Below are 62,431 nucleotides of genomic sequence, written 5' to 3'. Positions count from 1 at the left end.
TTTCTTCAAAATCCACTTCAAATCCATGTCCACCTGCACATGAAATGTGCTCCATCATCTGCAATTATTATCCCAGGTTCTAGTCTGATCAATGGAATATACTAAGAGTATGCAACATGCATCACTTGACATATAAACAGTTCTGACATTATAGTTCTGACATTTGAATCTTTTATGTAATTTTCAAAAAAAAGAGAATGATGTATGAGATTGCTGGAGGTTCAGATTTTAAGTTCTTGTATTTATTCATCATTGACACATTAATATGTCATTGTCAGTATCAGTTTTCTCACACCCAGACTTCAAAAAGTCATTTTTCTTAATCTAACCGTTTTGCATTTAGATCCTATGATGGTGGTGCCCTTCAGAATTGGCTTTAAAATATTTTAAATAAAATGGTCCAATTTAAGCAATTTGGGCATATGGGAACAGCTGTGTTTTGGATTTTTGCTTTTAAACTAATGAAGTTACAGACTTTGAAAAATGACTGCTATCTATATACACAGACTTTTTTTTTTATAAAGGGATTTTAAAGAGAGTATTTCCATTTAAACCTGTCGACTTTTCTGTGTAACTGTAATTATATGAAGTGAATTACCAATTCAGGAAGAGTGTTGTGCTGTATTAAAAAAGTACGTATGTAAGGAAATTCTTGTTAAACTAAATTTTAAAGGAGTCATTGACATGCTCATTTTCCACACGTTAATCTAAAAACATCTAGCAGAAACCTGTGTAATTAAGAAGCAAGTATCTTTGCTGTTTAATGTAAACACTCCGGCACATCATTTCCAGAAATACCTACCTACAGTAACTCCTCATGTGTTTGGGACTAGTCATAAGATTCTATCTAGGTTTTTAGAAGTTGATTAACATAAATTTCCTTTAACTACTTACGCACCACTTGATACACAGCTGCTTGAGATAAATGCATTATAGCCACAATTTTCTATTGGTTTAATTCTTCTAAATTTGTCAGCTGCTCCTCAAGTGTATCAGTGAGATCAAGTGGCACATGGGAAAACTCTCAAGTGTGACTCCCAAAGTCTTGTTCTAAACCAATATGAAGCTGCAACTTGTGGTGGTGGAGGTGCTTTGTAGTCATGAAGATATATTGTAAGTTGATCTGACTACTGGAATGCTTATTGCTAGTTTAATAGAGAGCAGAAAAGGAAAAAGGAAGCCTAATGTTAGCTCACGTTATGTTATACCCCTTAGCAAATAGATGAGTGGTTATGGGGCGGTGCTGAGCCGCTGATCCTGAGGGACGCCAGAGCCCACAGGAATGCTTTTGCTGCAAAGCCCTGCATGGGAGAGAAAAAACATTACAGCACATGCTCCCAAGAAGTGTCTTTGTCAACAAGATTGATGCAGATGCCAGCTGTGAGTGTCTGGACAAGCTGGGCTGCCCGTATCACCATCAGAGGGGGGTAAGTTTTAATTAAGACAGATATCTACTGAGAATGGTTAATGATTTTGTCACCGTATTCACCTTGGAAAGAATCACAGGTTTCAAATTCGCTCTGTGCAGCTGGTGAGCTTTGCCAATCAATGGGGTAATTGGTAGCTTTTCTTCTAATGTAAGCTCTTTTACTGTTAAGACATCCTTAGGACTTTATGTTCTTTTTATTGCATCCAAACAGCTAAAGGTAAATCGTGTAACATTTTTCAAGCAATTCTTAATTGTCCTAAAATTATCTCTTTTTCTTTTCTGGTGGCTCAATATGCTAGGAAAATAGATAGGTACTTTTTCTTCTGAGAATCTGGGAATTCAAAGCCAGAAGCAAACTGCCTTTTCTTGTAGATATGAAATTGCTTACGCATTAACAAGTGTGATTAAACCTTATGCTACAGTTACGCATCCCTGACACAGTGGGGGGATAGCTTGCTATGGTGTGGAAAAGATATTGTAGCTGCATTTAATTTTTGACCTTATGTAAGATTAGCTGTGCCTTGCAGACCATAACAGCTAAATATTCAAAGCTTGGGTTCCCTGTATGCAAGTGCGTATGTCCATTTACTTGATACCGGATCAAGATTTTCCACATGGAAAGACTGCTACAAGTTTTGCATGATTACAGGAATTGCTGAAGACAGCAGGGGGGGACTTTTAAATGCCATTTTAGAAACTCCTGCTAAGTACAGAAGAATATTGCAAAAAATAGGGAATGTATGCAGCTTTGCATTGTACTGTTTGACCTGCCCTTATTAGAAAGCTGAGGTGGAAAATAGCTAAAGCGTATGATTTTAACATGGCAAAATCTAGCTGACTTTAGGTTGTAAGAGCTCTGTCTGAAATAACAAGCATGATGACTGGCTGGAACAGGCTTTTTTCTCCAGTCCCTGCCCAAACTGTTTGCATCACTGGCGTTTCTACGTTAGTAACCAGGCTATGGTGAACCCTTGCTTTATTCTCCAGTGACCTGACAACTTCTTCTGACCTGAAGATTTGGAAAAGAGCCCCTGCTCAGCTGGTACATGTAACAGGCAGGGAACCTTTTACTTCTACAGCCCGACAGGGACAGGGAGCAGAAGACAAAGCTCTGGCTTTGAATGACCTCGAAGGTGGATGGATCGATTTGAAAAGCGACGTCTTATGCTTAGGGCTCCACTGATTTTTGCCTTACAGCAGCCATGCGAGAGAATGTTCAGCCATCAAAGGTAATTCAACTGCCAAAGGTGGTTGTTATAAAAGTTATCCTGTATCACTACTTAATTTTTATTTCCACCTCCTCTGCAGTACAACTGTAAGAGAATTTAAGACAGCTTGCTACGCGGTTGTTACTGCACTTACAAACAGTGTAATGAAATACTAGCTCTTGAGTTGTTAAACCATCAAATACTACTGGCTCTGCTTTAAATGTCTAGTTGCTATAAGTAGGGCCTGAACTTCTTGTCTCATTTAAAGCTGCACTGTTCACAAAACCCACAGATTAACCCACGTCCCGTGTAGAATACTGGAGAGACTGGGAGGGCGGATGGGAGGGAATCACAGAACACCTAAAAAGACCACAAGGAACAAAAAGCAGGGGAGGAAACCTAAGGAAGTAGAGGCTATCAGGCCCCATGAAAGGGACATCATGGTGTGACAACCTTTGGCCCTAAGGGACATGGTCTAGAGGGAAGTCCAAATGTCAAAGTATGGAAAAGAGGAAACAGAGAAGAGACTAAGGCTATGAAGAGGCATATTCACACTGTGACTATTCTGTGCCTCAGATTATACTTGACAACTCAGTTGCTTCTACAAGTGCTCAACAAAACCTTAAACAGAAAGTATATAGTATTTCATCTGACACTGTCTGAGACTTGGCTTTCCTTGCTGCCCTAATGGAATTGCAAAACTTTTCCAACAATGCACTGTTGAAGGAAGAGCCCAGAAGAGGTCATACACACTACCCTGTATATGCCTGTCTCCTGCACAAAGGTACAAACCAAAACTGCCTTGTGAGATTGTCTAACATTCAGAAAGAATCAGATTAGCAATGTTACAAATAATGGATCTGAAATAGTGATAATCTACACCAGCAGTTTTTTCTGCCTGAGGACAGTGCTGGGGCACTACTCCTATTGCACCTGATTTCTCAAATACCAAGGCAATCAACCACCCAAGATGTCTTCTGTTTCTTCACAGAGGATGTTCAATAGCCCAGCAAAACAAACGTACCTTTCATTGTTCCTTTCTAGATTATTCTCATTAGCTGTCCAAGTTAGTAAGGTACTGACAGGTGTGCTGGCATGCAGAATTTTGCATGCTGTGGAAAACTGCTTATTCAGGAAGCACAGTAATTTCTTCCTCACAGGTCACTCAACACTCTCTGAGTGGCAACAATACTCAAGTATTTCTTTTTTCACAACTGAGGCTGAGCAACTGCTCTAAAGACAAAACAGTTGGTATTCCATTCTCCTATCCCATGAGCCATATAGTGTTCTGGCTTTTCGATTATACACAGCAACTACAGATCTTTTAAACTCCACCTTTCTTGGAAAACTCAAAGCACGCTCAGAATGAAAAATGAATGTGGACTTATGGACCATTGGTAGTCCCATATAAGTCAATGACCTCGTTGATTGCAAACTGGAACAGAATTTCTTCAAGCTAACATGTAAAGAATGTATCAAATTCTTGATTTATTCAGAATCTTATTAACCTTTTATGCAGCACGGTATTTCTGTGAGCTAGTGAGGAACGGTGTAGGGAAGGAATGAAATAAGAATTTCAAAAACTTTTTTTTTTTTTTTTAAAGAGTAATATATTAGAGCCATGATCATTTTCCTTTTAAAAACTACTGAAATATTCATGGAAAGGGTTGACACAGTTTTGAGTGTATCAAAAGAAACTAAACCCCCATCAGGCTTCAGGCACAGCTTTTCATTCTTAGCATCCATTCGCATGTTCCTTCCATCCTTGTCCCCAAAGCAATAAAGACGATGTGGGTTTTTTTGGTTTTTTTTTGGTTTTTTTTAACACTGGCAACATACCTCTGGCATATAGCTAATGGTTCTGGACAATATGGGAAGAGTTTGCACTTTTCCTCCTCTTTTTATTTAAATGACAAATATTTGACAAACGTCTTCTATCCTGGAGGATTTCAAATCCCCTCAGATTTAAAACACAGCTCACTTTTAAAGAGCTGCTAACTCTTAGAGGAAAAGGTTGAATATTTGCAATTAAAGAGGTTTCTATTGTTCTTTCGTTGTTCCTTTATTATACTGAAGGCACTTATCTTGAAAGAGGATCTTTATTCCCTTGCCCTCATTTATTTTTTAATTAGGTACGTCTTCCCTTTAATATCCTGTTCACTAGCTCAGCCTCTAATGGCAGTGTCAGCTGGCAATCAACTCCTGGTGAAGATCATAATAATTCAGTCATCTTCTAAGTAATGCAATGACTTCCAATAACATCCCATAAATAATGAATATCAAACACCCCACAAAACACAAACTATAACTTAGGACCAGAGCTACCTCTTAACAGAATACTTTTTCAATTTTCCAAGAAAGTTTGGGCTCTTCCCTAGAACTTCAAAGAGCACAGGGAAAACAAATACAGAAAAAATCCAAGCTTTTTAATTATCAGTCAATTTTTCCTATGTATCTAAGCTGGTGAGGTTCCCAAGCACCCAAGTTAGGAGCTGACTTTCCTTAGTCTGGGGAAAGAGGAAGCTCTTGTAGTGGTAGATCAGCACATCAGAACTACCATCTGAAGAAGCTGATAGGAATAATCGAGCAAAATAAAGGTGTAGTGCTGCTCCCCAAAAAGGGAAGCTCCAAAAATGATTCATTCTGCCTCCCAGGGTTAGTAAATGCCTCTGGAGAACACAATTATAAATCTTAACTTGGTACTTCCTGGCGGGTTTGATTGTTGCAGAAAGCACATTTGTCCCCGTACAGATACAGGATGTGTTCTGCTGTTACCTTCTCTGCCTCCTGTCCAGAAAAGTGCCAAATACTGCCAGGTCTCTTAAGATAAGCCAAGTGTGCACAATAGGCAAGGAGCTACTCCCCAGGCTGAAGGAAAATGCCAACAAATGATCTTAAGGCAGCCCAAAGTGAGGGTGAACATGTAAGAAATGACTGTCCTACAGGTACAGCAGCCACGGAGAAATGGTTCAACAAATAAATTATATTGTTGTTTCAGATGCAAGAGAAATCCTCAAAGCAAGATCCTTCTAGCCCCCCAGAGATTCTCCTGAAAGGGGTGATGGCTAAGTATGTTTGTGGAAAGACAGTCTGCTGCTGGCAGCAAGGAATATTTTATGTGACGAGCAAGCAAATCAGATATAGAGTATGATGGGTTGTTTGTCCATGTCTTTTTTCCTATTCCAACTGTTTTGGTCTGCTTGTGGCTGAGGGTGGTGTTTTTTTCCTCCAAATCCTTTTTGCTTTCTTCTACTTGTCCAAAGTACTACTGGAAGCTCGAGGGAGAGGGAGTCAGACCCTGAGAACAAGCAGGAGCGGACAGATAAAAATGGCTTTCCTGCATCTGGGGAGTAGCTTTGTGGTGGAGAAAACTGTTTACTCACAGATGTGCTACTCCTGCGGCTTATTTTGATTTCTTTCATTTCTGCTTTGCATCGACATTCAAGGCACACTGAGAAGATGAACTTTCCTGTTTACTGGAGAGATACAATAATGCATCTTTTCCTATATATCTAAAACAGAGACATCTGGAAATGAGAGCCATGGTGCAAGGAGGCCTTGTGACACTATTCCCATGACAAGGCTCTGCTTATCAGAGTGAGAGAAGCATTTCACATGCTGTGGTAATTTGCAGTAAAAATTGCCACAGATGGTGTTAGTTAGTGTTTGTCGAGTTTATGAGATTAGTATTTGGCTACAGATCTATTTCCACGTTTCTGTGATACAGAAAAAGTGCAGAGATAGAGAAGCCCGAATAAACACAATTTTTTCTTAAGGGAGGTTTTGCTGAGAATCAATTTCACTATAAACTCTGTAGTATTATGGTCATCAGATACAGTAAGCTATGCAAATCCAGCTCTAATTTCTACTCTAAAAGTAATCCTAATCTGTATCTGTAAATCATTCCTGATCGGCTTTTGTTTTCCCACGGGCTGCTAATCTACGTATCTTATCACTTTTAAAACATATAAGCAAGAGATACAACCCCTTGGCTAGCAGCTCCTTTGCTCTCTCCCAGCACCCATCTCCTTGTTGAGATGATCCTACCTTCACCTCACAGTACAGGCCTGTGTCCACCTTACCATGCCTTCTCTAAATGCAGACAAATGTCTAAGCAAATAAATGTTAACCTCATATATCATAAGAGTAAGACAGAAAATTAGTGCAAAGCAATACTTCCTTTTTTCTTTCCAAATTATGTGGGTACATTGTGCCAAAAGGCAGACCGAAACTTTCAGTTTAACCAAGCATGGTGATGTGTGATGGTCTAAATGTTGGGTTAAGTGATGGGGAGCCCAGTGTTCAGCTTGTCAAAGCAACCTGATGAGCACACATAGCTGTGCAATAAGCATGGGTAGCTAGGGGTGTTGGAAGATGTGGGGTGAATGGAAGGGGTGAAGGACTGGGGTATAATAGTGTAGACTGGGAATGTGTCCTCGAATGGGGCATTTTCAAGCACAGATGCCATTAGGAAGCGTTGTCCTGGCTTGTGTAGCAGGTGTAGCTGGAGCTCAGGGTACCCTACTACAAATCCATGAGTGTCAGATGCCAGATCAGAGACATGGTGCCACAGGTGCCTCAGGACACAACAGCTCTGCAGAGCCCTGTGCTCTGCACTTGTCACTTTGACTGCTTCCTTCCCAGATAAATTGGGAAAGGAATTGGTCTAAATCTTCCTGTTGTGTTTGTTTTCATGTGGGGTGATGTAGTTCCTCCCCATTGTCCTGAGAAGATGGCCTCCACATTGTGTGCATCTGTTGATGGTTCAAGAAAGCCTCCCAGGCTTTCCCTGTTTCTCTTGGTCCTGCTCCTACTTGTACCCACCTCCACCCAAGCTACCCCCATCAACGCATCACAATTCTTTATTTTCTACCCAGCACTTTGCTACCAAGTCTTTATTCATCCCCTTTGATTTTTCTTCTGCAATCCAATCCTTCAGCCAACTTCACACAGACCCTATTTTAATTTTCAAGCCTTCTTCATGTATAAAATGTCTTCCCATTCCTTGAAGAGAGCCCACAGAGGAAGAGTGGGGGGCAAGAAAGAGAAAGGTCAGAAATTCAGAACTCCATGCACCAATGCAACTGTCCTTTGCGCCTCAGCAGCTATAAGCCACCTGAAGAAAGTTGAAGCCTACGTCTCCAGATGGGTTTAACTCCTCGCTTTTATGATCCACAGCGGACAGAAGTCAGAAGTTTGAGACAAGCAGGACATGTCTGTAAAGCTATGCTGCCCACTGACCTCATTCGTAGCCATGAATTTTTATAAGCTGTGTAATGGGGGTAGGATGCCCACCACACCTTATTTTTAGTAGGATATAAGTGAATTGTACAGGCGTACATGCCATGTAACTCTGATTTAGCCAGGTACCTGCTATACAAATATCCTTGAGAATATGGCAGCTCATTTGAGGGCTCCCAGGTGTGAAGAGGGGGAGTCCATGCCCTGCGCAACCCTGCCACCCTTGCTAATGCTACACTCCCAGCTATCCAGAAGCCAGCTGAGATACCGCTGCCCCTGCTACATTCACATCTCCCCTTGCAGGACAGACCCAGCGACACTTGATTTCCATAAAGCTTGCCTCAGACGTAACAGAAGCAACAGGTTGAAAAAGGATGGGAAATAACAGCTCAGGCAAAGCTGTGTTTTCTTTTTGGTCTCCACAGCAGCGAGTCTAGCTTAGAAAGGTGTGAATCTTCATGACTGCAGCCCAGAAAAAACATTTCCTGTTTTCTCCCAGCAAACACAAACTTCTTCTGCACTCTTAACCCACATACAGCTTCTATAACTGCCACAGCACTTGTGCCAAAATCTGCCATGCTGAAAATGGCCTCTGCATACGGCAGTTCTCTCAGGCAACTGCAAATGTTTATGAGCAGTTTTCTAATAAGGACGTGGACATACCCTTTTAATGAAACTAATCTTTTCTAGCTGAGGAACCATTATAGTTTCATCTAGTTTGAGCGACCAGCCATATGTTGCTGAATCGTGCAGACCAAATATTTATTTTGACCACTTCAAAAATACATTGTGGGCTAACTCTGGTTTGCCCAGCTCTTTGTTAAACAATTGCAAATGAGAAACATTCAAAAAATCACAGCTTGTTTATGCATAATTTGTACGCTCACAGTAGAAAGGGCTATGTATCTCAGCTAAATCATTTGCAATGAATAATTCCACCATTCAGTACAGATGCAGAGTGTTGGAAGTTACAGAACATTATGGAAATGTATCTTCTGTCCTCAGGAGATGGTAGAATTTTAATTCCTGGCACTGAAGGCAGGCTTGAATGAGAATATGATTAAACTTTTATAACTGCTTGATGTTTTCTTGGCTCAATCAATATTCTTTTCAATAAGCCCTTGGCCTGTTTCAGAAGCGCTGCCAATATTTGTTGTTGAGTAAATGTGGTTTTATTTTTCACTCCTGCTGATCTGATCAACAGAATGACATTGATCACAATGAGCGCTGTGTTCAAATATTTTAAAACAATTTAATCTGCTCATGCAGGACAGAGGTTAGGGAGCCGTCCTGATTACAGCACATTTTTCAATGGCCTGTTACAGATAAATATGCTTTGTTATCATCTCCAATGTATCCGACAGCAATTGTTCATTTGTGCAAGCTGGCAGGAATGGATGGGGTCATGCAGAATGGTTGCTTCCTTTCTTTCAAAGGAAGACCTAAAGGGACATGACAGGTAGTCATATGTTCCTCGGGAGGACTAGCATACTGGGGATAGACCCTGAGCCTTCTATCCTGCTGCGCGTGAAAGTGCTCAGCGGAATTGGCTACAATTATTTAGATGTTAATACTGTCGAGCAGAGGGATGCTTGACTAGAATTTAGGATGTGCCCACAGCCTACTCACCAATCTGCCAATGGCATGTGCATAACCTTGGGCAAATCACTTAGCTCTGTGCCTTGGGTTTTCTATCTATCAAACAAGGTTGATAAATCTTACTATGTTTTGTGAAACAGTTCGACACCTGTGCAAGAGAGGCGTGATGTGTCTGTTGAGCTGCGGCATTCATTCGGCACACTGGTGACCCTCAGTTCTTTGCTAACCCAGCCAGGAGCTACTTCTACAAACCACCAGAGAGAGTGAAGGGTTTGGAGCAAAAGCCAATCGAGATAGTTTCGGCTGATGCTGAGAAATTGGGGAAAGTGGTGACTAGCGAAAGGGGCAAGAATTGCTCATTCCTTTTCAAGGAAATTCTCATTCTTTGCTTCAATGGTAGTACAATCCTACTAGGTCTGATTCCTGAGCTTTGTGCCCCAAGTCCTCCGTGATACAGTGACTTTTGTTCTCACTTCTCCATTTCCACATGTGATAGAAATGAGGATTGACCATTTCAAAGTAATGGCTGTCTGAGTAATTGCTTGTCCCTCTATTCACAGACATGGTTCTTGAATTTGGGGCCTGCCTTTATAAATGAGCTTATAGTCAGACATATTTCAGTGATCAGGCAGCTTCAGAAGTAATCAGGTCCTGAACCCCACCAGCAGCCAAGCACCCACACACATCCCAGTGGGACAGGGGAGAGAATAGGAAGAGCAAATGAAAGAAAAATCCTGAGTCAAGATAAAGACAGTTGAGTAGGTGAAGGAAAGAGGGGGGGAAAAAAACACTACAAAAACCAAATGATGCAAAGGCAATGACCCACTACTTGCCACAAACAGAGGTCTCCAAGCAATGGCCAATATGGAAGAAAAAAAATCTCACTTTCTTCTTCAACCCCAGCTTTTATTGCTAAGCATGACGTCATATGGTATGGAATATCCCTCTGGTCAATGTGGGTCAGCTGTCCTGCTGCGTCCCCTCTCAACTTCTTGCACAGCCCCAGCCTACTCATACTCACTGGTAGGGGAGAGGCAGCAGAGTGGGGAAAAAGAGAAAGCCTTGTGCTTGCAAGCATTGGTCAGCAATAGCCACATAATTATTGTCTTACCAACTCTGTTTTAGCCACAAACCCAAAACACAGCACCGCAGAGCTGCTATAAAGAAGCTAGCTCCACCCCGACCAGAGCCAGTATACCAGGAAAGAAATGAAAATAGCAAAGTCCCATTCTGGCAGAGGACTGATTAGACTGGAACTGATTAAATTACTCCCCCACAAAATTAAATATGCTCTTGAACAACTGAGGGCAGTAAAAACCTTCAGAGAATGAGCGACCTAGCAAGGGCAGGCTTAGAGCCTGCTCCGACTCCCTTCCAGCAGGCCTTCACACAACATTCAGAAGTAGGGAGCTAAAGAATGTTACTCAGCCCAGTACTGTGTTTGGGGGCTCGGCAAAGTATTTGGCTTGATGGGTGAGATTTTTGATGGCCCACTGTGGTTGGGGTTTTTTTTGTGTGTTTTCTTTTGCATTTTATATAAGAAGAGTTGTGGAGTGGTCGGGTGTGTTTAATTATGATAAGGTTTGGAAAGAGTTTTCTGTTTAATAGACACTCATGCAGGGACTGCCTTATGTGACGGAAGGAATTTGTGACTTTGGATAGAGTTGTGAGCAAGGAGGAGTAAAATACCGCTTTCTGTCCTACTTCAAGAAGAACAGGGAAGGCAGAGCTCCCGGCAGAGGCAATGGTAAACAGCGCCTGCTGCAGAACCTGCCCTGTGCTCACTAATTTACTGTGGTGTTTCCCCAGGATGCTCATGCGCCCTTTTCCACAGGCAGCCTGCTCTTCTGCATGCCTACAGCTGCTCCCCCCTCCACACTTCTCAGCGGTTTTTCACAGCCTCTGAACCTCTAATCATATTCACCGAGTTGACACAAGCTGAGCTGTGCAAGGGTTTCTGGAAAAGAGCAGTTATTTTATGCTTTTATACTCCCTTGTACAAAGAGTGAGAGCAGCATGCAATCCGGAAGAAATATACCGGAGAGAGATGAGTTTGTCATTTCAATAGTCAATGTGATGTTTTGGTTGTATCTGAAGATCAACATCTACAGAGAATAGATGTGTAAATCACTTTTTATTTGGTTCTCCAGAGGTTGCTTTCAGAAAATGACTTACTATTCCAGATGCCTACATACTCAAAGATATTGACTGACTGGAGAGAGTTCAGAGCAGAATCATAAAAATGATCACATAGTGCAGATGTTTTGATTTATAAAAAAGTGATAAAAAGATTAAAGGGATAAAATACAGTTTGAGGCTGGGCTAACTGATGAGCTAGAGAGGACACAGCTCTCTCCAAATACGAATAAACACCATGAATGAAAAAATTACATATGGCAGTGTACCACAGGGTAAGCAATGGCACACACAACTTCGTCCCACAAATTATTCTTCTGTAAGCCAAACTAATAAAAGCAAAATTGAGGTTAAATCTTCTGTCAAACATTTCTGTGTAGACCTACTCAATAGAATTGCAGAAGATGTGGAGCTTGGACAGAACAGAGCATGAGCTTCAAGTACTATACAGGCACCAAAGCAGTTTTCTTCTTGAAAGGTCTGTGTTTCTGCATCATAATAATTAACATTATTTTATAAAAAAAAATGGCACAATGTTCATTGTTTACTTAATCATAAGATTAAAAGATGCTGGCTGTCTTCACACCACAGGAAATTTCCTGCTGACACCAGTATGCCCTATCCCAGAGGCAGAGCAAGAGTGAAAACCTGTCTAAGAGCAAAGCCTCAGAAGTCTGACTGTGTACTGACTGCAGGACCATAAGATTTTAATCTCTCCACTGGTACCATCCAAGACCCATGCTTCCTCATGGCACATAGCAAAATTACACCTTTACAGCCCAGCCACCCCCACTCCAATGAGGACTGCGACTGCAAACAACTCCTCCCAGTACTCAGCTTATTCATGACTTCAGAAATAGTTTGAATGATTTATTGAGTATCTTTATTGGAGTACAACCTGAGACAGGGACTTTGTTACACTAGGTGCTGCATAAATGCAAGACAAATGGGTAGTCCTTGTTAATTTACAATCTCAATAATTAAGCGATGGCAAGCAGCAGACACAAAAAGCAGTACAGAGGAGAACTAAGAAAAGATAGGCCATTCTCTGGTCACACAAGACAAATGACAGCTGCTGTTTCCTATACAGACCTTAACATCAAGGTTTTAATATTCTGGCTCTTCCTTGTTTTCTTTCTTTTACTTGTTTACAGTTTGATGCACTACCCTGCTTTACAGTCTGCACAAACGCATCCCCTGGGCGAAAGCATTAGCTAGCTTTTGTTGACTTTGTGATTCCTAAATTCACGGAGTTTGAAATTTTTAGTTACACCTTATCAAATGTACCATTTGCTACTGGTATAGGATAATTTTCATGCACAACTGCTGAATGCCACTCCCATTTTCTCACAGGGGTGGTAGAAGAAATTCTTTGCAATTCACTCTAGTGAAGCGTAACATGAATTCAAAACAGCCACAAGTAACTACTGGATAGATTGGCTGAAAGACTGATCTTCTATTAATAAGACTGAAATAACAGGAACACGCCTTTATTTTCCTAGGTTAGCGATTACGTCAAATATAAAATAAGTCTGGGGCTATTTCTATTATTTCTGATTTGAAATTACATATTAAGAAATTAGAAGACATTAAGGTTGTAAAGTGAGCGACTCCTAAGCTAGGGCATGTCAGAGGAAAGTAATTAATGTCATCCTATGCATGCACTGTATTTCAACCTTTAATTATCCAAGCACTGCAAGGGGATCACAAAACCCCACAACAAAGGCCATGATTACCCTAAACCCTACAGTGAAGAACCAGAGACTTTATGAAGCTTTTTTTCTACCAGCGACTTTATGATCCATTTTTCCCACAGGGACAGCACTTTGTTAAAAGAACTAGTTAGTTATAGTGAGAAACACTCGCTCACGGTTAAAAATGTAAAGAGGACAAAGACTTCGAAGCAAAGATAAAAATTTATTCAAACCAAAAATAAATTAATCAGCTGCGTCGGGTGCATCTCAAAAAGAGCAAACTTAGTTACAAAACCTCAGGTATTTTATACCCTCCCTGATTGCCCAAATTCCTGTCCCCTTTTCCCATTGGTTTGGTACTTTAGGGCACACATTCTTTCACAACCAGTTAGCCTATCACAGGCTCGTTCACAGATTTCTCCTTTTAAGGAGGTGTTTTTCTAAGTTACATAGCCCTGCTCATGTTGTCAACATACAAAATGGCTGAAGCAAAACAATCCCTGAGTTCATCTCTCACAGCTATCCAGTACTTCCTTTTATCTTTCTTTAATTGTGGGGCTTCAAGTCTTTTTTACTACACATCATCTAAAGCTTGCACTGAACATATATAGACTTACTTGTCCATTAATAAACTTCATACTAATATTCTGACCCATGCCAATATTTGACCATGTTGGAAGTATCACAGAATTTACTTTTCCAGTATTCAGGGGAGTAAAAGTAGTAGTAGTAGTCCTCTTTTACCCACAGGAAAAGGAAGATTATAGGGACTTGGTTCGAATTACGGAGTGCTCACCAATTTTGTCAACTCAGTTGCCGATACATAGAATCTGATTTATTCAGGGTATTTACACTTTTTTTTTTAACCTTAGAAAGTTTATATAAGTTTTTATGCATTCAAAGCATAGCTTCTATCAAAGTGAAGAGCAAGAGAAAGTGCTGAGAGCGTCTGCAAATCCACTCCCAGGTGGGTATCAATAAAATAAAGAATATGCAGTTGGGTGATCATCAGTGAGATTCTGGTTTTTAGATTATTTGTCCTGCACTCATCCCAGTGGGAGGAGGGTGGCAAATATAGGGGTGGGGTCTAGTTCATCAGCTTTGAATTACCACACTCATCCTTTCTCTTCTTGCTAACCAGAATCAACACTGCACTGCTCTTGTACCTGGCTTGCTCACGGAACACATGTGATTTAACTGCTGAGCACGGGGGTTCGTGCAGTGCTGGCAGAAAAATCATACCTTAGAAAAGGGTAAGGCCTTCACGCAGAACCAGAAAAGGGGTAAGGCCTGCCAGAAACAGGGTAAGGCCTTAATGCAGAGCTTGTCAGCTGTGGAAACTTCACCACCACATAATAATAAGGTTTAAAAATGGATAAAACAATGTATTTTATTTGGTTTTTTTAGTTCTGCCATTAAAAAAAAATAGATTTACTACAACTGAACTCATAAACGGTAAGTAGATAAATACAAATCAGCTTTGGACAAGAAACCATTATGAAAAATGCACCTATGTCTTTTACACTGGCAAAATGACAATTTTATTATTTTTTTTTACAGGAGGTTCCAGGGAACTTGATGTGCTTATAGCATTTTTATTTTTAAATCTTTATTTATAGAAAAGGAATGGCTGCTTGAAGGATTTTGGAGAGGCGAGGAGAAATTTTGGAAGAGGAATGGGATGATACCCGAAACATCAGTGCCAGGCGGTGGGGCAAGTAAGGCTTTCGGCGGTGCCGGTTCCAGCCCTCCTCCTCAGTGGCCTCAGGCCTGCAGCCCTACGGGGCCAACTGGAGAATGTCTGGACAGGGTATGACTCATGGTGGCCATTTAGCATCAAATTCTCCAGTCCTTATTCCTCTGACTGTTACTACGGAACCCAACAGGGCGGTTATATTGTATACAGCTTTGCCTGGAGCTCCCCGGCCTGCACGGCCCGCACCCGGCGGGGGGGGTGGGGGGTGAGGGGGGTGGCAGTGCCTGCCAAGGAGCTCGCGCCTATATTCACGTGGAAGTGGCACATCCTATTTTTTAAATACTGGCTTTTTTTTTGCCGAGGCCTGGGCAGCGCCCTGCGGGCCAAGCGGAGCTTCCCCCGTCCCAGCACCCCCGGTTGCCCTCACAGCGGCTACCCGCGGCGCCCCTGGGCCGCCACGTTCGCTGCCGCAGCGCTCCCCCGGAGGGAGCTCTCCTCAGAGGGCCCAGGTGGTCGCGGTCCACGGCCGGAAAGGTGCAGGCAGCAGTAGCCGGTGGACGGGCAGCAAGACAACGCCCGGGACCGCCGCCGGTCTCCGCAAGCACAGTGTTCTGCGGGCTGCGCCGGCAGCTGACCCCGCAGCCAATGGGAGCTCACAGTGGGCCACTGTTGCTAGGTAGAACAGCGCCTTTACGCCGCGGCCAACCCCCCACCCGCTGCGAGCCCCGTACCCAATGGGAGGACTTTGAGGCGGGTTGACTGCGAGGAGGGGGTGGGCGCTCGGCCATCGTAGCAGCCAATCAGGAGGAGAAAGGCGCCGCACTGCGTACTCGGATGGGCTGTGGAGCATGAACTGGCGTAAGCAAGACCCAATCAGAGATGGGGGCGGGGCGGAGGCACTGGGGTGGGAGGTGGCGCGCAGTTTGAATTGGTGTGGGGCGGGACAGGAGCGGCTGGCGGCGGTGGCTGCGCGCCTGTGTGCGCGCGCGGGGCGTCCGCCGTCCCACGGCGCCGCGGGTAGGAGCGGCTCGTGCGCCATGGCCTTCGACCTGGACGACGGGCTGCGGCGGAGCAACGGCCGCTTCCTGGCCTCCATCAGCAGCATCATGGAGCGGGTGAGCGCCGCGCTCGCGCGCCGCCCCAGCCGTTGGGCGGGGGCTGTCGTCGCCGTCCTGAGGGAAGCTCTGTCACCGGGGCGGCCGTGCCCTGCGAGGCCTCCAGGCTGCCGCCACCGCCGCTGCCTTGCTTCGCTCCCGCCTGTCTCAATAGCGCAGCCCGCTTACGGTTTATCTTGCCGAAAAGGCGTGTGGTGTGGCGCAGCGTGGCCGGGCCTGGCCGCCCTTGTGCGTCTCTCTGACAGCCTCTGGAAGGCCGCTAAGTAGCGCGGCCCTCTGCCCACCTCTCCTTTAGGCTGTGGTAGCGCTCTCCGCTCCCCTCCTTCCTGACCCCAACCGAGTCCTGGTGTGTCAGTACTGACAGGCTCAGTTTTCTTTCTGTGCGCTAATTTGCAGTAACTGGCATTGCATTATCTTCATCAGTTAATTACTTGGGGTGTCACAAGCTCCTGTTTTTCCTGGCTACCAAAAGCAGCTGTCACCCAGGGCCTTATGCAGCTTTCCAGTTTGTGCTGAGCCATGCACTCCTGTGCCTTGTTGTGAGTAAGCTAGTAAACTTTGAATATGTCCATAAAACTTAGATCCAGGTTTGCTTCTATTAAATAAGTGACTTAAATATAAGTCTGCGTCGTCTTTATAGTGCCCTTAACCAAAATTAGCTAGCATTCTATGAGATACTTTCAATGAAACTACAGAAAGAAGTGGGGGATGCCCTCCACAAATCCTCCTTACTTTAGCGCCATTTTGTGTTAAAGATGTGGGAACTATATGCCTCTGTCGAGAGATGCATGTATTTATTCAGGAATGTCAGCTTTGCTGTTCAGGGAAATGTTTTGTGCTAATGTCTATGTACTGGCTCAAGGGTAGGTCTGGTTCTAGAACATTTTTCTTGTCTAGCATTAGACTGGATATTTTTATATGCCGTGAGCTGTAGGTCTATGCTAAGTGGCTACTATAAGTCACTACAGAGGAAATTTAGAAGACACTCTGTAATATAGTAGCTTAATGACTTTTGAAAACTCTCTTAAGCACAATTTTCTCAGTGACTGGCTTATGCCTTGAAATTGAATAAATTAGATACATGCTTAAAATATATGTATTTTCTCTAGGAATTAATATTTCCACATTGCTGACTTCTAACTTCAGCAAATAAAAGAAATACTGACAGTTTCACGTTTTGGTCATTTTTTGTATAAAAACAATATTTAAAATGCATGTTAAAAACATTGTTTTGATAATTTATTCTAATCTTTAGTGTCCTTTATATTTAGTATAATCAACCTTTTGAAGATGATTTACTTATTTCCATGGAAACTCTCACTTACAATACGCCTGATGGTAAGAACTTCTTAAAGCTTCAATATTTACGCTTAGTGAAGCATGCAACTTTTGGCAGTTATATAACACTTAATTGCAACAGATATTGAATTTTGTCCACTTAGGTATGTCATTTCGTATGTAAACTTTGACGCATGCATGTAATACCTGGAGAGTTTATTTATATGCACCATTTTAGTCCATTGCATGCTCTGTTTTAGCAAAGAGTTATTAGCAAAGTTCAGTGTAACAATGGTTAATATTTGGATGTCTTGCAAGAAGAAAAACCAAAATGGAGAAGTCTGAGGGAAAACAAAGGAATGGAGGTATTAGCAGGAAGTTGATATGCGTGAATAGGTATTATAACTTCATCTCTGCTTGGTATTCTGAAGGCTACTCTGATAAATTTTTGTTATGTCAAATGTCAGGGTGGGCTGGGTAGATAGACTCTTTAACTTTTCACTGAATGTTAATGTGGTTAGCATAAATCTATACCACATTATGCCGTGTCATATTTTTCCAGTGTTTTTTTAATAACTGTCAATCCTTTATAGAGTTGATAATGCTTATGGAGAGCTTATTGTGGAAAAAAACCCTGTTCTCAAATACATTGCTCAGGGTTTTAGTGGGACTTGTGACTTAGTACTTTGGTGGCTTTACTGGGGAATGAAATGTTCTGCCAGTTTTTATCATCACTGAAGTGAGGATTATGGTATGTAAATTGCCATATCAAGTCTCATAAAGAAGAACTTCCTGGACACACACATGAAGTACTACCATGCTGTCAAGCCCAATGTAATTGTTGCAGACCACATACGATTTACTTTTTAAAGGCTTTTACAGACTGGGAAGTTTGCATTTTATAGCATTTTGTACATATTGTCCATCGAGAGAGGGAGGAAAAATGTATACAGCACTGTAATACACAGTCTTGAATTTGTAAAGGCTTGGTTATTATGCTTTTGGTTTAGTAACCTCTATTCAATATGGAATGAATATGGATCTCAGTCCTGTAAAGCCTTAATTATGCCTTTAAGTAACCTCAGATACCATGTAGTCTGCATGCATTAAATAAAATTTTAAAAGTTAAGATAGTTTGCTTTTTTTCCCCCTCTTTGTAACATCTGGGGCTGTAATGCTCTTTGGATTTTAGCTCAGTGTTGCTAGACTCACCATGTGATGATTTTTTTTTTTTTTTTTTGCCTGACTTCTCAATGAACTTTCAATTACATTATTCTCTTGGTTTGTTTTCCTATAAGTTTGTTTCAGCAATTTTATCGGGGGCTGTTCAGATTTGATAGTGTTTTGTCACTATGTAATATGTTCTTCCTAGATGTTTATGTTTATTAGAATGATACTCAGTATAGATAGTGTTATAAGAAAACCTATGTTTATATTGACATCTCTTCTTATTTCTAGGACCAAAACAATGGCGGGGAGTGTCAGCCAAGCAGCTTAAAAAATGGAAGAAGGAAGTATTTGCGGTATCTAATATTTTATGTATATAAAAGATTGAATGGTGGAGTTTGCAGTCCTGAGGGATATAGAATCATCATAGAATCATAGCATGGTTTAGGTTGGAAGGGACCTTGAAGATCATCTAGTTCCAACCCCCTGCCATGGGCAGGGACACCTCCCACTAGACCAGGTTGCTCAAAGCCCCATCCAGCCTGGCCTTGAACACCTCCAGGGATGGGGCATCCACAGCTTCTCTGGGCAACCTGTTCCAGTGCCTTACCACCCTCAAAGTGATATGGGTCAGGTAAAGAGTAAAGTCAGGACCCTGAATTTTAGGAAAGCAAAATTCCACCTCTTCAAGGAGTTAGTCAAACAGGACCCCTTGCGAAACTGCCCTCGGACAAGGAAGCAGAATAGAGCTGGCAGATCTTGAATGATACTTCCCATAGAGCGTAAGATCTCTTGATCCCCAGGTGTACGAAATCAGGAAAGGAGGGCAAGAGACTGGCATGGCTGAGTCAACACCCACTGGTCAAGCTAAACTGCAAGAAAGAGATGTACAAGCAGTACAACAATTATTTTGCCTGAGTCTTCACTAGCAAAGTCTCTCCCCACACCTCTCCAGTGGATGGACTGCAAGGCGGAGACTGGGGGAGCAAAGTCCCTCCCACTGTAAGAGAAGATCATGTTTGTGAACACCTGAGGAACCTGAAGATGCATAAATCTATGGGACCTGATGAGATGCATCCCAGAGTCCTGAGGGAATTGGCTGATGTAGATGCCAAGCCACTCTCTGTGATATTTGAAAAGTCATGGCAGTCAACTGAAGACCTCAGTGACTGGAAAAAGGGAAACATTGCACTCATTTTCTTTAAAAAGTGTAGAAAGGAGGACCCTGGGAACTGCCAGCCTGTCGGCCTCACCTCTGTGACTGGGAAGATCATGGAACAGGTTCTCCTAGAAGCTATGCTAAGACACATGGAAGACAGGGACATTCTTCTCTCTAAATTGGAGAGATATGGATTTGATGGGTTGACTGTTCAGTGGATGATGAATTGGTTGGATGGTTGCATCCAGAGGGTAGTGGTTAATAGCTCAATGTCCAGATGGAGACTGGTGAAAAGTAGTGTCCCTCAGGTATCCATATTGGGACCAATACTCTTCAATATCTTCATCAATGACATGGACAGTGGGATTGAGTGCACCCTCAGCAAGTTTGCAGACCACACCAAGCTATATGGTGCTGTTGACACACCTGAGAGACGGGATGTCTTCCAGAGGGACCTGGACAGGCTTGAGAAGTGAGCCCATGTGAACCTCATGAGGTTCAACAAGGCTAAGTACAGGATCGTGCATATTGGTCAGGGGATGAAAGGCTGGACGTGGGGGAGCAATGTGTGCTTGCAGCCCAGAAGGCCAACCATATCCTGGGCTTCATGAAAAGAAGCATGGCCAGTAGGTTGAGGGAGGAGATTCTGCCCCTCTCTTCTGCTCTGGTGAGATCCCACCTGGAATACTGCGCCTGGCTCTGGACCCCTCAGCACAAGACATGGACCTGTTGGAGCATGTCCAGAGGAGGCCCATGAAGATGACCAGAGGGCTGGAACACCTCTGCTATGAGAAAAGGCTGAGAGAGTTGGGGTTGTTCAGCCTGGAGAAGAGAAGGCTTTGGGGAAACCTTATAGCAGCCTTCCAGTACTTAAAGGGGGCCTACAGGAAAGATGGGGACAAACTTTTTAGCAGGGCCTGTAGTGATAGGATGAGGGGTAATGGCTTTAAACCAAAAGAGGGAAGATTTAGACTAGATATAGGTAAGAAATTTTTTACAATAATGTTGGTGAGATGCTGGCACAGGTTGCTCAGGGAGGTGGTAGATGTGCCATCCCTGGAAATATTCAAGGTCAGGTTGAACAGGGCTCTGAGCAACCTGATCTAGTTGCAGATGTCCCTGGTCATTGCAGGGGGGTTGGACTAGATGACCTTTAAAAGGTCCCTTCCAACCTAAACTATTATATGATTCCATATATAGGAATACATTCTAATCTTTCTGTGCCATATATTTGCAAGAGGTATTAATCAACTAAGTCAACATCTGCTTTAAAATAGAGTTTTGGGATAGATTGGTTAAGACTGTCAGATAAGATAGACTAAAACAGATGACCATTTACCAGTGGTTGCCACTGGTAAGCCTGGAAAAATACCTTTTTTTTAAATGCTGTCTGATGGGGACATGGACTTTTGGATCTCATCAGAATATCTTCATTGAAGTTAACGTGCATTGAATCAATTTGTCTTGGTTCAGGTAATCAGCTTTTCAGTTCTGAAGGGCTTACTGGTTTCATCTTTAGACTTTTTTCTGTAAATTAATGGTGGAGTAATTAAAGTATTTTTGCAGTCTCAGCATTTGCTGTCTGTGTCAGGCTAAAGCCATTACTGTTGTGGGCATATAATCTGTATTTTTTATTCTCAGTCTTTACATTAAACAAGCGGTCACTTCTTTAGGAAATAGAAAAACTCAACAGAACTCAACAGTGAATTTCATCAAAATCTCAGTATTTCTCATGTAACTGTCAAAAGTCACCTTGGTGCTACATTCCTAATATCTGTCTAAAAAGAGAAATTGCAAACCACACCAAGCTGAAAAGGGGCTGTATTTCCCTTTTCCACTCCTGGTAGTACCTTGTGCAACATCTACTAAGATTGCTGCCCAGCTTTACAGACTAAATCCATTAAGGACTGTAAGAGGAATTCTCTGTCTTAGCCTTTTATGTGGGCTAAGGTAGCTATAGCATGTGTTCTTGTAGTGATTTTAACAGCAACAGTATGGTAAGATGTGAATGATCAGGTAAGTTTTACCCTGTATTTGTAGCTTTTCTGGTCAGGCCATCGGAAACCTGAAGGAAACTGAATGGTTATTTAGGAAGTGCCCAGTTGTGAGATATAGCGAAGTAAATAAAGGCATTGGTTAAAATAACTTTACTCTTCTGAGATTCTTCTGACGTGGCTTTTTTTTCCTTTTTTTAATTGCAGCGTAATAGAGGAAGTCAAAGGAATGCAGGTAAATTGTTTAAAAAAAAAAAAAAAAGTAAGTGCTATAAGTTATCTTATCCAAAGAGTCTTGGCTTAATAGGATATGTCCTGGTTTTATGCCAACCTCTTTAGGATACTCACTGTTTTTTGTGGGGGGAACCACTCAGAAAAACAACAGTACTTATGTTCATAAGGATTCCGAAATGTAGTTTACATTGTTTAAGATGAGTAAATACATTATAATTAGTGTTGCTATCATTACAACTTGATTAAAATAAGCTCCCCTTATCAATTAAACAGTAAGCTTTTTGTTGTATTTGTCAGTTTTGTCAGATTAGGTATTGGGAAGAAATTTTTCACTTTGAGGGCAGTGAGGCACTGGAACAGGTTGCCCAGAGAAGTGGCAGGTCCATCCCTGGAGGTGTTTAAGGCCAGGCTGGATGGGTCTTTGAGCAACCTGGTCTAGTGGGAGGTGTCCTTGCCCATGGCAGGGGTGTTGTAACTCGATGATCTTCAAGGTCCCTTCCAACCTAAACCATTCTGATATATTTTAAAGGAAGCATTACTGTATTTTTTTTTTTTTTTTTTTTCAAAATAGTGAACATAAATTTCCTGAGAAGGTGACAAGCTGAAGCCAGGGCCTTCTAGTTATATAATATGCTTCATTAACTTTGAATGAAAGAGTGGGTTTATAGCCTGGTTTCCTACTGGTTGGAAAACTGTGCTTAGAATAGTTAGCAATCTTCTGTGTGCAAACAAGGGAAACGTGAGGGATTTTTTTTTTCCAGGACTGGTCCTGAGCAAATTATTAGTTTATACTCTCATTAACAACATAGTAAAAGGGTACCCTTAATTAACTCACAGATGATACCGAGTAGGGATGACTGCTGTGAAAGATGGTCTGACAAATTTGGGCTAAAACTTAAAGGAAACTTTGTGTAATTTCATGCATTGAAGTTCAAAGTAGTAGGCTTATGTAGGAATAATCAATTGCAGGAAGAGGCAATTTTGAGGGCTGGTTGAGCCAACCAGAATATCACTCTGTTGTGAAAATAGCACACACTGTGCTAGAAGGTGCCTAGTATGCAAAGGACACAAAACAATTTTTCTGCACTGCTCAGCAGTGATAAAACATGTGGTGGAGTACTTTGTTTTGTGTTCAGTAGTAGCTTGACTAGCTGGAGTGAGTCAGAAAAAGCAAAAAATTACTAGACCCACTGGTCGTTGGACTTAAGGGAAGGGGGGGGGGGGGGGGGAACAAAAGGGAGCCTCTAGGTGTCCTGGTTTCAGCTGGGGGGCGGATAGAGTTGTTTTTTTTTTCTAGTGGTTGCCGTTTTTCAGATTTGGTAAGACAGGAATGTCAATAATGCATGTTCGTTTTAGTTGTTACCAGGTGATGTTCATATTTTTCAAGGACTTTTTCCAGCTAAATAAATATTAGAAAAGCTTTCCAAAAGTAAAACATAAGGAAGGCCTGAAATACCTTTCTTAGAGATTATGGAGTTGCTTTTAAGAATGGGTTAGACTTCTCCTAGAGGTAAGTTAGGTATAGTTTTTCCTGCTTTAAAATGGATGAAGGAATAGATGACATCTGTAGTTTCCTTTCCATATGCTTTAAGCCTTTACAAAACTGGAAATCTTTAGATGTATTATTTAATAATGCCAAGCGTATGAAGTGTTTATAGGAGTAAATAATACCTATGTGCCTGAGTTAGGTATGAGAAGTTTTCTCACCATTTAACCAAAAAAAAAAAAAGTAAATTGCTCGTGATATTTGATATTAATTTACCTGGAAACAGAAATGTAGAAAAAAGCAAGGACAACAAATTCTGCACTAAACAGAAACTTGTTTAATGACAATCTTGAGTATGGTAAACCTATCTGCTAAAGCACATGTATTATTTTTATAATTTAAGTCTATCACATACATCCAGTCACAAGAAGTACCACTACAGCTTTAGAATCAGCAGAATTGTGTGTTTGGAAATAGAGATCTTTTTTGGAAAAGATTAAATTTCTGTAATTGACGCAGTATTAACTCTAGATTTAGGCAATAATTTTTATATGCAAATCATAATCATATGCACTGTGTACAGACTTGAGTGACTGTAGCTTGTTACAGATACCTTTTTTTAAATCTAACAAGGCAAAGGTTAGAAATGTAACTTTTTCCAGCTATATCAAAACAGTTTTCAGTCAGTAATTTTAATAGCAACAATATCTGGCTTAGCGGCTGATTGTGAAATAAGCATATGTGGAAGTCGCTTTTATTTGAAGATAGTTACTTTGCTGTGAGTCTAATGCTTTTTGGATTTTATTTTAAGTCTGAGTTGCTATAGCTAATGAAGAACAAAATATAGATTCAAATGTAAAAAGGGAGATCTCTGCTAAATTAGACAGCTGTTACACTCTATATTTCTTCTGCTTCTTATGAGATAAATGTTGGGGACTACAAAGATTGTGGGTTGGTCTATCTGTGCAGGAGACAGGTATAGCTGTTTTGGAAGGCCCCCTTGCCAAAAATCATTATAAAGACTCGATAGAAGTTTGGGGCTTTACCCTCGGGTTTCAGGAGTAGTTAGTCTTTTTCTTACCCTTTTCAACATACACAAAGAAAAATGCACAAAAAGTTTGCATTTGTCTTCCTTTTCTACACGTGTTACCACCTGATAAAGGGGCAAATTGTATTTTTTGTGGTGCTTCATGAGTTATGAAGAAAATGTGTAATATAGCAGATGTACATCTCTGATCAGAATTAGTCTGCTATATTTGACTAGAATGTTGTTCTGTCACTTGTCTATTCATTGGTTCAATCCTACATATGGTCTCCGTCTGTTAAATGTTTGTGTTAAATATTTTTCAAAATAAGTAAGAGTATATACAAATGAAGAATAAATGAGTTCAGGTACAACATTGTTCTGTGACCTATCCAATTGAAATAGAATTATTTTTTTCCTCCCATACTTGCTAAGACATGTCAAAGCAACAGACCAGTGATTTTGAAGATGGACATTCAACAATACATCAGGTATGCGCACCACATTGCATCTACTTTTATAAATCCTCTTTGGAAAAACTTATTTGTGTAGTCAAAAGCTAAGAAATTAATCAGGAGCAGGTTGTCCTGTACCATAGCTATAAAGTTAGATTTTAAAGACCTACTCATTGGTGAACTGAATCACTTTATCCTCCTTAAGTAAGTACTTCTGAAAAAAAATTGACGGTTTGAAGTATTTCACTGCATTTCTCTCACTGCAGTTCTTCAAACTTCAGGTATCTTATCAAACAATTGCTTTATATTTCCCCTCATGTAGTTCCCCACATGTAGATGCATTATTTTAGGAAAGATCTGTCTTTACTTACCAGGTATGTGTTTGTGTAAAATTAAAATCTTCATGTTTTGATTAATGTTGATCATCTAGTATACTTCTGGTGAGGCCGCATTTGGAGTACTGTGTCCAGTTCTGGGGTCCCCGGTTCAAGAAGGACAGGCAACTGCTGGAGAGGGACCAGCAAAGGGCTACGAAGATAAGGGGACTGGAGCATCTTTCTTATGAGGAAAGGCTGAGGGACTTGGGTCTTTGTAGTCTGGAGAAGACTGAGGGGGGATCTTATCAATGCTTATAAATACTTAAAAGGAAGGGTGCCAGCAAGATGGGACGAGTCTTTTTTCAGTGGTGCCCAGTGATAGGACAAGAGGTAACAGGCACAAACTTGAACATAGGAAGCTCCATCTAAACATGAGGAGGGACTTCTTTATTTTGAGGGTGGCAGAGCACTGGAAGAGGCTGCTCAGAGAGGTAGTGGAGTCTCACACTCTGGAGCCATTCAAAACCCACCTGGACACTGTACTGTGCAGCCTGCTGTAGGTGACCCTGCTGTGGCAGGGTGGTTGGACTAGATGATCTACAGACATCCCTTCTAACCCCTGTCCTAATGTGATTCTGTGATTCTCCTGATTGTTTCCTCCCCTGTAGGTTCTGTGCTTTGAGATGGTAATGAATTCAAGTTTGGGACTTCTGTGTGTGGTGGTCTAATATATTTTGTGGTGGTGGTTTCATGCATTTTTTTTTTATTTTTATTTTTACTATGTCCCTATTCATGTTGTTTGTGTGGTAGGCTTCAAGTACATTTCATATAATTATATATCCTATATCCTCCATCCATCCTGTTGTGATATTTAGGGTATTGAATAACAGTTGTTGTATCAGCCATGGATTTCAGCTGAATTCTACTCTTCTTTTAAGTTTATTTAAAGGGAGATAGAGCAGTTGGACATAGGCTTTAAACCATCCCGTGTTTTTTCAGTTAAGAAATATGTGTATCTAACTATTTTTAATTATATGTAAAATCTTTGGTTGTATAGAATAACTTCTCTTGACTCCTTATCTTTTTGAGGAGAAAATATTCAGCATTTGAAGAGTGATACAGGCCATCTCAGTGGTCACTTGTAATTATTTGTTCTACATAGATGGTAGTTAAGGTTGTCTTATTTTATTGATGTCACTTTAGCCCACAATACATTGATTTTGTGATTGAACTGGATAGAATAGATTTAGACATTTTAAATTCAGAAGAACGTGATGTTAGATGTAGATTGTAAACATTTAGAAAAGGCTCCTTATGTATATCAATGAGCTTTTTATGCAACTATCAAGGCTTCTACAAAATAGAGAAAAAGCAAGTATTTGAAATATATATAGATTGTTTGAAGTAGGCAATTAAGAATTGTTTGAAGTAGGGAGTTAAGAAACTTCCCCTATACATTGGAACACAGAAAATCCCCAGTACGCACCAATAAAGATTTGGTGATTAGAATTCATCTGTCAACTGTTTTTTGCTCTTGTTACATAATAGCTTCTCCTTGAATTATTTCTCTGAATATAGAAGGGCTGGGAAGAACATAGTTTTCCCCATTGAGTAACTAGATGTGAATCAAGACAAATTTGTGTACAGATTTGTTAATAAAGATGGTGTCATTTGGACATAGTTTGTGGAATATGACTGGGTTTGTTTCACTACCACTGTCCTCATCCCCCCAAAAATTGAGCAAGTAGCGAGAGCAGAAAATTCTATGGACTAGTTAATATAACTTATGCTACTAGGTCTTAAAATTCTTTTCATGTGTTTTTAAGGTATCTCCTGAGAACTCTCATGTGGACACATCTGACATAGGTGGGTATTTTAATTTACTTTTTAGCAACCTTTTTTTAACTTTTTGAAAAGGATTGCAAATAACTTTCCCATCATTTTCTAATATAGTAAAAATAAATTTAATGTGTTCTGTACCCTTTCAGAAAGCAGAGAATAGGAATAACAAGAGACCAAGGTAGTGGTAGTACTGTGAAATCAATATCCATGTTCCTCTTTAAAAATCTCAGTCCTAAGTACCTGATACGTTGGAAAGTTAATGTGGAATATGTTCAACTGCCTTTTCTTAATAAAGGAAGGAACAGTGAAATCAAAACTTGGCATTAGTGGCAATAGAAGTTTTGTTAATAAATAAAACATGTACAGTAATTTCTAGTGGTCTGGTAAACACGGATATTGCATTCAGCTGCAGCAGTATGTCTTCAGTAGTGTTTGTAACAGTTTCAGCATCAGTCTTGTAACCTGTCTGCCAAGTTTTGGGTGGTTTTGACCTTGTATTCCCTAATAATTATTTGATTGTATTACTTAGTGATAACAATATCCAAATGAGTGTTTTAAAAATATTTAAAACTTGTATTACTCAAGATCTTTTGATTCTTGTGTGTATAAGAACTTATCATTTTGCATATATTAAACTATGGCTAGGTGGTAACCAGCATTTAATGATTAAACAAATAGTGCAGCAAAACATGGTTAGCTGGTGTTTAAATACTCTGGTATAAGTTAGGTGCTTCATGTGCATAGCTATCTCCAAGGCAGATGATGACTTCTCTGAGGAAAAATAGAGAAGAGCAATTGGAAATTTGTCCTCCTGGCATTTGAGAGGATAATTTCAAATATCTATTTCAATAGATATAATAAATAATTTCTGCAAATTTAGAAAATGTGACTTTGTTTTTTCTCAACCAGCGCAATGAAATATAGGAAACAAATTTCAGAGACATCTGTAGCTTAGCTTCTGTAAGTGTCCTTTGTCTTTTGCACTCATGGGATAAATGAGTGATGCGGTTCAGACTCTAGCATTTTCAAAGCAGCATGCAATAATATGATTATCTAGTCCTCCCCCTTCTCTTGTGAATGTCCTAGGAAGAGACAGAAGAGTGTTTATAGTAGCCTTTGTGAGTCCCAGCTACCTCCAAATATAGTAAGACCTAGAAATTAGCTTCTTACAGATGTGAGGTTGGATTCTTCACTTAAAAATTGAATTCACCTAGGTGTTTTGGGGGGGTGGGGTGGGTTGTTTGTTTGTTTGTTTTCTTTAAATATATAAAATGTCTGGGGAAGATGTCTGGGGATGGCAGAACTTCAGCTCCCTCCAGTAAAAAGGAGAAAGGACCAATAGCCCAGCTGAAGTGCTTATACACTAATGCACGTAGCATGGGCAACAAACAGGAGGAGCTGGAAGCCATTGTACACCAGGGTAATTACAATGTAGTTGCCATCACAGAAACATGGTGGGATGACTCGCATAGCTATAGTGCTGCCATGGATGGCTTCCTCTTCAGGAAGGCTAGGCAAGCGAGGAGAGGCGGGGGGGTGGCGGCCCTGTATGTCAGGGAGTGTTATGAATGTCTTGAACTAAATGATGGTGATAATGGGATTGAGTGTTTATGGGTAAGGATCAGGGGGAGGGCTAACAAGGCAGATATTGTAGTAGGAGTCTGTTATAGACCGCCCAACCAGGATGAGGAGGCAGATGAAATATTCTATAAACGGCTGGGAGAAGTCTCAAGATCGCGAGCTCTAGTCCTCGCGGGAGACTTCAATTTGCCGGACATCTGCTGGGAATACAATACAGCAGGGAGGGAACAGTCTAGAAAGTTCCTGGAAGGTACTGGGGATAACTTCTTAACACAACTAGTGAAAGAGCCAACTAGGGAAGGTGCCCTGCTGGATCTGTTGTTTGTAAACAGGGAAGGTCTTGCGGGGGATGTGATGGTCAGAGGCCGTCTTGGCAACAGTGACCATGAAATGATAGAGTTCTCAGTTCTGGGAGAAGCAAGGAAGGGGGTCAGCAGAACTGCCACCTTGGACTTCCGGAAAGCGGACTTTGGGCTCTTCAGGAGCCTGGTTGACAAAGTCCCCTGGGAGGCAGTCCTCCAGGGCAAAGGAGCCCAGGAAGCCCGGATGTCTTTCAAGACGGAAGTCCTAAAGGCGCAGGAGCAGGCTGTCCCCGTGTGCCGGAAGACAAGCCGTCGGGGAAAAAGACCGGCCTGGCTAAGCAGGGAGCTAGTGTTGCAGCTTAAGGAAAAAAAGAGGATATACGGCCTTTGGAAGGAAGGGCAGGCCGCTCAGGAGGATTACAAAGAGGTAGTAAAGCGATGTAGGGAAAAAATCAGAAGGGCCAAAGCTCAGCTAGAGCTAAACCTGGCTTCTGTTGTCAAGGACAACAAAAAAAGTTTCTATAAATATATTAGCGATAAAAAGAGGACGAAGGATAATATCTGTCCTCTAGTAGATGGGGCCAGTAACGTAGTAACCAAGGATGAGGAAAAGGCTGAGGTACTTAATGCCGTCTTTGCCTCAGTCTTCAGCAGTAGGACCAGTTGTTCCTTGAGTTCCCTGACCCCTGAGCTAGAATACAGGGATGGGGAGCAGAATGAAGCCCCTGTAATCCAAAGGGAAATGGTGAGGGACCTGCTTCAGCACCTGGAGGTGCACAAATCTATGGGGCCGGATGGGATCCATCCAAGGGTACTGAAGGAGCTGGCGGAAGTGCTCACCAGGCCACTCTGCATCACTTATGAACAGTCCTGGATAACCGGGGAGGTCCCAGCTGACTGGAGGTTGGCAAATGTGACACCCATCCATAAGAAGGGCCGGAAGGAGGATCCAGGGAGCTACAGGCCAGTCAGTCTGACATCGGTGCCTGGGAAGGTCATGGAGCAGATCATCCTCAGTGCCATCACATGGCACATGCAAGAGAACAGGGTGATCAGGCCCAGTCAGCATGGCTTTGTGAAGGGCAGGTCATGCCTGTCAAACCTGATCTCCTTCTATGACAAGGTGACCCACTTAGTGGACGAGGGAAAAGCTGTGGATGGTATCTACCTGGATTTTTGCAAGGCTTTTGACACCGTTTCCCATAGCATTCTCCTGGAGAAACTGGCTGCTCATGGCCTGGACAGGTATACTCTTCGTTGGGTAAAAAACTGGCTGGATGGCCGTACCCAGAGAGTGGTGGTAAATGGAGTTAAATCCAGTTGGTGTCCAGTCACGAGTGGTGTCCCCCAGGGATCGGTGCTGGGGCCAGTTCTCTTTAATATCTTTATCAACGATCTGGATGAGGGGATCGAATGCACCCTCAGTAAGTTCGCAGACGACACTAAACTAGGGGGGCGTGTTGATCTGCTTGAGGGTAGATTGGCTCTGCAGAGGGATCTGGACAGGCTGGACAGATGGGCTGAGGCCAATGGTATGAGGTTCAACAAGGCCAAGTGTCGGGTCCTGCACTTGGGTCACAACAACCCCATGCAGCGCTACAGACTGGGGGCAGAGTGGCTCGAAAGCTGCCTGGCAGAAAAGGACCTGGGGGTGTTGGTGGACAGCCGGCTGAGTATGAGCCAGCAGCGTGCCCAGGCAGCCAAGAAGGCCAACACCATCCTGGCCTGCATCAGGAATAGTGTGGTGAGCCGGACTAGGGAAGCAATCATCCCCCTGTACTCGGCACTGGTGAGGCCTCACCTCGAGTACTGTGTTCAGTTTTGGGCCCCTCACTACAAGAAGGACATTGAGGTGTTGGAGCGTGTCCAGAGAAGGGCTACAAAGCTGGTGAAGGGTCTGGAGGACAAACCTTATGAGGAACGACTGAGGGATCTGGGGTTGTTTAGCCTGGAGAAGAGGAGGCTGAGGGGAGACCTTATCACCCTCTACAACTACCTGAAAGGAGGTTTTAGAGAGATGGGAGCTGACCTCTTCTCCCTGGTGACAAGTGATAGGACAAGAGGAAATGGGTTCAAGTTATGTCAGGGCAGGTTTAGATTGGATATTAGGAAGCATTTTTTCACTGAAAGGGTTATTAAACATTGGAATAAGCTGCCCAGAGAGGTGGTGGATTCACCATCCCTGGAGGTGTTTAAGAAAAGGGTAGATGAGGTGCTTAGGGACATGGTTTAGGAGTGGTGGTGTTTTTATCAGGGTAGGTTAATGGTTGGACTTGATGATCTTAAAGGTCCCTTCCAACCTCACTGATTCTATGATTCTATGATTCTAAAATGTTAGCAATAGGGTATGCTAACTGTTAAGGAGAAATTCTATCTTTAGCTGCTTTAGCTAAAACTTTAGTTTTGGCAGGTTTTTTCCATTTTCAGTATTCGTACAGAATGCTTCACGCTTCTCAGTGAAGGCAGTGTTTCTTCACAGTATTAGATGGTATTTTTGTCCTAAAAGTATGCAAAGCCTATCAACAGCAAGTACAAATAAAGTGAAACAGTTCTCACTTGTACCTGCAAGTATTGGTCTGCTGTTAATAGGGAAAACTATTAGGTCTCACTCCTTTGGTTTCACAGGAAGTAGTATGATCTGAACAATTTCTTGTGTCTATTAGGATAGTATCACAGAAAAATTACTTTATTTGGAGAGAAAGGGGAAAGTTCAATCTGAATTGTATATCTAAGTGTCTTTAAGTTTGCAAGATCACATCACAGTCAAAACTTAAAATTTACGGTTATCCTCTTACTAACATGTTCATCTTTTAAATAAGATATATCTTTTTAGGTAATGATAGTGTATTGAGTACATCTCCAGTGAAATAACTTCCTATATTATACGTCAAATTTTCCAGAAAGGAAGGTGTGAGTTTTCATTTTTCCTCTCTTCTGCACTTGAGGAACAAAGGTGTTTCTGAATTTCCCTTTTGGGCCTTAAAAACATGTTAAGGTTTCCTGGAGAAGATACTTCACTTTTTTCTGTGCTGTGCCATGGTCCTCTGCTAATAATTAATGTTCCAGTGATTCGAAGTATGTCTTCAATGTATTGTCAATCATACTACATTTACGCTTTTGTGAGGTTTGACACCTAGAAGAGTATTCAACTTTTATACAGGTCAATTCATTATATGATTCAAGCTATTTTCTAATCATTTGTAATTGGCATGATGGAGTCAATCGTTCCTGGACACTGGAGTTGTTACCTTTATCTCAAGAACCTCCCATTTTTGTAGTCTAGTCTGCTCGTCTCAGTGACTGTTTAGGGAGCAGTCTGCCAATTTTGTGCCCGATTATACCAGAGGAAGAATACTGTATGGCAGAAAGAGAGTATCAGCTGTTACAACAGAAACTGAAGGGTCAGATTAAAACATTAACATTCTTACTGCTTCCTCCCCTATTGATGCTTAGTAACTGATTTCCTGTGGATAAAATGACCACAGCTTTGTTTTCCATTAGTCATGTGGGAAGAAACTTTGATATTCTGACAGGTATGGGTTTCAGTTCCAATAAAAGAATTCTACTGGGGTCAGGTAGACTGCCAAAGACAGCCCTCTGATTACTCAACATTTTCACTGGAAGATGTGAAATTGTGTTGTCTCCCACAAAGCTAGTGTTTCTTTTGTGTGTTTTTATCCTAGCTCTATGGCACCAGCTGTCCATAGAGCTTTAGGTGATGGTTGCAGTGACAGGGAACCAAAAAGGAAGATGGGATTAGCTGGAAAAGATTTTCAGTCTGTTTTTAGTAATTTAAGGATAGTATGAAGAGGCAGTGATGTGGTAGGTGTTGTAACCAGGATGTTTTTTCACTCATTGTTTTCCTTTTCAGGGTTATTCTCCTCTCCACTTTTCCTCCCTGCAGTGAACACAATTGTAGGGCAAAGATACAACAGTCAGGGAAATTCAGAAATCAGGGTTTACATGCAGTCATGTTTTATGATCATGAAAGACTGAGGCTTTAGCTAATGATGAATTGGAAGGTCTGGCTACATCTAGCAAAATAAGTGTCATACTGAAGGGTAGCCTGGGCTGTAGTGACCATGAAATGGTCGAGTTTGAGATCCTCGAAGCAGCGAGGAAGGTGCACAGCAGGCTGACCACCCTGGACTTTAGGAGAGCTGACTTTGGCCTCTTGAAGAATCTGCTTGGTGTGGTGCCATGGAATGAAGCGCTGGAGGGAAGAGGGGGTCCAAGAAAGTTGGTTAATATTCAAGGACCACCTCCTCCAAGCTCAGGAGTAATGCATCTCTACAAAGAGGAAGGCAGGCAGAAAAGCCAGGAGGCCTGCATGGATGAACAAGGAGCTCCTGGACATGACCAAAAGGAAAAAGGAGATCTATAGGGAGTGGAAACAGGGGTGGGTAGCCTGGGAGGTATACAGAGGAATAGTTCAAGCAGCCAGGGATCGAGTTAGAGAAGCTAAAGGCCAGCTAGAATTAAATCTGGCCAGGGACATTAAGACAAACAAAAAAATCTTTCTTTAAGTATGTTAGCAAGGAAAGAAAGACTAGGGAAACTGTGGGCCCTCTCCGGAAGGAAACACAAGAACTTGTTACCTGGGACAGAGACAGAGCTGAGGTACTCAATTACTTTTTTGCTTCAGTCTTCACTGGCAAGGACTGCAGCCACACTACACGTGACGCAGAATGCAAAGATGAGGATTGGGAAAATGGAGAACCGCTCACTGTAGGTGAAGATCAAGTGTGAGACCACCTGAGGAATCTGAAGGTGCACAAGTCCATAGGACCTGGTGAGATACATCCACGGGTCCTGACGGAGCTAGCAGATGAGGTCGCTAAGCCACTAGCCATCATATTTGAGAAGTCATGGCGGTCTGGCAAGGTTCCTGCTGACTGGAAAAGGGGAAACATAACCCCTGTTTTCAAAAAGGGAAACAAAGAAGACCCAGGGAACTACAGGCCAGTCAGTCTCACCTCTGTGCCTGGCACGATCATGGAGCAGATCCTCCTGGAAACTCTGCTGAGGCATGTAGAAAACAAGGAGGTGATTGGTGACAGCCAGCATGGCTTCACCAAGGGCAAGTCATGCCTGACAAATTTGGTGGCCTTCTACGAAGGGGTTACAGTGGCAGTGGACAAGGGAAGACCAACTGATGTCATCTACTTGGATTTGTGCAAAGCGTTTGACGCTGTCCCACATGATATCCTGGTCTCTAAATTGGAGACATGGATTCAACAAATGGACCACTTGGTGGATAAAGAACTGGCTGGACAGTCGCACTCAAAGAGTTGCGGTCAACAGCTCAATGTCCAAGTGGAGACCAGTGACGAGTGGTGTTCCTCAGGGGTCGTTACTGGGATATGTACTGTTCAACATATTTGTCGGTGACATGGACAGTGGGGTCGAGTGTACCCTCAGCAAGTTTGCCGATGATACCAAGCTGTTTGGGGAGGTAGACACGCTGGAAGGAAGGGATGCCATCCAGAGGGACGTGGACAGGCTGGAGAGGTGGGCCCAAACCAACCTCATGCAGTTCAACAAGGCCAAGTGCAAGGTCCTACATCTGGGTTGGGGCAATCCCAAGCACATATACAGGCTCGGTGGGGAATGGCTGGAGAGCAGCCCTGAGGAGAAGGACCGGGTGGTGCTGATTGATGAGAAGCTCAACATGAGCCAGCAACATGTGATTGCAGCCCAGAAGGCCAACCGTATCCTGGGCTGCATCAGAAGTGTGGCCAGCAGGAGAAGGGATGTGATTCTGCCCCTCTACTCCACTCTTGTGAGACCCCACCTGGAGTACTGCATCCAGCTCTGGACTCCCCAATGTAAGGACATGGACCTGCTGGAGCATGTCCAGAGGAGAGCCATGAGGATGATCCAAGGGCTAGAGCACCTCTCCTATGATGACAGGCTGAAAGAGTTGGGGCTGTTCAGCCTGGAGAAGAGAAGGCTCCGGGGAGATCTTGTTGCAGCCTTCCAGTACCTAAAGGGGGCCTACAGGAGAGCTAGGGAAGGACTTTTTACAAGGGCATGTAGCGATAGGACGAGGGGGATTGGCCTTAAACTGGAAGAGGGCAGGTTCAGATTGAACATTAGGAAGAAGTTTTTCACTTTGAGGGTGGTGAGGCACTGGAATAGGTCGCCCAGAGAGGTTGTTGAGGCCCCATCCCTGGAGGTGTTCAAGGCCAGGCTGGATGTGTCCTTGGGCAACCTGGTCTAGTGGGAGGTGTCCCTGCCTATGGCAGGGGGGTTGGAACTCGATGATCTTCAAGGTCCTTTCCAACCTAAACCATTCTATGATTCTATGAAATAATGTTTCGTTGCATTTCGTTCACAAAAATACCCACAGAGTACCTAAAAATTGAGTTGGAAGATTTGGACTTGTTTTTTAATATTCTCAAGTCTGTCTTATTTCTCACCTAGGCAGTTCTAAGGCAGTCTTGACAATATGAAACTGAAGTCTGGTAGAAGGTTCTTACTATCTTTGTTTGGATATTTAGGAATGCAGTGGGAATGATAGATAATGAATACTGAACTTTGCAGAGCAGTGCTATTGAAAATATTTTACTCTCTGAAATGGTTAACATAAATCTTGAACTGGTTACAAACAAGGTATCTTCACTGTCCTCTGTTCCCCTCAAGTCAATTATGAGCCTAAAAAACATGCTTTTCAGTTGTCGTTGAAATGAAAATGTAATACAGATTAAAAGTTTTAGTGTAGAAAACTGTTTTCTAAAATTAAGCCAGTTTAGTCTATAAGTTATACAGCGTGTGTTTAAAAACATCTCCATTTTGGGTTTGAGTTTAACTGGATTTTATTTAGTATTTATCTTCAAATTATAGATGAAGAAAGTGATGCCAGTATAGTTGCAGTAAGAAGAAAATTTGAAGACATTCACTTCCAGGTAAAAATTTCTGGTGTCTAATTGAATGGAATAATTTTGTGTTCAGTAGAAGTCATTGAACTATTTGAAGAGTTTACATGTGTCTGAGTTGATGCACTGTCAACAGAAGACTCTTTGTAGTCTGCATCCTAATGTACATTTTTAGTAAGTATAGTAAATGAGATATTCAATAAATAATGTTGTGAAGACCAGCATGAAGTAATATTATATCTTGGTATTATTAGTATACCAGAGAAAGCCGTACAATATATTGCACAGAACAGGCAACCCTAAGAAAGTCTATTACAGGTATGGAAAAAGAATACCCAGATGAATCACAAAGTGAAAACACTTAAAAAAATATGATCGCTTACCTCAGAGTCTAGCATAAACAGGTAATGTGGTGTTGTGTTTTGTTTTGTTTAAAAAAAAAAAAAAAGGTAAATCTCAAATAATGACTACCATTAACAAAAGCAGACTGGAATCTTCTGCTGTTGTTTCCCAAACTAGACTATGGGTATCAGGACTACCCAGAGTAGTTACATTGATGAAGAAAAGTATAACACACACTTTGTGCGTGCATCCATTCTAATACAGTGTTCTGCTTGTTCAAATACAATTACCAAAAATCTAATTTATTTTCCTTGTTTAGCATAGTGCTAGGCATTGTCATGTCTCTGACAACAGCTAATACAAACCACTTAGGAAAGTGAGAGTTTCATTGATGAAAAACATTTGCCATTTATCATCAAATGCTTTTAGATTTTAGAGAGGTGCATTACAAAGTAGACGTTAATTTGTATATGAATTCATGGGATGCTAATAATACACGTAAAGATTTGCAGCTGTAATTACCAGTGCTTTGTAACCTAACACTAGGACGTTTTTTTCTTTTTTTGTTTTCTCCTTTTTTTTTTATCAGTGGCTCTTCTGAAGCAGTGTGTTTGCTTTCCCTGCATCCATAAACTAGCTAGTTATCTCTTTTTATATGTCTTAGCATACAGTTCCTTTTCAGGATTTTTTTTTTTTTACATTAAAAGTAAGTTAATGCTGGTTCAGTATCCTCACCTAAATGATACTAGTTTGAAACAAGTCTAATATGTTTGGGTTTGTCAGTGTCAGTAACTTCTATGTGTTTTAATTAGTTCTCTTTTTTTTTTTTTTTTTTTTTTTTTTCCCTCTAAGAATCCACATGTAGATGATGGGAAAATTCAAGAGAAAGTAAAAGTTCAAGTGGATGTGATAGTACAAGATAATGCTAGAAAAATTCCCAAATGGATTACGGTAACGTATTTCTCCTGTTTTAAGTTATTAGCTAATTAGAATAAAATAGGAAGTCTAACTGTGCAGCGCAATGAATTCTAATATAAATTCTCTGCTGTTCTATCATTGTTCCTCTCCTGCTTGCTGTCTATGTATCACAGTATTTCAGGTCTCTAACAGCAATGATTTGTAAGAAACAGAGTAGACAATATGCAAACTTTTTTTTTAATTTACTTTATACTTTGTTCTTTGAACCCTGATGTGCAAGCTGATCGTCACTTCAGTGAGTTTTCTGAAAAGCCTAAATTTGAGGTTTGTAGGGAAAAAATGAATTTATATTGGTTTTGGGGGTGAGGGGGACTGGGGGTGAAGGGTTATGTTACATGGTACAGCTTCTGTTTCATACTGGAGTTGCCCGTAATGTATAGATTATCCAGGTATATATATCCATGTATAAATTCTCACATTTGGGAAAGGAATTAAAATATGATACATAATGTAGAAGTGGCAAAGATGACAAATAGCTTTCCACGGTTAAACTGGTAACTCTTAAAAATTCTTACTGAAGCCTTAAACTAGACTTTTTCCTCCTTGTCTGAAATTTACGAAGCCCATAACTCTCTACAGGACCATAACTCTCTACAGGACCTAGTATAGTAAGGACCCAATATATTAAGGAGAGAGAGTAAGAAGAGTTGCAAATAAGGTTTTGATGTTGCCTTTAATGTGCAAAAAATTCAGGATATTAGATTATATCTTTTTTTTTTTCCTGTTTGTTTTTCAGATAGCACCTCAAGGTTCATCGGAAGGTCTTCCTTTAGCTTTGCCAGTGCAAGAACTCATTGGTACAATTAAATCTTTTGGGTATTGGTCAAATAAGTTAGTTACAAAATGTGTTTTTATTAAAATTTGTTAGAAATAAATATTTAATTTATTGAAAACACAGAGGCACTATTTATCCAACAGAAAAGCTCAACAGGCTGGATTCTTGAAGAAAAGTTAGACATGATTTTGCTTATGGCAAAATGTATTTGAAAAATAGAAAATAAATAACTTCTATATATAAAACCAGCCTTTCTTAAATAGCCTCAGGAAAAAAAATGCATATTTACAAAATTCACCAGCTTTAAGCTTAACTAAATGAAAACAATTTTTTTGGTTCTTCTTATTTTAAATTCAAAGAATGTAATGAATGGCTTTGGGTCTGCTGGTAAGCAGTACTTTGCTAGTAAACTTACTTTCTTCAGCAGCTCTCCAGACTTGATGCAAACCTAAGATAGAATTTTGATAGATTTTTATTTTGATAGAATTTTTCAAGCCTAACAGCTATAAAAATTATTTGCTTAATTGTGCTGTATGGCAAGAAAAGCTGTACTGGTACTAGCCAAGTACAATGGTTTCAAGTAATATGGAAATAGAGTAAATAAAAACCTGTAGAATAAGGCCATTCCTCCTAGTCAGAAATGACAAAAAGCAAAGCAGTCTGCCTCTGCAATGAAAATATTTTATATCTATGTATTAAGCTATTTTAAAGTAGTTTTTTTTTCCCAACACATTTCATTTCTATCTTCTATAGTCTGTTCAATATAGTTAGGGCAAACCTTTTAATTTTTTCCTAATGGATTATGTTAATAATCTGTTTAGCCTCACAAAAAAGCTTAATGAAATATGGTATTACATTACAACTGTCTGTGCTGCATACCATTGTTTCTAAGTCATGTAATACATTATTGGAAGTGCCCTAATAGGTTCAGGGTTTTTTTTCTTCTTCTAGTTTTGTTTTGTGATTCATTTGGTTTTTTTTTTTTGTTTATTTTTTTAATAGGCAACCAAGCTGGTGTTTGCAGAGGGAAAGTAGAGTTGTCAAATAAATGTTCTTCATCCAGACCTCTACAGTTACAACTTCCTGGTGTTCCCATTTCACCAAATACAATAACCATACCCAGACATCAACCTTCTCCAGAACTGAATAAAACTTGCTATGATAGTATCTTGGAAGAATACCAGTCTGCAGATGAGGAGTGCTCCTGGGGCAATGTAACTCTTGCAGACTTGTATCCAGCCATGGTAGAGATACTTACAAGGCTGATGAAAAAGCAGTCTCAGAGAAAAGAGTTAAAATACGTGTTTGGATGCTTAAGGCACAAAAGACGGCATTCTGGAAGACCAAAGCTCAATGTCACTGTAGACAAAATAAGAGGGTTCAGACCTTTTAAACTGAAGAAAGCACTACCCAGCATATGCAGCAGCAGAAGTGAAGACATCCAGAATCAAACTTTCAGAAATGAGAACAGAGAGCTTTGTGATGACAAGTGTTCCATTAATAATTTATCTGGTCTTGTACCTTATTCTTACATTGATACAAATGAAATCGAAATGGACTACTCTGACTCAAGTTCAGAATATCATTCGGTCTCTGGAAAAGGCCAACAAGTCTCCAACAAGACTTTTCCTAATGTTATGGCTAGAATGGGAGAGACATTTCTAGTGGAAGATGAGTTACAGAGTACTGTCTCACTGAAAAATTCTAAATGCAAAGAAAGTGAAGAATTGGCTTACAAATGTTCCTCGAGATACCCTTTTATAACATCTGCTGCCAGTTCAGGGTCAACAGCACTTCATCTAGTAAAAGAGAGTAAAACTCAAAAAATTGACTTTCCTTGTGGTGATACCTCGGAGTTGTGTTTACCTACTTGCAGTTCATATGGCAATAGTAACACTTTTACACCTGTCACAAACTGTTCTCTTGCAAGAACATCAAATACTTTGCTCATAAACCCTGAAAAAATAATTTCTGAAGGACGAATCTCTTTCCAGTGCAAACGCTCATTTTCCTCGTTGTCTATGAAGCAGAGTCCTTCAAAGATACCCCAGAAATATGAAGATGCATTTGAACAACTCTACTACAAACTGTGTTATAAAGAAATCCAAAAGCCTTTAGCATTGACAAGACCTCTTTCAAATTCACAGAACCTTGAAGAGAAAGGAAGATTAGTGAAGAGTAATCTAAGTGATTCTGTGAGATCTGGTACACTATGTGATAGAGAATTTGACAGGATCTATGAGCAATTATGTAGTGAGGCCGTTCCAAAATTTCCTGGGTTTCAGAGAGCTTCAAATTTAAGGAAGTACGAAGGAATACACATGTCTGAAACTGTAAATGCTCTTGTTAACTCACCTGTTCGAACTTTATCTGCAATTCCCAGAGTTAAAAGACTAGGAAATGTTCAAAATGATCTTCTTTGTTCACCAGTAAAGCGACTGAAAAATATACCGGAATGTTATTTCCCTTCAACTAAATGTCAGCAGACTTCTTACAGGAAAAAAATTAATCTTCAGACAGTTGACACGGATTTTTTGAGCACATGCAGTGGCACTAACCCAAGCTTTTTCACCAGTCACAACTGTCAGAGTCAGGTACTTAAGGACCTTGTAAAAAAATGATTGTGCACTCTTTGCTGATATTTGGAGAAGGGCTTAAAAATGGATTAGGGCTGGAAGCTGTTTAAACTAATGACTGGACACTTGTCGTGCTATTTGATCAGTAGGATTGTTTTACAAGTTTGGGGTTTGGGGGGTTTTTACTTGCTAAAATATCAGTTGTATGAGGTCTCCTGGATCATGTGAGGAAGCTCACTATATTTAATAACCTTGAAAATGGTTATAAAAGGCTCAATAAAAGATTTTGTTATGTTTTTATAGACTGTGTCACTGGTAAAAATAATCTCAAACAGTGACCCGGTTAATTAAGGTGTTGTCCTTCCGAAATGATGATGTTTTATTCATTTTACAGATGGACAAGGTAAGGTAAATAAAATTAAGCTTTGCTGGGTTCCATTTGAATCATTAGACTTGTTGGTTTAAATTTTAAATCAGGCCTTTATTTCCAGGTTCCCAGTCATTTCTTTTGAGGCAAGCTGTGAAAAAATATCTGAGTTTCTCCATTGATGTAATCTGCTGATGCTTTATTTTCAGGACTCTGGATTTCATGCTTCTTCAGATAAATTTTTTCTTGGCATTCATGGTACTTCCCTGCGAGGTTAGTTTCAGAGACTTTATGAATTACTACTTTAGCAATCACAAGCACTTCAAACGGTAAATCTGCAGATCTCAGTAGACCACTGTCTAGGTGACAACTCTTCTTCCTCAGTAATAATTGGATATGTTTATGTGTTCCTTTAGGAAACAAATCTATACAGAAATCCTGAATCACATGTTAACAGCTTTTTAAGAAGCTTTTCTGTAGATTTAACTAGGATGTTTCCTACTGAAGTGTTGCTTATTATCTGCTAGTTTTCCCTCTTTTTTTTTTATTTTATTTAAAGCTTGCTGCTCTTTTTACTTTCTGTATCTAAATGTTCAGCAGGAAATGCGTAGTTTGTTAGTCCTACACTTGAATAACCAAATGCTTTTGTTTTAATCCTTCAGGTTCACAAAAACTTGCAACTGAGTTTTTGCATGGCTACTATCACTTGCTTAGGGGAGTTAAATTATTAATCTGGATAAAAAGACTTTGGCCAATCCAGGACAGTAGAATTTTAATATTAAAAAAAAAAAAAAGAACAAAAAAAAACCCCAAACAAACAAACCACCAACCCAAAAGTATATTAGTTTAAGATTTTTAGATGCTAATCTTTTAATTTCCTTTAAAAATCTGATTTTGGTTAAAGCATGTTTATAACAGAACCTGAAGTCTTTTAATGCTAAATAAAATCACTGTTTATTTTACATATTTTCTTTTTGTGAATCCTGTGTTCAAGATAACTAACTAACATGTTAGTTACTGAAGAAGGTGACTTGAAATATTGTCAACTGGCATACAAGAAGAAAATTGCAAAAGAAATACATATTTGTTTGCATGGTTCTTGCCTTGTATTTTCATTACTGATTAATTGCAAAGATTTTGATTATTTGAGATGGACTTATCCCATCTGTCTTATTTTGCCTTCCTTAAAATTTAACTCATACTTTGTGTATTATCTTTGTTCTGGTATCAATAGTTTCTTCTACTTTTTTCTAATGGTGGTAAATTATAAGCATTTTGAAGAAACCTAGCTTATACTTAAATATATTCAGTGTATAAAATGTATTTGAAATTAGGTTTTGCCACAACCTTTTGCATTATAATATTTTCATAAGGAAATCTGCTCATTGTGGTATGCCAATGAAGTGTTACCAATGTCTTAATAGGCTAATATTTTAACAACAATGTCTACTCATCATTGTTCTTACCCTTTTCATATTACTGTTTTTCACCACAGAATCGGGGATTGCAGATGTCCACTCTGGCTCACCTAGGGCAGTGAAGAATTACAGCCGTCCCAGAAATGCACAGAAGTGTCACCAGCGGTAAGTCCTTTTGAGAAAAGAAATTTCAAAAGAAATTCTTGCTGGTCTATGCCTATATTAAGGGTATGGACGTTGTTGCTATGTTACATGCATACTTCTAGAATAAAAATCAGCATGGATGCTTGGGAGCACTGAAGCTAATCAAACCTGCAGACTTGAAAAGTGGGAGGCAAGTGTCTGTGGACAAAACTAGCCAGACTCCAGGATGGACGGCCAGTGAACACAAGTTAGCAAGATGGCCTAACTGCATAGCTACTCTAGTCTTTATTTGGTGTTTGTTACTTTGTGTTTGTTACAGAGGCACTTATTATTTTAGATATAACTATAGAATTGTTTTGAATCTCTGTGTGTTTGAGTTAAAAAGTCCACTCAGATCCTTAGGCTGTGGAGAGTGCAGTATATCGCCATTTAAAAGGACTTCCAAAAATTAGCTTCTGTGCAGTTGGGCATAGTTACCTGCATTTTGGCTCTGTGTAAACAAGCAGTGGCTCCGTTTGGAAGATATCTGGGATCCTCTCCTCCTGCTGTTATCACTATTGGCGGTATTTTTAGGTCTCTGGAAGGAGAACACTCCTTCCAGCTCCCTCAATACTGGCCTACTACATCTGCTTTTCTTAGAAAATATGTGACTTTTAAAGGATTCTCAAGTGTCAGATCTTCTGGATTTTTAATTACAAACTAATTTAATAGGCAGCAGGATTAAAAAGCATTAGAAGTTCTCTAAACAGTTTCTCATTTTATTTTCCAAAATATTTTTTATGTGTGTTTTTGCAAAAAGTCTAATTTGGTACCACAAGATATGCTGTCTTCCCAAAGTCGATCTAGAAATATTTTTCACTATGCTTGAGCTGATCATGCAGCTGATATCAAAATTTTCTGACAATATTCCAATTAAAACCTCAAAGGAAGCCTGAATGTATTTTTAAACTACTTGCATGGAGAACTTAACTGGAAAAGACGATGCATGATTTAAAGAGAAAAGTTTCAGTTTAAGCAAAAGTGGAATTAAAACTTAGAGGTTTCTATTACAGATGTATAATAATATTGATAAAGACTGTATCTGGATTATTTTTGATATAAGGGAAGATTTAAGGCAAGCTGATGAGTATACAAAGATGTTTTTGTGCTGTTGAGAATTCCCACTTAACTGAGTAAATTTCTACTCAGTTCTTGGATTCCCTCTTTCCTTTTTTTTCCCCCCTCACTTCTTTTTCCTGACTCCACACAAAACAGCCCTCCCTATGAGATTAGTAATTGTTCTGAAGGAAGGAAAAGGTTTTCCTTTCTTTAATGCATGTAAGAAGAGAAGTTTCAGAAAGTAGGAAATCATGATTTTTACGGACTGCTTTCTTGCCAAGCCATCTGGAATAAAATCTTATTTCTTTGTTCCTTAATTAAACAAATGCATGTTTGCTGATTTGTAGCCAAAATGGACAGTCAGCTAGTGAGCTTCCTCAGGCCTGTGGTGTGATATTCTTAGCCTTCTATGGTTCCCAGGAGTGAAGCTCTTTAATGGCTTCAGAACCCTCAGAAGTCTTATGCCTAAGCCACATAGCAAAATGCTGTATGCTGTGACAAAAGGTTGTGGAAAGAAAAGGAATATTGTCCTGCTGTCTGGAACTTGATTGCCTTTATCTAGGAGATTATTTTGAATGAGATATTTCAGAAAAAGAAATGTTCATAACTGATAAATTTTTATTTGGCTCTGAGTGCTGTCCTACAGCTATACCGCTATACTTAATTGTCAGATGTAAACCAAAATAGTTTAAAATAGATATTAAAAAAATTATACCATTTCTTAAGTAATATGCAAGGACATAATTGTGTTCTCAGTTGTATTTTCCATGTTCAGCTATTTGTGACTACATCTCAAAGTTTAATAGCTATTTATATATTTTAGGTTAGTGTAGTAACATTACTGAGACATTAAAATGACATTGGATGAAAAAGTTCCCCTCCAGCTGAAAGCACATAGGGATGCAGACAAGGATTCCTGCTGCTGTTCATAGTCAAGATGTGCAGATATCTTGTTTTGGTGATTTCTTTCAATTTCATTCTGTTCTTCGGAGTTTCAGCAAGCAGAGTATTTTTGTGTAATTTACTTGATCACCTAAACAGTTCTTTTCTGTAGGGTATCCAGAAAACTAAGTTACACTGATGGGAAGGACCAAAATCCTAGCAATCCCTTGGACGACTTCCTGGTCAAAACTCACCAAGAAACATTCATGGACTGCTACAGAGAAAGCATTGATTTATAGTTTTGTTTTGTTTTTCTTTTCTCTTCATAGATAAAATAATAGATCAAGGATCTATTATGTATATGTAATATACACTTAGTCCTGACTTATACTTCCCTGTAGTATAAATCTTCAGGAACTGATTTGTCCCTTCTGACAGGGCACTTTTTACTCCTTTGGCTTCATTGGATATTGCAGGGAATCGGGGTTCCTTTCTATGGTTAAGTTTAAATTATGTTTTTAATAGTGATCTATATTATCTTGTTATCTGCTGATAAGCTTTGATTGTTAACGTATTAATAATAAGATAAGTAACCATCTCTGATTTGGATGATCCAAATGTAGTATTATATGATACGACTTGTAATATGCCTGCAATCTAATTTTAATGTTAAATCTTTTAAGTAGCTCATCAAAGTTGATTGTACAATAAAATGTTATAACTTCTAGTGGATTTGATAGTTACGTTCTGACAAAATTGTATGTTAAACAATATGTATTCTAAATAAAAATCTATTCTGAACAAATACCTGCTTTCAACATTTTATTTCAGGTATGTGAATTCTCAGGAGGAGTTTGTATATGTGCAGCAATTATATGAGAACAATGTGGTAAGATCCCACAGGTTTTCATTGCTGTGTTCTTTCTTGGCAAGGAGATTGTTTTAGGGGTAAGTGTCAGGTCAAGTACACTCTGTTTTCTGGGCATTGCCCCTCTGAGCTCCAGAAAACAGGGGAGGGAGGGAATTCCTTTGGCATTACTTCATTTCTGGGCACACAGGAGTGTTTTATATTACTTTAGCTCTTAAAACCAAGATCTTGTTATCATAAGTTTTGTTCTTGAATGGAACAAGAAGCCAGCTTCGGTGAGGTTTACTCTGCAATAAGGCAAGAACTTCTACAATATACCCACAAGTACATTCTGTCCCTTATCACTTGTATGTTAGGTTTCCTTCAACAGCAGCAACAAAAGATTGTCTTTTTAGAAATGCTTTTGTGGCTCATTTTACTTCCTCTTCCAGACACGGGTGAATTGTAGGGAATATGCTTCATGAACTGTCTTCCCCTTGGATTTATTGAGGTAATTATTTCTCAGTATTTCTTAATACACCAGTACTGAGAGATTACATAACTCCATTAATGTTTAGTGTTCTAAAGTAACTTAGAGGCAAACTGGAATTGGGTTTTTGCCATGTTCTGACTCTAGATATGACTTCTACACAGCAGCCTGAATGCAGGCTTACCCAGGTAGGAAGATAAGTTTATTTAAACAACATAGCGATTGTTCATTGTCTCCATGAAAACTCAAAATAATTTTAACAGGTAGTTCTTGAAAAAACTTGAGGTGTTGGAAGATAAGCTCATCCCAGTGCCACCTCTTTGATGCTAGCAGTAGGAAAAAATGGGAGAAAGTTCCACAATTATTTTTAGAGTTTGATCCTCCAACATCTACTTGAGTCAGCAGACTCTTCAGTATAACATAACCAAAAGTCTGTATTGTTTTTCCTAAAAGTACCGTTTAAACAGATGCATCTGCAGTGACTGTCAGATGCTATAATGACTACTGGAGTATACCTGTCCTAGACTTATAAAGATTTCATGGTGCTACTTGATGTCTCTTCTGTTTTGAGCTCCGTTCTTCTTCCCTTCCAAACAGTTTTACTTCTTCCACCGTATTTCTTATATTGTTAACTCTTTCTTCACTGTTCCATTGAACTGTTAGTTGAATGCTAAGCTTACTGTTAATAAAAACCACTTCATGCTACTTCCCTCGGCTTCAAATTTTTTGTAAAGAACACTGGAAAAACAGGCTACACTACTGAGTTAGTATAAACCTTGACCTAGCATGTCCTTTTCTTATTTTGTTGTAGTTAGTTGAAACTTTTTGTATACATAAAGAATTTAATTAATATATGATAGTTTATGTAGGTCTTTCTCCAATGGCTTGAAGATGGAGCAATATTGAACAAGCTCTTTCATGTAAGAATTCAGTAGTCATTTAAAAACTATCCCCAGAAGTCATTCAGTTGCGTATTTAAGCAGACAAGAGGGTAAAGAGCTGGAGAAATAAAGCTAAATGTAGACCATGGCAGCATTAGAAGTGCCTTGGAAACAGTTGATAGGCTGAAAGATGATCCTGAAGCAGAGTCTGTGAGAGCAGCAGTAAATAATTTAATGGAAGCAGTGATTAAATGTGGAAAGGAAGTATATATTGAAGGAAAATATTTCCAAAAGTGCACTGCTTTTTTAGCAAGCTATGTTGCAAGGGAAAGCAGCTGCTGAAAATTGGTTTAAATAAAGAGTTGGACTAAACAATGAAAACTAAGAATACAGAAGAAACTAGATGTACCTAAATCCCAGGAAGTGGACTTACTGTTAAATGTACACTCAATGAGAGAACTGTGTACTTCATTTCCATTAAATTTAATCATCGGGCTGAAATGACAAGTTGAATTTAGGTAACTTATCAAAGTTTTTTGACTTTGGAATTTTTAGACTGAAGGCATAATCAATGCAAATGCTGTGAGAAATTGGGAAATGGCAACTCTTGTACAAAATGTACACAAATTGTATTAAAAGAAAATACAGCATCCCTTGTTTCATGTGTATATTGAAAAATAGTGACAAACAGTCTCTTGGGCTTGTGCTTATTTGCTTGAGAGATCATTTAAGAAAGCTTTTTCTTTTAATCATCTCAGAGGGCTGAGTATTGCACCCTATTAGGGCCAGCTAAATTGAAATATTTTATATAAATATTTTACATATTAGTCCTATTGGAACAATTTTGATATGTGAGTCTAAGCAAGAGTATGTTGATATGTATTTTATTACTTATTTTGTTCCTACTATGGAACAAAGTATAATGCCTTCCAATCTAATCAAATCAAGTTGGTAGTTCATGTGCTGATATCTTGGTGTTTAGCTTTGGATCCTTGGCTTTGGATTTGCCTTCCTTCTTTCACCCCTTAGGATCTTAGTCAGGGTTGTTGTTAATTATGGCTCTCCAAGTGTGTTTTATCGATTCTTCAGCAGTATTTATTTTTGTTTATCCAATGGGAGTTGGTCTAAGACGATTATAACACAGTCATTTTAATTCAAGTCTGCTTTGTTTCTGCAGTGTAACAGCCAAACATATATTGACTTGATTTCTGCATACAAAAGCAGGTGCTAGCACAAGACAGGCAGTGACACTGGGCAGCTTTGGCTGCAGGGGATGGCCCCTTCCTTTTGGTCTAGCATAGAAGTTAAGGCATATTAAAGAGGCTCGTTAACTATGAGCTAAACTAAAGATGAACCATGCTCTCAACTGTTTATTTTACATTGATTTCCACCCCACCAACCCTTCATAAATTTGTCCCATCTCTGGACATGTCCATCCACTTCTGCTTTTAGAAGAGGTGTTGGCTTTGTACTATGGGTGTTTTGGTTTTTGTAACTGCTTTCAGGGCTGTCTCCTTCAGGACCTGGAACACTTGCAGGGCTCTGTATGTGCTTGAGAGTTTCAAGTTCCTTGACACGGCTCTGTGTGGATTTTAAAAGCTTACCATCAGATGAGTTTAAAGTCTTAAGATGAATACACCCACAGTATGTGAATTATTTGGGGAAATAAAAAGCTCTTTCTACTTTTATAAAATAGTTAGTAACAATGGCAATGTAAAACCCAATTGGAAATTAAACATCGCATAGAATATTAGAAGGAAAAAGTCCTCCCTAGGAGATTTATTGTTACAGATCATTTGCCAGTATCTTTGTGGACTCTTGAATACAGCTGGATACAATGTTATGTTAGTAGAGGACTCGAGATTCAAGATGTATTTGGGTATTGCTCACAGAAGGAAACTAAAGATATATAAGGATATTGTTAAATCTTGTGAGATGTACAATTGCTACTTTAAACAAGCTGTTGAATTATTCTCCAATTAGCTTTAGATATATTGTGTTATTACCATAGACCAGGCACAGTGGGAAAGTACAGAATGTTGGACAGCAGATCGGTTTTTAATTGGGAAAACAACTAAATCATTAAGTGTGCAAGTATGAAACAAAATTTTCTTCCAAAAGTATTGTTAAAACCTATATAGAAGAATAGTTATACTCTGCTAGAGCGCTACAGACAACAAAAGTGGGTCTTTTGGGACTATTTGAAAGTTGATGGGTGTTTTAAACAAAGGATTAATTTTTACTGGAATCAATACGATATGACCAGCTTCTACAACTCCCTTTCCAAATGTCTTCAGGAGGGCAGGTCCTTCAAAGTGGCAGTCTGGATCTTATTTCTTGCTTATTCCATAAATGTGCTTGGAAGACACTTTGTAACACGTAACTTACTGATTTTATACCATTGTTTGGTATGTCAGTTTGCCAGGATATTGTCTCTTAATTATTCACTGTTCCTCCTGAATGAACAAGCAGATCTCGCTTTATGATTATGCATTTGGTTTGGGAAGCCACTTCAAATCCTCTCTCCTTTTGTAGTATGAATAAAACCCATTAATCTGATGGGATCATCATGAATGGCTTCTATGTTTGCTGTGTTTTCAGCAGCCAGCTGCTCACTATTGAGGTAAATGCTAACTTTGGAAGCCATCACGGTGGGGTTAGATGATCTTTCTTCATCATTCTCCTCTAATGAAGGGTCTGCCTTTCTCCTTGGTTTTCTGCGTTTTCCCTTGATGCTGTGATCAAGTGAGGCATAACACATCTGATTGGCAGACTCCACCTAGAAAGAAATTCACTGTATATTTAACATTCAGTCGTTATGCTTGCTTTAAAATTATGGCTAAGATTTTGGGTATGTCTACACTGTAATCATAATAGTGGCTGAAGTTTACCCAAACTACCTGTAAATGAACTCATTAAAAGTTCAAGTGATTAAGCTGTGTCACCATAGAAAACAGACCAACATAACCTGATGGTAAATGATTCATGTTCTTAGGATAATGGCAGTAAGGAAAAATTAATCAAGGTGTTATTAGAAAGATTCTGTATGGGAACGAGGATAGCTTATATAATCAGTCCAAGTTCTCTGGGATGCAAGACATTGTTTGATCTGTTTTTTCTTCCAGTTTTGGTTTTTGGTTTTGGGGTTTTTTGGTTTTTTTTTTGGTTTTTTTTTTTTTTTTTAATTAGAATCCGGTTATTAGCAACAAGTTTTTTCACAGGCTTTGTGCAGAAAACCAAAGATGGGTGATTCTTGTCTGTATATATAATCTAATTACCTGTGCAAAATGTATGCTTTGTATGTCTTTCCCCTGCCTTTCTCTGTGTTTTTGAAGCCAAATTGTCAAGCACTTTTGACATTGGAATTTTCATAGATTATTCTGTTTACGTCAGGTTAATGAAAACAAACGTCTAGATTTTAAAAAGGGATATTTCTACCCCCTGGAAATATCCTGAGAGAGGCCGCAAATCAGTCCTTATGAAATACCTGGAAATCAACTCAGGAAATTGATGCCAGGAATGCTTCAATTACAGACAAATTTCAGTTGAAGCTTGCGTGCTTTTAGGCATCCAAGTATCTCAACAAAATACATATCAATAGAAAAACAGTTGTCTTTGATTTGTTAAGGCATATAGATTTTGTGCTGGGCAGTAGATAGCCAGTCAAACTTATGACTATCATGTGATACAGCTTGCGTTTTCACTTGGTTGATGTCCAAAATAAATAAAATTAATTCTTTACATAAGCCATGGAGGTAGATGCAGGCTTAATTGGGCCTGACCTGCATGTCAGTGACCTGAGCTTTATCATGCCATATGGATGGAAATGAGCTGTCTTTCATGCTCCTGCTTACTCATCAATGACCCAGATTGAACAAAGGGTCAAGTCTGTGCTTAAATTCCCTGACGAACTGAGACACTAACAAGTAGTAGTTGATGAGCAGTGTGCAGATTTTTGTTATATATTGTCATGGGATAAACATAAGAACTCTGAGACAGACCACATTATCCTCATTTGGAAATCCAGAATTAAAATTAAATACCTGTAGTTGGTTAACTGGCCTTTGAGGCTGGGACTTCATCTGCTCATAACAACATTCCTCTGTAATTTAGCGAAGTAGAAAAATGTTTTAGTTAAGACACACTACTGAGTCTTAAAAGACCGGATCAGCAGATCCTCTCCGTTACAGAAGTAACTCCCCCCAGTTTACTTTGGTAGAAGTTTGTTTTGTTTTGAAATCAGACACAGATCTCTTCCTCTATTTATAGAGGGACAAATAGCTAAGAAATTCAGACATACATACTGTGAAAATGAAAATAATTTTCTGTTAGATGGGAAGCTTCCCATTATTGTTTAAGTGGGCATCATTTTAGACTGCTAGGAGGACATCTTGCAATTAGAGGGTAACCACATACTGATGTATTTTTCAGCATAGACAGCCTTTTCTTTGGCTGAGAAAGAGTCTGTGAGTTGCAGCAGCTGGTGATTAAATTCTATTCCTGACTCTGCTTTCAGTTTTCTGTAAATTTGGTGCAAGTTATTCTCTCATGCCATATCTCATTTTAACCGTCAGTAAAACAGATTACAGTTTTCAGGCTTTTGTAGTGTCAATGTATTTCAGTGGTTGGCTTAGCTTTATTTATGCAAGCCCTGCATGAAAAAATTGGGGGTCTTTTTTCCCTGCAGTTCAAGTATTTTAGTTCAGTTTTGCTTAACCCCAAACAAGGCTAGCAAAAAGTTGTGTTTGTGTGTCTTAAATACCGCTTTATCAGCTTCGAGACACCTACCATCAGCATATCTAGCTCTAGCTGCAGTGATACAATGTTACTGGCTTTAATGTGGTACCTCTCTGCCCAGGATTATTAACTTCAGCCCAGTAAAGCAGAGAAAAGCTATGTCTGCCCACCATTCAGCCGCTGGGTTTGTTTCAGCATATTTGTCAACGTCGCTGATGATCTGTGGATAGTGACAGCAGAAAGCTGGTATGTGATTGTTTCTTCCAGCTTCTGTGGGAGTGTTGAGTTTGGGCAGTGAATGATATGTGTCTTAGATTGCTTTAACATGCACGGATCAAGCTGTTACTGCAATTGGTGGAGCTTTACATGTAGAAAAGCTGTTAGTTTTGAGATATTTGGCTGAACTATATTTGGACTGTAAAAAGTCTAATTCAGTATGTGATCTGGTCTTAGAAATAGTAGTGCAGTAGGATAGTAGGTGTTAATACAGCCATTGAAAAACGGTAAATTCTCGAGTTTGCTATTTGAAAAACACAGAAACTGTTGGTCAGTCAGCTTTTAACCATACATTTATTATAGCCTCTGAACAGAGACGTGTTCTTAAAGTGAAGCTTACCTAAAACATCTTGATTGAGATTGCCATAAACTGGATCCTCTTCTGTGTAATAGTCATCATAGCTAGAAGGGGAGTGGAAAAATACCTTTAATTCACTGAATATGCTTTATTTAGGACCCCACTGTATGGGGGGGGGGGGGGGGGGGGGGGGAATACCAGTTTTGCAGAAGGGGAAGAAATGGCAATTCTGGAGAGAGATTTGTTATCTAGCCAAGAACTGAACTCTTTTTTTTTCTTGTAACTCAGTTAAGACAAAGCTAATCTCAAGACTACTAAGCTACTGTTTGATGTAGTTCTAGAAATATTAATGAACACTGAAAGGAACCCAGCTCATGTCCTCTGAGACCACTTTGCAATACAAACTAAAGCACTAAATGGGTCTTTTGGGGAGGTGTTCTTAAAAAGTCCACCCTTGATTCAATTAAAATACTTACATTGACACAACTAGAGAAGAAACAAAGTTCAGCTTTGGATATTTAGTGGTATTCTGTGTTTCATTATCTGGTGTTGCTTGAAAATGTTTTTAACATGTTTGTAAAAATGGGACTTGTTAGTGGGAAGCACCGTGTAACCTTGTTCCTGTTGCATCCCTATACTGTGCCTTATCAAGGGAATGAAGTGATGCAATCTAACACCACTTTTAGAGAGGTATTTTTCAGCCAAACAGGCGGTAATAGACAAACAGACTTCCCAGGTTCAAATAAATTTGTAATTGAGAATTGGTTTTGGGGAACAGGTGAAGGCTTTTATGTTTTTCTGTCAAGAGCCTTTTATATTTGGGTTGAGATGAGGCTCTTTCCATCTCTGTTGTCTAAAGTTTTGATGTTTTTTTTTAATATGGAATAAAAGAAACAGACTTGTAACAGATCATGAGGTATCCAGCAGCTGTAAACAGACTCCATTTTATTGCTTTTGAATATCGTGTAAAAGAGGTCTATGAAATGTAAATACATATAAATTATTGCTCCACAAGTATTAAATACCAGACTATAATTTACCATTGTTTTCTGAGAGTTCTTTTTCATTATTATACTATATTGAGTTTGATAGTAAATAGTGCTTTAGCTCAATATCTTGCACTTCTTTCAGTATATAAGATTAACATATTAGCATGCAATTATTTCATTGTTGATAAAAGGATTGGAGTACGTCTCTCCCACATGAATTTTTTTTTTTCTTGTTTTCTTTGGAAAACTTTTTTTCCACAACCATCCTGCTCTCCGACATTTCCAGGCAGGCTGCATGAGATATTGGATTTTCCTCTATGCCATCCCTCCAAAGCCATCTGTCATTATTTATTGGCTTATTTCACCCCTGCCAGAAAGAAACTTTTTTATCCAACTTACCTTGGACTGTTGTCTTCATAGTCTTTATATGTTTTAGCTGGAAAAATTGTTAAAAAAATGAAGTTAAGAGAAAATGAAACGTGCTATTTTAGAGTACTTCAGATGATTGTCTTAACTGACATGCTTTTGATTTCACTGTAGAGAGTAAAATCGAAAGCTCTTAGCTCTCAGGACCTTCAGCTGTCCTCCTACTTTTCTCAAATACTTTTGACTAATACAAGAAATGTTTGTTTTATAACTTTGTGCTGTGGCTACACAGTCTGTGTTAGTTTACAAGGCTCCAAACATCTATTGTAACACATGCGATTAATTCCTTGTTTCCTCCTTCTGCTTCTACCTCATTTTTTTCTCTGCCTAGAGAGGTGCATCATGTGTTTATATTTCAGGGTGAGAGATTCATTTACTTCACTAGTTCTGTTGCTTGTATCTCTGAAAGAGAGATATCCTGTGATCCACACAGATGAAGAAACTGAACCAGAGAGGCAGCGACTATGAAGAGATTTATTGCTAGATCTTGATTATTAACTCTACAATGCCTGACTTTCTATTCTCTGCTCCAGAATTTGCTATGGTAAGCTCTGATTCCATACGCAATGCAGCATCAGCCAGTCTGACCAAAACCTTGCTCAAGGTTAGTTTTGTAAACAACTCTGACTTTTCATCATAGAAATATCAGCCTAGTAGCGCTAAAAGACAAAATAATCCAAAAAGGAACACACACTCCCATCCCACAACACTTCAGCAGCTCTTTTAATAAATATCCTGTAGTCATACTGATTTTCTTATACTTGGTGAGTTCCGTTTATAAGCATGGGCCTTCTGTTTATGTACATCGTATATGTGTGTGTGTTTAACGTGGTTGAATCTACCAGTATTTGCCTGCCCATCTGTACACGTATAGCACAGGTGAAGTTTTCCCTGTGAAAAGGCAGATTTTCCCTGAATGGGAGTGCTGACGATTGTACAACTTAATAACTATAGAATGGTATGCGTAGAGAAGTTGTGCTGGCATAATCAATTCTTTTTAAAAAGTGATAGTTAATTTTCACCAAACCCAGAGTTTGACTGTAGTCACACTCTAACATAAATTAAACAAATTAGTTCCTTATTGTGAGTGAAACATTGGTTTAAGAGCTACATTAGGATCCCGTGATGAAAATCAATTAGAAATTTTTTTCAAAATAAACTGATTAAGCATAAAATGTGTATGAAATCTGAAATTCAAGTAAGCAATCAGGAATTTGGGGAGGAAATTTTCTCAAATATATGTTGTATTAGTGCAGCTACTTGAAATATTTTTGAAATTAAATACAAATAATAACTAGTTAAATGAAAAATACACGTCAAAAAGGGAAATTGCAGATGTTTAAAATATCTTTAAAAATAAAAATTAGCTAGAATTAAATTCTTCACTATGTATGTGTTCTATTGTTTTATCTTCAGGGAATGGATTTGGGTCGCTGATTTTAGCAGCAGATATCAATCATTCTGCAGTCATACCTGACTCTTCTAAAAATTTTTAAGTTACATCTTTTCTACTAGAATCATTCTTTCGAAAGCATAACTTTAAGATTCAAAAGAATTAATTTGTTGGCTTGAAATCTCCCAGCAGCGATGACTTTCTCTACAGACAGTTTAAACACTCAAACTCCATTCCTTACCGAAAGACAACATTACTTACCTCGCTTCTTTTTCATATAGTGTGAAATGTTCAGTGTCAACGAAACAACCAGAGCCAAACTCAGAAAGGCCAAAACTCCCCAGACAGAAATATGGCAGTTCATTTCTGTAACTGAAAGAAAATAATTTTATAGTTTGTGTTGTCTAACAGTTTTACTCTACTCCTTGTGGTTGGTTGATTTTTGCTTTCTTCAAAGCAACATCAATAAACTGTTAGCAGAACTATTGTGTCATAGGAATTCAGCCAAAGATTGGGCTATTGTTTGGCCTGTAAGATGCAGTAAAAATCAGAAATTGCTACAGAAAAAAGTCATTTTAGCGAGTAGCTTTGAAACTATTTTTGTAATTGTCTTTGACTTACTATTTGCAGTAATTTTTTGGCTAAATTCTAGAGCTCGTGAATGTAGTTCTGAAGATGAATTCAGTCAAAACAACTTACTTCAGTAGAAACATCCATCAGGTTATAACAATCCCTGCAACAAATTTCAAAGGTTGGTTATGCTTTTTCTTGCCTCTCCCGTTAAAACCACTTACTTTACTCGTATCCTCACTCTCCTTCCTGAGAAAGTAGAGGATGTAGTGGCAAAGGATGAACAGTAGCTGGGAACCAGTCAATGCCGCAGAAGTACTGCAGAGAAAAACCCAAACAGCGCCTGAAGAATCAGTTGCTACTAAGTGGGCAACTTAATTGAACAAAGCCTCCCTTTGCACTGAACTTGTCTCTCCTTGGACTCTGAAGCACAGGAAGGAACTGACACACACCACATGTATTTTGTCATTTAATGAATTCTTCGATTAACCTAGCTCGTACAAATTTTCCATCGCAAACCGTGCGGAAGAAAATAGCCTGCCATAGTCTAATGGCCAAAATGCTCAGCTTTGCTGCAAATGGCCTGTGACACCCTTCCTTGACGGAGGAAATGCTAAGTCAAACACATGAGTGAATGGAGCTTGAATCTAGATTTGTCACTTTCCCCAGAGGCATGTTTCATGTTCTTCTAGGTTTGGAGTGTTTGAAATAAAGCCTCATGCAAAAGCCTCATGAACTCCGCTAATACAGCACAAAAAAGTCTATCCGGAGCAGAGCAGTCCAGGGGAGAGAGATTCGAGCAGGTCTGTAATGCTCTTGTTTGGTTTTGATGTAGCTGGATTCCTTCAGGAGGCTGCCATCCTGTTTGCTTCTTAGAGGAAAGCTGAGGTAAAGGAGCACAGGAATATACATTCCCATGTCGCTGGCTGGGGCTGGTGGGCAGCAATGCATTTGCTCCTGCTGAGAAGACAGACGTTTGTTCCTTGGCTGACCGGCTCCAGCTCACCTTAGGAACTGCTCCTCACAGGTTTTGTTCCCTAATTATGCTGGTGTTGCAAAAGCTCTTTTAGTTTCTTTTTATTCCAAGCCACAGATCTTTTTGTGATGATGAAACAAGATAATCCTTGGTAGTAAAAAATCACAAATCACACGGGCTTCTGTGATGCAGGTTTCCTTCCTGATCAGAACTCTCTTTTAAAAGGAACAAAACAGCACAAATGAGCTGTAACTTTCTGACAGACTTGTTTCTGCACATAGTACTTCCGGGGGCCATTTATCTTTCCTTTGAAACAGAACATCCAGTTTCTATTCCTTTCCTTTCTCCTACCTGAGTTCTCCCGAAGGTGTTTGAGGGTTCTCCATCACTGCAATTCTACTTTTCAGATTGAGAGGCATATTTTTGCAATGAGATACAGACATTCATGAGGAGAGACAACACCCCGGTGAAGCAGCTACATATTATTCCAATTTTTTGGAGTACGAATTAAAAGAAAGGGAGATACCATCTTGAGAAGATGCTACTGGGCCACATCAAGAACCACCAGTGTTTGGAACCTGGTTACTCTACAATTAGTTACTCAACATTTGCATCCTATGCAACCTGTCCAATACTACAAGAAGTCTATGTCAAAGTCAAGAACTTTTAAGTCTCAATGTATTGCCTAAATAATGAGTCATTCTTCCTTCTTCTCCTGTCTTTTTGTCTTTTCTGAAGTGATTCCTTCTCATTTTTCTTATATTCATCTCATATTTATTTTCCTGCAACTTTTTTTTTTCAGGGAGCAAATGCAGTGTTGTGGCTTAAAAGAAAGGAAGCACACAACTGTGATAGAAACTACAGCCATATGATTCATTAGAATAAAAAGAGTGAGTAGACACCCCAAGTACGCCTGGAACCTAAGTTTGTACTTTTTTCTTGATACTGAATGCTGTCATTTATCTTTCTGATTCAGGAATCCTAGTTTTCCCTGGTGTTTCCAGAGCACCAGGAGAACTCTTAGTTTCACATTGAATATTTTCAGCCCTTAAGTGAAGTGAAGAATGTAACCAATTTTTTATGATAATTATTTTCTTCATGTTTCAGCTTCTGATTTAAATTGGAATTAATATCTGGAAAAAAAGTTGTTTCCTTTTTCAGTTTCAAGTTTAAATTTTATGGTATTTGACCTATTCCTACTTCTCTAGGACTTTAAAAATATTCTAGCAAAACAAAAGGAATAAAACTTGCATTTCTAATAAAGCGGACCAATGTTTTAAACCTCACAATCTATAGCTCCTTCTTAAACATGGTTTAGAAAACTGCATAGGTGTGAGAAGATTAAAAAAACCTGCATTTAAATTTTTTCCTAGATGAACACTACTTACTTTATTTTTAAATTTATTTTCCACAACCGTAACTTAAACATCTGTTTGTATTTCAGTAGAATGTATACAAACATACCTGTGACTTCAGTATCCTTTTTTTTCGTCTTTGCAAAAGGAGCTATTTGTTTCTCGGGCACCACTGCTTATATTTCAGAAACAACAGCAGTTTTCATTTACCCCATAGAACCATAGTAAAGGCCTGGATCAGAGACATACGAGTGCGGCTGTCAGTGCTTTGTGCTTTTCTAACGTTAGTTTCAAGTTACTCTTACTGCCCAAGTACAAAAAATGAAAGATTTTGATTTTATATCTTAGCTTTACAGGTATACAACTCCCAGCGCTTTCCCAAGTGTTCTTGTACTACCTTTATAGTTGTTGCCAATATGCTAGCTATCTACATTTATAACTGCATTATTTAAATATTTACTACTTTGACAACAGCAGCAGTAGAAAGCAAGCTGAATACCTGTGTGAAGAACAATCCGTCTCCTCAGATAACTGCACTGCTGTCCCTACATGTATAATAGCAGATGCAACTGTGACAGCTAACTGGTTGTACTAAAGAAAAAAAAAAAAAAGGATAAGGTGACTGTGGATGGAGAGCGAGAAATGAACAGAAAGAAGACTATTAGACTAATTATAGTGTGTTCTGAAATAGTGTATTTTATTCTTTTATCTAAATTTAATTCTCATTCAAGTCATCTACTGTCAAATGTAGCAAAACCAGGTACTATTTTTTTTCTTTTACATATTTATTCCAAAGAACTCGTAGCATTGTGTTCGGGAGCATTTGCACTTAATTGCCATCAAATGGAGTATTTTTAAAAGTTTTGTTATAACTTTGAAAAAAAAAAAGTCCTAATGAAAAATTAGGCCCCTGGGAATAGTACACTATGATTCTAACAAGATAAGCTCAAATTTCATCAGGGCTTTCTGCGATAGTCTGTCATGGGAAAAACCGAAGAGTGGTAGTACGTCATTCATAAGAAATCATATTGAAGCTGTTCTTAATGTGCTCCTCTGTGAAAGAGTTCAGTGTATAACCAAAGGTTCCATGGGAATTTTTGTTTTATTGTGAGAACAAGTTGGGATGTGTGAGTGGGAGAAGTACTATATTTAATCATTATAAAAATGACAGTATTTTGAATACCTAATACCCGAATCTCTCTAGTATTAATGATACGTTCCTATTCTGCTGTCCTTTTATTTCTATTAAACAGGGTCAAACTTGGAGTTGCATCCAAGTAGAACACCTGCCTTAGGTAATTTACTCCACCTGGATGTTTTTACTTTTCTGATTATAGGGATGGGGTTACTCGCCTCCTCTTAGTATATTTTACACTACTAGAAACTAAAGGTACTATATTCACACAACAAAACACAGGCAAACAAAAGACTTTCTAAAGATATAGTTAATTGTGCTTTATCTCCGTTTTAAATCTATTGACAACTTTCTCCACCAATAGAGACAAGACATGGGAATAAATAGACTTTTGATCACTTGTTCTTAGGTTTTCTCTGTGCAGGGTTTGTAATACTGTAAGGGGTGGGGGGAGGAGAAACAAACAAAAAACAACCAACCAAACAAACCCCCCCCAAAAGATTCTAATCTTTCCTGTATGAATTTCTGCAATTCAATGTTATTGCAACTCAATTGAGTAAACATAATCATGTACTTACCTTTGGGGAAAGGGGACAGATTTAACAATTCAGGGCTAGAAATAGGTGTACATCCTCCTAACAGCATAAGAATAGGTAGCAGAAGTACTAAGTTTCATTCCTTCTTGTTCTAATGTATTTTGTTTAGAGAATCCATCACAAAGAAGAATTGGAAGATATCATACTTCTACCAGTTCTTCCTACTGAGAAGGAAAACGAGGTGGGGAATATAGATACCTGTCCAGCAGGAACTGGACATGCCATCTAGGGTATCGACTCATCATTCATAGACGCAGATTAATTACTTTGGTCACTACCAGATATAAGATGATGATCTGGAGCACAAAATTGTTTGTTTCCTGTTGTTTCTGTCTGCAAATTTGTCAAAGATGAGAAAAAATGGCTTTTTTTCCCCTCTCCAATTAAATTATGAGATAAATAATATTCTGTACTAATGACCCTTAGAAAAAGAAACTCATTAAGTGATTGATGAATGTTAAATTAACATTAAAGATATTTCCACCTGTGTGAGGTTTTTAAGACAGGATTAATTCTCCAGAAAGGATTCCTTAAACTGCAATTAATTAGTGCACAACTAATTGCTTTGTAAAATATCAACTTCATACTTCAGAAGGGAAGCAGCACGTTGTAAAATAAGAAGCGCTCAGCACAGTAAATATTGTAAACACAAAACTTAGTCTTCATTAACAAACCTTAATTAATGATGGTTTAAGCAGTTGATGATGACTTATCATCATTGTGCTTATTATTAATAATTTGACTTCAGAACCATAAGCAACCTTCTTGGAAGACTGGTAATCTGCCATAGTGTGTTTCTAATGCTCCTTTATTTACAAGTTTATAATACTGAAAAGGTAAGTCTTACCTGTTTCCAGGAATACTCCCTGCCCGTTTATCCAACAAGGAATCAAGTTATGTTGGCAGACCTTGGATGCCCTTTTGTTTAGGACCTGGCAGCGTGAATCTATTTCTAGAGTTGCCGTCAGTCTTAAAGGTCTCCAGTTTGGTTTTTTTTTCACCTGCTTTCTTGCAAACAGGAAATGTGGTTCAGGCTTTTTCAACCTCACTAGCGAACTGGCAGTCTCCTTCAGTGTTTGCCTCCAAGAGAGGAATAAAATATTTATGTGTGCACTTGCATTTATTATCCACCTGTCTTGCTACAGAAGATCGTGTACAGGACTATTATTTCCATTTTATGTGATACAAATCTACTTTTGTAATATTCATATGAGACCCGTACTCTAAGACTTCCTGTTTGTGATGTTATGTTGAATTCAAGAAAAGTATTTAGATACTTCTTAAACTGAGTTACAGAACTATTTTACCTAGGAGTGATATTTGACTCTATCTCTTGAGGGTTCTAAACCGAGTCTGAAAGTCTGTCAATGAGAGAGCCTACAGTTTAGCTGAAATAGGATTTGGAGGCATGATGCAGAAATTTCACTGTTGCCAGCTGCGGAAGGTCAGGTTAGGATATCATATCACGCTTTCTCCATTCTTTTAAAGTCTATGAGTCTGGGTCCACAGTCCAGAACAGTTGTGGAAAGAGAGGGTAAATCAACAGGCGGCTTACTATGTATATTTATCTTTAGAATTTAATGAAACATGCCTGTGTTTGGGTAGAGAAGCCATTTATTCTCAGAATCGGAGTGGCTTCTTCTAGAGGAAGCTTGCACTCTGAGGACTGTCAAAGCAGCTTTCTGTTAAATTCTGAAGTTTTGGGTTGGTTTTCTTTGCAGAGCAAGTGGGTTTATTTCCAATTATGCATAATATAGAAGCAGGAAGGGTTTATAAAGATAAAAAGTAAATCACATGACTACGTTTGTCTTTTTGGAATATGTACATTGAAATAGCCCATAGTGTAGTCTAAGGAGCAATGTAAAAGAGTGTTCTTTGAGAAAGGCTCTTAGGTGAGAAAAGTGTCCTTTGCAGTATATGTTTATTTGAGATGTAATTAATTTGGAATACTATCTCTATATTATCTGCTTTAGATCAATGCTTGAGAAATAATTTACTGGATTAGCATCTTATTTGAACATGAAGGAACAGGTTAGTCTTGCTAAATAAAATATACCCTTCCATTTTTGTCCAAGAGTGGTATAGACTCTTAACTACTCAGAGCTTTATCATAATGAAGTGAGTTGATGAGGAGAAATTAATATTAAAATACTGAAAATGGTGGGAATTCTTACACTTTACACAGTTTTTGAGGATGTAATTATTGTGATGAAAAATTGCTTAAAAATGACACTATTTTAAAGTGGACATAGCTTTGGCGTTTGTCAGCAACTGAATTTAGACACCCCACTCATAAATATGGGTAGAATCAAAATTTCTCATTGTTAAACCAAAAATCATAGAATGATTTGGGTTGGAAGGGACCTTAAAGATCATCTATTTCCAACTCCCCTGCCCCGGGCAGGGACACCTCCCACTAGACCAGGTTGCTCAAAGCCCCATCCAACCTGGCCTTGAACACTTCCAGGGATGGGGCATCCACAACTTCTCTGGGCAACCTGTTCCAGTGCCTCGCCACACCCACAGTAAAGAATTTCTTCCTGATATCTAAGTCTAAAACTACCTTCTTTCAGTTTAAAACCATTACCCCTTGTTCTATCACTACACTCCATGATAAGGAGACCTTCCCCATCTTTCCTGTAGGCGCCCTTTAGGTACTGGAAGGTTGCTTTGTGGTCTCCCCAAAGCCAGGAGGCCTGTGTGGATGAACAAGGATCTCCTGGACAATCTCAGCCACAAAAAGGAGGCCTACAGAGGGTGGAAACAAGGACGGGTAGCCTGGGAGGAATACAGAGAAATTGTCCAAGCAGCCAGGGATCGAGCTAAAGATAGAGCTAAATCTGGCCAGGGACATCAAGGCCAAAAAGCGTGGGTCCATCCATTTCACTGAAAACCAAGATATAGAGCTAGAGCTCCTTTAAGTAAGTGATGCATTCTATGATCCATAGTCTAAACTGTGGCTTTAAGCAGGGAAGAGATCCGGTTTCGTGGAGACTGTAATTCATATGTTTGAAAGTAAAGGGTTTGTCACGAGCCTAGGGAAGAAG

At 39.5% G+C, this 62,431-nt stretch overlaps 2 protein-coding genes across 2 annotated transcripts; one reads left to right on the top strand and one right to left on the bottom strand.

Annotated features, from left to right (window-relative positions):
* Window positions 1-16,040: 16,040 nt before the first annotated feature.
* Window positions 16,041-45,214, top strand: HJURP (Holliday junction recognition protein; the record flags this gene model as incomplete). The annotated part of the gene is made up of 9 exons (XM_082487857.1): window positions 16,041-16,118; window positions 17,390-17,456; window positions 35,804-35,865; window positions 37,030-37,128; window positions 37,892-37,952; window positions 38,933-40,524; window positions 41,083-41,146; window positions 42,369-42,456; window positions 44,588-45,214. 9 exons carry the CDS (start codon window positions 16,041-16,043, stop codon window positions 44,712-44,714), a joined length of 2,238 nt encoding a protein of 745 aa, XP_082343983.1. The 3' UTR covers window positions 44,715-45,214.
* A 3,931-nt stretch (window positions 45,215-49,145) lies between these two features.
* On the bottom strand, window positions 49,146-55,125 carry TRAT1 (T cell receptor associated transmembrane adaptor 1; the record flags this gene model as incomplete). The annotated part of the gene is made up of 5 exons (XM_082498294.1): window positions 55,014-55,125; window positions 53,333-53,369; window positions 51,987-52,048; window positions 50,677-50,735; window positions 49,146-49,412 (listed from the first exon to the last, which is right to left on the bottom strand). Exons 1-5 carry the CDS (start codon window positions 55,114-55,116, stop codon window positions 49,146-49,148), a joined length of 528 nt encoding a protein of 175 aa, XP_082354420.1. The 5' UTR covers window positions 55,117-55,125.
* Window positions 55,126-62,431: the final 7,306 nt, after the last annotated feature.

This window comes from Vanellus vanellus (assembly GCF_965231255.1).
Source record: "Vanellus vanellus genome assembly, chromosome: 1".
Lineage (NCBI taxonomy): Eukaryota > Metazoa > Chordata > Aves > Charadriiformes > Charadriidae > Vanellus > Vanellus vanellus.
Note: the sequence above shows the minus strand (reverse complement) of the source record. Positions and strands in the feature narration are given on the sequence as shown.